The sequence below is a fragment of the Anser cygnoides genome, chromosome 4, assembly GCF_040182565.1.
Source record: "Anser cygnoides isolate HZ-2024a breed goose chromosome 4, Taihu_goose_T2T_genome, whole genome shotgun sequence".
NCBI classification, from domain to species: Eukaryota; Metazoa; Chordata; class Aves; order Anseriformes; family Anatidae; genus Anser; species Anser cygnoides.
In genome coordinates this window covers 56,914,239-56,986,327 of record NC_089876.1, presented here as the reverse complement: position 1 = coordinate 56,986,327, position 72,089 = coordinate 56,914,239, and positions in this window count along the sequence as shown.

Sequence of the window (72,089 nt, the reverse complement as noted above, 5' to 3'; positions counted from 1 at the left end):
AAAAAAAAAGCAGTAGTCTGGGAAGTAGTATAAAAACCCGGATGCTCAGGATTCTATTGTGTCCCAGTAAAGAGTGTGTAACTGGCACTTCCATAGACTTCTGTGTCCTAGCTCTCACTGCCTGCCAGACACATATTTCATATAATGTCACTGATATTTCTGGACACTACCTTACTGAAATTTACTGTGTTCAAACAATGATATGCATACAAAAGAGGGTCGGGGAACTTCAAAATATAAATCATTTTTAACCTTTATATCTTGGGAGGGAGGGAAAATATATCTGCATGTCAAAAGTTTTGTCACAGGATTACAAAGAAATTTGGAACTCTATGCTTGCTAAATTACTCTCCTTTTGAGATTTTTCTTTTAAACACCAGACATAATTTTAGAGCACTGAAAAGGGGAAGATTCTTTTTACTACAAATTTAGCAAATTACAGATTCTTCAACTATCATTTTTTTCCTGTAAACATACAACTAATCTTGATGTTTTTGTTGATGTTTGTCTCCACTTTAATTTCATATTTTCTCAGGTTTCTTCCATTATTATGGGATTCAGATCACAGACCTTCCTTGTAAATGACACCTGGAATCATCAAGCTCTTTGATGCATGTGAGATTTTATGTATGTGTCCATTTGCAAGTAGATTACTTAATTTTGAGAGTTACCTTTCCATGTAAACAAGTGCTAGATGAGGGCCCCAAGGAGGTTTCACACACTACCATTTCATTATTTACCTTGTTCTGCACCTACTTTGTGAACTACAGAATACGTTTATTGACTCCTTGATCAAGTGTCTATTAAAGAAAACATCAGCACAGCTGAGTGTGGATCTCCAATGGTGACAAACACATCGGCTTGTTCAGGATCTTTAGCCTTTTAATTGATATATACTCATGCATCTGATATGTAAGGTTTAAAATTGCCAGTCATTCTCACTTATTAAAGACCACCAAAAGCCAGCTGCCTAAGGACTTTTCAACAATATTTTTTTTTCAATATGGTATTGATTTTGCAATAATTATACAGCTGATGGGACCAACATAGGAATATTGGAAAATGTATGTCTAACAAATCATGCTATATATTTGCCAATAGGTAACACATCACCAGTCAGCTTTTAGAAAAGCTGCAGTGGTATACAATTTCCTGTGCATAAAGGTTTATCCTGTTTTGAACCAATGAGCAACAGTGCACTATGAATTAATCTGCGCTCCTATCATTTCATCTGGTGACCGCAGAGTACTAAACAAATATCAGGGTCTAAACACTAACTCTTATTAGATATTTTCCAGATACTCAGGATAAAGAAAATGGAAGATCACAAAGGCAGAAATAGCTGATCTATTCACACCATCTAACATTATTCATCAAAGTGCCTGAATTATCCTAGAAAATAACTATCTAATGATGTCTCCAGGAAACAATGCAAAATACCAAATCTCTCTTTTTTTTTTTTCCTTTCTTTTTTTTTTTTTTTTTCCCCAGCCTCAGGTGCTCCAGAGTCCTTCAGGGGTCTCTGACTGCAGAAGGTACCCCGGCTCCTCTCTCAGGCATCTGTCAAATGGGACTAAAGTGGCAACATCATCAGCAGTGATACAGTAATTTACTTCTTTTTACTGCTTAGGTATGCTTTGTGTTGCTATGTGAATTGCTGGAGAGAGAAAGTAGATCTATGGCCCTGTTCACCTGGAGTAATTTTTATCTTCTGGTGCACTACCCTGCAGCATTCTGCACTTTTGTCCATGTGGCTCTGCAGGTTCCTGTTTTGTCCTTCCACTTGTTTTAATTCAACTGCATGCAGACATTCCTTCTCAAAATAATATTTTTTCTTCCCTCTTTCTTTTTTTCTTTTTTTTTTGATCTTGTCAATTTCTCTTTGTCCAATCTATTCATTTCTTACAGTTCTAATACTGCTAATCGGCTCCTATGTTTTGATGTAGTGTTCCTCCCTAAAACAGCTGTACTTAACAAATCCAAAATTAATTCATCATTTCAGTTGACCATGGCTATAAAAAAAATATCTATTTTTTTCCCAGTGCACATATAGTGCTGTCTATCTGATGCACTACATTTTTTATCAAACTCACCCCCAAAACCTTACTATCAACATCCAGAACATTGTTGCTGCAGAGATAAGAATTCAAATAAAAATGAAATCATCAACTGTAGCTCCAGAAAATAGTCAGCTGTTAGTCACAAACCTTGCAAGGATGATGGCAGAAAGGCTTACAGAGAAAGCTCAGTTTCAGCTAGATTTCTTTAAACTCATTTTGATTATCCACTGAATGCATTTGAAATGCATTTTGATATAGTCCAAGAAAGAGTACTAATAATGTCCTAGCTTGGAAGTGAAGTTTGGAAACAGAAGGGGAAGCCAAAGGGGAAGCCAAGTGGGACATGGTTGAAAGACCCTAGTTAAAATGAAACTGAGTTGGTCCTTGCTGATATAGCATCATCAGAAATCCTTAGGGATGGATAAGACCTATTTTGTTGTAAACTAGATGCTGCAAGAAATTCTATATTAATATGATGATGTATATTTCTAAGAAAAGTTTCTCACACACTGCTTAAAATAATTCATATTCTCAGGCCTCCTTACTCTTTATTTTATTTTATGTATTTATTTATTTATTTTTGATATGTATTTGTATCAGTTTTTGGAACAAGAGTTCTTTGAAAAATATGTTTCCATTTCTCCTCTTCACATTCTTTTAAAAGCATGAATGGAACTATTCCTCAATATGGATAATTGTGTTATTTTATAACACAGAGTTTCTCTGTCTTCGAATTGGGCTTTATGAAAAGCTGACAGTTCTAAGATAACTTCCATGTGGTCACTGGAGCTGCTGCTTTAACAATGATAAATTATCTGTCGCATTTAGAGCAGTGATATTTGTTCTACTTTCTGCATATTTTGATGAACTAATGAAAAAAAAAACCTCTATGCCTAAGCAGAGTATCATAATACTTCAAAATATAATCAGTGACATTGAGTTTTGCTACCCTTTTACGGACAAAACTCAGACATAGAAAGGATAGGTAAAAGAAAGTGGTGAAGAACAGGAGAAGTCACTGAGGTTTTGGAAAGTGACGGTAAAAGAAACGGGCTGGGATTTTAAATGAGGTTCTGAATGGTGTTACTGGAAAAGGTGGGATATCTCAACTCTTTATCAGTAGCTAAAATGGTCCGAGCAGTCTGGCCTTGGAGTGTAAATTCATCCCTATCCTGAAATCACTGTTTTCCTCGCATACATAAATAAATAATCAAATAAGTAAATAAGGAAACAAATAATCATAGTAGTAATAATAATAATAATAACAATAAACAGACAGAAGGGAGAGAAGGAACTAGCCCAATCCACTCAAATTCACAGTATTGTCTAGGTGCCTACCTGCACAACTTGAGCTAAAACTGATTGAGTGAAGATGGGTAGCAGTGGAACTATTTGCTGACATTTCTGTCATATAGAAGGGGAACTGGTTTCATATCTAGCAAACAAACAAACAAACAAACAAAAGAACATAAATCACAAACTGGAGGAAATTAAGCCAAATATATATATGTGTGTCTGTGTGTATACATATATATATATAAAATCCCAAGCTGGAAAGGGATATTTTTTGCTACTGTCTCCAAAAATAATATGAAGTTCTGAATGACAATTGTTCCTGGAGGTTCTCTCCTCGGTTTCCTTCTTCATGGCAGGAGTCAGATGAAACAAGTTGTTATTGTCCTGTTATTGTCCTGTTGTACAGGTGGGACACATAAATATCAGAGATCCATAAAACATATGCTGCTCAGACACATCCTTCAGCACAGGTGAAGTCGGAAATTTCCAACCCCAGCTATAGCACTTGACATCTTTGCCAATACTAGCCAGTCCTAGTGTTCTGGTGTCACAACTGAATTGGAGTGATTATGTCCTACAGCCATACAAATGCAAGAAATACTTCTAGCAACTTTTTAGGAAGTGATAAATTAAAATGCATTATTACAGCCATAGGTCTTAGGGAAAAGAGAAGAGATTTAAAGCCAATAATCCCAGAAATCAGAGTATGCATGAATGGAATAGAAACAAAGCATGTATTAAATAAATAAATAAATAAATAAATGAATAACAGATAACACTATTATGCTTAAATGTATGTCTTTTATTGATATTACCCTAGAAAAATGTGTTAATGGACAAGTTTGGCTGTGGAAGGAGAAGTACTAAAACAAAATATGATATTAAAAAACTAAGTTTGAGACACTGATGCCCTTTTGAGGCACTATTTGCTATTCCTTTCACAGAAGACAACACTGCCCAGCCCTACCCTATACAGAAAGCTTCAGGCACTATACTCAACTGAAAAGAACACGTTGCTACCTACCTCTAAACTTCTATCAGTCTACAACCCTAGGTAATCTTAACAACATTTATGTTCCTACCAATATAGAAACATCAAAGGTCTAAAATGCTTTCAACTACAAGGAGTATATGAATTATACATTTTTAATGAGCTAAATTATAGGTATGAAGTAGCTTCCTGTCCCTACTGAAATCCATTATTGTGCTTTCTATTCACAGTATGTGTTTATCACAGACAATCAGAGTGGACAAAAGCAGAATTTGTCAGTATAAACCCTGTATATTCTGCCTTTTCTATTCTTCATAATGAAAATAATTTCCTTATTTTGACAACCTATGGGTTTTTAACATCATTGTCAGTGCATGGAATACACATTTGTATTTCTGTGGGAAAGGTAGAGAGATGGAAAATGTTTTTATCACAGAACAACTTCAGATAAACATTTTGATGACGTTTCAGCTTACTAAAAATATTCATAACATGAAGAATTTTATTTTTATTTTTATTTTATTTTTTTCAGAAATATGTCTGTATCTTTTGGAGCACAATCTTCATGAAAAAATCAAATCAAATAACACTTTATTTCCCTTCTTTCTTTCCTTCCTTTCTCAGCATAGTGTGTTATTTGACTGTAGGAATAATTAAATACTGAGGACTTTTTTTGTTTGTTTGTTTTTTGATGCTTAGTGTCTGTGATCTACTACCACCACAAACAATGCCTTAAGTGTCTGCTTGATTGCATATGTAAATGTTCTCCTCTGATGAGTTCAAATGTTATAAGCTGTGGTAACAACAGTAGGTAGAAGGTCGTCTTCATGTTTCATGACACAAAAATAGAGATTAGAGTAGGACTTCTCTTGAGAATGTTATTTACAGCAAGATGCCAAAGACCTGTTAGAGAGTAGCTGGACCAATAAATTGGTGGTATGCCTACACGACTTCAGCACGTTTTTTAAAATCAGTCTTCTGATCATACCTAGATGCCATACTTCGGTTGGTCCCCTGATCATTTCCTTTCAGATGAAACTTAACTAGAACATATTCTCCAGGGGTGCACTGAATGTTCTCCAACTAGCAATGGTCATTTGTTCAATAGCACCCTGCTGCAGCTAGTCTGAATGTGGTGGTTTTACTTGGGTGGGTGGTCGAGCTCCACCACAACCGCTCTCTCACTCCCCCTCCTCAAAGAGGAACGGGGAGAAAATACAATGAAAAGGGCTCAAGGGTTGAGATAAGGACGAGGAGATCGCACAGTAATTATTGTGTCGGGCAAAACAGACTCGGCGTAGGGAGACAGTAAGATTTATTACCTATTACTAACGAGCTAGAGAAATGAGAAACAAAGGAAAGAAACCAAAAGCACCTTCCCCCCCATCCACCCTCTTCTACCTCCTCCCCCCGAGCGACGCAGGGGAATGGGGAAATGGGGGTTATGGTCAGTCTATAGCGCTTCTTCTCTGCTGCTCCTTCTTGGTCACTCTTGTCCCCTGTGCTGTGGAGTCCTTCCCAAACTGATCCGGTGTGGGCTGCCCACAGGCAGCAGCTCTTCAAGAACTGCTCCAGATATGGGTCCGTACCACGGGGTCCATCCCTCAGGAGCAAACTGCTTCAACCTGGATCCCCCACGGGCAGCAGCTCCTGCCAGAGTCCCTGCTCCTGCGTGGTCTCCTCTCCACGGGCTACAGGTCCGGCCTGGAATCTGCTACAACAGGGGTCTTCCACAGGCTGCAGTCTCCGTCGGTGCAGGTCCACCTGCTCCACCGTGGTCTCCTCCACGGGCTGCAGCGTTGAACCCTGCTCCAATGTGGTACTCCATGGACTCCTCCATGGCACTCTCCTCCATGGCGGGGGGACAGCCTGCTTCACCACGGTCCTCACCACAGGCTGCAGGGGACTTCTGCTCCGGTGCCTGGAGCACCTCTCCCCCTCCTTCATCACTGACCTTGTCGCATGCAAGGCTGTTCTTCACTCCTCTCACTCTCCCAGCTGCTGGGTGGCGCAGCATTTTTTTTCCCCTGTCTTAAATATGCTCTCACAGAGGCGCAAAACAACATCACTTATTGGCTCAGCTCTGATCAGCAATAGGGCCCTTACCAAACATGGGTCAGCTTCTAGATCCTTCTCACAGAAGCCACCTCTATGGCCCCCTGCTACCAAAACCTTGCCACGTAAACCCACTACACTGAAATAAATGTGGAGGAATGGATGTGAGCTTCTCCACACATTTCATTCTGTGTATCTGCCCCCACTGGGACAAGCAGACCTAGCCTCTCTGTTTTACAGCTCATGGACACAAGACTGAATCCTTACTGGATTTTTACAATCTCCCTATCCTTAGTTGTTTTGTAGCATGTTCTGTCCTCTAAACATAAGAGTATTGTCAACAAGTACTATGTGTGTGAAATATGCTACTATGAACATTCGGGACACATGTCTAAAAAAATAATAGTTCTTTTTGTGTTTGCTAAGAAATCTGAAAATCCTGCTCTCCAAAGGATATCTCCTCATGCATACACAGGGAACCTGCAGACAAGCTAGATTTCACTAAATATTGATGTGAACCCAAAGCATTTTGCTTAAAATTTTGTGTGGACAAACATTTTTACATAGGAATAGTAAAGAGTGAAACTAGTACAAGTCTCTGATTATTTCATACTGGGAAAATTGACTTCATGATATTCAGGTTATGTCCTGTGTCTTCCTGTTCTAGTAAGTGTAGGCAATATTAAGTTACTTTACTTAACATTATATTGAAAATAATCTTTTGGTCCAGCCAAGAAAATAGTAATTTCTGATGCCATAAAATCTTTTTTACTAGCTAGCTCTTGGTTTGTTTATTTTTAATTATCTGTGCTATGACCTGAAATCATTAATTATTTCTCTGCAAAACAAGGTAGACCTCAATGATTTTCCTCATGACTTAATAAATATTCAGAAGTATGTAAACTATTGCTTAACAATATCTGTGTGAATATCAGCCTTCTTGCTTCAACAACAAAAAGCATTGCTCTTGCATGCTCTCATCCTGATGGGAGACTTCAACCACCCGGATGTCTGCTGGGAAAATTGCACAGCAGGCTGTAAGCAATCCAGAAGACTCCTAGGGTGCACTGAGGATAATTTACTGGTCCAGGTACTAGGCAAACCAACCAGATGAAAAGCATTACTTTACCTGGTATTCACTAATGCGGAAGAGCTCATTAAAGAGGTCAAGACTGGAGGCAGTGTGGGCTGCAGTGACCACACCCTGGTTGAGTTTGTGATCTCAAGGAATATGGGCCTGGCAAAGAGGAATGTCAGGACTCTGAACTTCCGAAGAGCAAACTTCAAGCTATTTAAGGACCTAGTAGATGAGATCTCCTGGAACACTGTCCTTAGGGACCAAGGAGCTGAACAGAGCTGGCAGCTCTTTAAGGATGTTTTCCTTAGAGTGCAAGAACTCTTCATCCCCCTGCGTAAAAAATCAGGCAGGGAGAGCAGACAACCAGGATGGCTGAGCAAGGACCTGCTTGTCAAACTGAGATGCAAGAAGGAAATGCACAGGCAGAGGAAGCAGGGACATGTGGCCTGGGAAGATTACAGGGATGCACTCCAAATGTGCAGGGAAGGGATCAGGAAAGCTAAGGCACCGTTGGAAATGAGCTTGGCAAGGGATGCAAAGAATAACAGGAAGGGATTCTATAGGTACATTGCTCAGAAAAGAAAGGCCAAGGAGAGTGTACCCCCTCTGATGGATGAGAAGGGTGAACTGGTAACAACTGAAAAGGGGAAGGCTGAGGTACTCAATAACTTCTTTGCCTCTGTCTTCACTGCCAGTCAGCCTTCCCAAGTCTTTCGTTTCCCTGAACCCATAACCATTCAGTGCATAAGGAATTGGCTTGAAGGTCACAGCCAGAAATTGGTGGCCAATGGCTCTATGTCCCAGTGGAGGCCTGTGATGAGTGGTGTACCTCAGGGGTCTGTCCTGGGACCATTGCTGTTTAATATCTTTATCAACAACACAGACAGTGGAGTCAAGTGCACCCTCAGAAAATTTGTAGATGACACCAAGCTGAGTGGTGTAGTTGATACAGTAGAAAGGTTGCCATCCAAAAGGACCTGGACAAACTTGAGAAGTGGGCCCACGTGAACCTAATGAGGTTCAGCGAGTCAAAGCACAAGGTACTGCATCTGGACTGGAGCAATCACAGGCATGAGAAGAAGAACTCATTGAGAGCAGCCCTGCAGAGAAGGACTTGGGGGTTCTGGTGGATGAAAAACGTGACATGAGCCGGCAGTGCACGCTTGCAGCCCAGAAGGCCAACTGCATCGCATCAAAAAAGGAGTGGCTAGCAGGTTGAGGGAGGTGATTGTCCCCCTCTACTCTGCCCTTGTGAGGCCCAACTTGAAGTACTGTGCCCAAGTCTGGAGCCCCCAGCACAAGAAGAATGTGGAGTTGTTAGAGCGGGTCCAGAGGAGGGCCATAAAGATGGTCAAAGGGCTGGAGCACCTCTCCTACATAGAAATGTTGAGAAAGCTGCGGCTGTTCAGCCTACAGAAGAGAAGGCTCCAAGGGGACCTCATTGCAACCTTTCAGTACTTGAAGGGGACTTACAAAAAAGATGGGGAGCAACTCTTTGTTCAATCGGATAATGAGAGGATGAAGGGGAAAGGTTTTAAACTAAAAGAGGACAGATTTAGATTAGAAGTTAAGAGGAAATTCTTCACTCAGAGGGTGGTGAGGCACTGGAACAGGTTGCCCAGAGAGGTTGTGGATGCCCCGTCCCTAGCGGTGTTCAAGACCAGGTGAGACGAGGCCCTGAGCATCCCTGCCTATGGCAGGGGGGTTGGAACTAGATGATCTTTGAGGTCTTTCCAACCTAAGCCATTCTATGATTCTGTGATCAGCCAAAGCTACTTTCTATGGGTAATGACAGTTGGGAGGAGTGGTTTCATGCATGTGTGGCATGGGAGAGCATGTGGCTCTCTGAGGGTCCTCATTAGAGTGCTTTATAGTGGGCCTTTTTATCTTCAGAAATAGAGGAACAGAACCACTTAAAAAATGACGCCTTAGGTATTCACTGAGCCAAACACATTGATAAAGCGTTTTACAGTATCTTTTTTTCACTGAACAAACGACAATCAAATTTTTATTCTCTCTGGATCTATAGAAACATTTTTTTTTTTCAACTTTACATGAAATATTTCAAGCTAGATCCACAGAAAACAAAGAAAAATCAAGACTTCTAAAAGTATTTTTTTAATTTTTTTTTTCTTAATGCATAGGCCCAATGGATTCAACCTAAAAATAGAAAAGCCAGTTAAAGTTTTCTCTTTTGTTCTAAAGGATATTCACATTTCATAGGGAAACAGTTCAATCTGCTCTACCAGATATTTTGGAATAAGGTACTTTGGATACCTTATTTTGACATTTTATGTCTACATATGACTTATCTTAACATATTCTGAAATGAGAACAAGAAATTAAGCTTTGTCAGAGACTACAGGGTGACATACGTTTTCCTTTTGACTCAATGAATATTTAAATATTTTATAGGCAATTGAAAAGTTCCTCATAAAAAGACTGCAATTGCAAAGTGGAACATCCATATTCTGTTAGTAAAATAATTTATACCAAATGTAACAATAGAAGCAAGAGAATGAGATCTTTTTCCTTCAGAACAAATTATCATCTTGCAAACACATCTTTTTTCATATGTGAGAAATACAGACTCAAATATATCAAGCAGAGAGTAGTACTTTTACCTGGTCTAAGGGGCTAGCGATAGTCATGGAAAGCAGCTGCTACTGTCTCCTCATGAACCAGAATATGCATTGATTTCAAACTGATGTACTTTACTGAACTTCATCCTAAGTCACGAGTAGCTTTGAACACAAGAAAGGTTAGTTTTCTAGAAACAGACAATAATAAACTAACAAGTGAATGGAAATGATATTATTCATTTCAATGGTAACTAAAATCACAGAATCATAGAATCATAGAATCATAGAATGGCCTGGGTTAAAAAGGACCTTAAAGATCATCTAGTTTCAACCCCCCTGCTCTGGGCAGGGTTGCCAGCTACTAGAACAGGCTGCCCAGAGCTGTATCCTGCCTGGCCTTGAATGCCTTCAGGGATGGGGCATCCACAACCTCCCTGGGCAACCTGTTCCAGTGCCTCACCACCCTCTGAGTGAAAAACTTTCTCCTAGTTTCTAATCTAAATCTCCCCTGTCTTAGTTTAAAACCATTCCCCCTTGTCCTATCACTGCCAACACATGTAAACAGGTGTTCCCCCTCCTGTTTATATGCTCCCTTCAAGTACTGGAAGGCCGCAATGAGGTCTCCCTGGAGCCTTCTCTTCTCCAACCTGAACAAGCTCAGTTCCCCCAACCTTTCTGCATAGGAGAGGTGCCCTCTGATCATCTTAGTGGCCCTCCTCTGGACCCATTCCAAGAGCTCCACATCCTTCTTGTGCTGGGGGCCCCAGGCCTGCATGCAGTATTCCAGGTGGGGTCTCACAAGAGCAGAGTACAGAGGGACAATCACCTCCCTCCCTCTCCCTGCTGGCCACCCCTTTTTTAATGCATCCCAGGACAGAATTGGCCTTCCAGGCTGCAAGTGTGCACTGCTGGCTCATGTCCAGCTTCTTGTCCATCAGGACCCCCAAGTCCAAGTCCAAGTCCATATATACATACATATGTTTTCATAACTTAGTTCTGCATCAACTATTATAGTTCATCTTTAAATATTTTCCTGTAAGATACAAAGTATTTTGAAGCACTGAATTCATGTACTAAGAGGACAGAGATACCTAGGTACCCATTTACTTTGAAATAAACTTTCATGTAAGATGTTCTCAGATCATCAATATTTACCAGACAGTATGCCATAATATTATTTCCATACTGTCTTGGACTATATCTTAGATATTGTGGTCAATTTTCTTTCTTCTAGTGAAGTCTTTCTTGTCATAGTGAATTACAGCAAGGTTTTTTGGGGTGTGAATTTTTCAGTTTAAGATTTCTCTCTGATTAAGCAACAGGCTTACTGACAGGGACTTATTTAGTGGTTAGCTGTTTTGGTAACATATTTTCTAAATAAGAACGTCTGTTTTGCAGTCACTTTCTACTTCCAGAGTGAACTGCTGCAGTTTAATTTCTAAATGTCAAATTCTCCCAAGAATTCTTACACTCTCTTGAGCAAGATTTGATGAGATGATTTTCCTAATCCCTGGGAGGAAACTCCACCTTTCTCATTTCTATGGATGATTGCCCCGTCCAAAATAGTAAACTGGTATCCTCAGTTTATATGAACACTGCTAGACATATAAACAGCAGAGATTAAGGTCCATAAAAATGTCTAAAAGATTTCAACAGTACCTGTGACCTTGTGAAAACATTTATATGACCTATCAAGTTTGTAATCTTCTCTTCAGTGAAAATACTTATAAACCAGGATTGCAAATTAGGCATAGCAATAATCAGATACACATTTTAAAAGCCAGTGGTATGCAAAGTTCTTGTTAATGTTCTGCTGAAATGTAATGAAACAAACTTATATTGCCTTGTGGATACTTATTTTGAAAATTTGCATAACAAAACAATGAATTTGTATGAAAATAATGAATTTGTATGAAAATCTTTCTTCATATAAAGTCCTTCAATAGATTGTAGGGTGCTGATCCAAAAGGGATAGTAGGGTTTGTATACGAGATTAAGGGATAGCTTCTTGGAAGAACAACCTTCTGTCTTCAAAATGCCAGTCAAAATAGTGTCTACATTTCTTCCTGTGTAATTAGTATCTTTGTCTTGTTAAGAAAGTGTGACACAAAACATGGATAAAAGTGATATAATGAAGCCTGATTTCAAACTCAATGGAGTTGACATCAGGAGTTTGGAAAAAGCAGATGCTAAGCATATCAAGCACTGTGATTGTCCCTCTGATTCATAAGATGGATATGCATTTCTGCTGAAAGACATTTCACAGCTTTGGAACCTTGTTGCTCCTATATAATCAGTTTTGGCCCTCAACATGTAACATGTAAGAGAAGGTGTTCCCATTTTGAAGATTCACTTTATTTTGTAATAAGAAATAGTACAAATCTACTGATACCCAGTGTACTTTTGTTAGTTTTCCAGCTTTTATAATTAATACTCAGTAATGGCTGAGATTTTTTTACTCATCTCAGTTTTTAAGGCTTCACTCACCAATGAGTTTCAGCAGGTCTTTTTATTAGCAATGTATTAACTAATATAGCCTCATAGATACAAACTGGTTAGAGTCTTTGGTTTTCTTAAAATTGTTTAGGTTTAAAGGAGGGAAGAGCCATAGCTGTGTAATGTTATAACAGTTCCTATATTATACAATTTATAATGTTACTGAAGATAGCTTCTGCTTTATAAAGACATATTCCTCAGGAAAGAAAAAAATACTGTAACTAAAATGACAGGCATCTATGTTGGTTTTGTTTGTTTGTTTGTTTTGGGCATGACTAAAAGTTATCTGCCTACCATGTGTGGCATATAGCACTGGATCATAAAAAGAATTGGATTATGTCAGAAGAATTACTTTTTATGTGGTAGCCATTGATTTATGAAAAACATGTAATGTGAAGCAATAATACAGTTACATCTTCAAAGATCCCATGACTGATTCTGTGCTAGATACATCTTTGTATAACAGATCTTTCTATATCACTTAACAAAACTCCCTTGAATGTATAAGTATTATCTAGCTCACTCATTCTTCTTAGAGTGCTGTATTGACTTTGGCCCCAGGCTTAGGTCCTAAGTGCTGTCAGGTCCTGTGCAATTGTGCACAGAATGCTTTTGTAAGTTTTGAAACCCCTGAAACTATGAGTTAATGAAAGTATTGACAGAATCTTAACTAGCGCATCCTAAACATGATGCTGTAACAATAACACTATGTTCTTACAGAGGGAGAAATCTAGAATTGGACACCATTAGGATGCAATTTATTTATTTACTAAGAGGAGAGGTGTTAAAATTAACAATGAGAAAATTGGTTTAACTGCCAGTAAATGTGCAAAGAATTCATGAAAATGCCACACAAAGGATCTGTTCTCCTGGACTGAAAGTTGAGAGGCAGGTGGCAAGAATAAGTCAAATGAAATGATATGAAATAGCCCAGACCTGCCTGTCTCTGTGTTGTCATGACATTCTCAAGCATTTCTATATGCTAATTCACATTTTTTTTCTCTGATTTTAGCCACCCATACTTTACAGCTGCATTTGTCTAACTTTTTCATTATTTTAAATATTTAATGTGACGTTTCCTTTTGTGAAGGATGTCACACACCTGTCATTTGAAGACTGTCTAACTGGTAAGGCTTAAACAATGGCTGATACCACCCCACTTACCTGGAAAAATTAGATGCGTCAAAAGAATAGTTTTGCTTCCATACTCAGGTACCCTTTAATCTTTCTGAAATGGTTGCCAAGAATCCAAATAATGATGGAGAATTTTATGACATTTATCTACCTGGAATTTTACACACCTTTCCAATGTATTACTTAGCAAGAAAAAATAATAACACTCCCAGCCCCAAGAAACTCTTAACTTTTCATTTTAATTAAAAGGGGAACCTTATTTAATTGTATGTAGATCTGTTTTCATTAATATTTTCTATTTTTTTTTCAGTTCATTCTTGTCCATCGTCTCTTATTTTTAACCACAAAAGGTAAACAAACAAGCAAACAAATAAACAACCACCCTCCACCAGTCGTCGGTATTCACTTGGAACATTTTTCAAGTACATTATCCAATTGCATTTCTATGGATTTTGGACTATCTGTGAATCTTTTGGAATATGCAGTTCTGTGTATTTTTAAGGTATCTTTCATTCTAACTGAATCAGAATAAGCTCTCATAGTTTTTTAACCAAATTAATCTTCTGAATCTTGCCTTGAAACTAGAATAGAAAATTCCTTTTTCTGACACATCCATTTTATACTACCATAAGAAAAAAATGACAAAGAAAATGATGTCTTCATAAGACATTGCTGCATGAGCCTTTTACCTCTATCTCACTGCACCAATTCTAAACACAAAACAGCAGCAGGTTTTGTAAACGTGGTCTTAGATAATTGCATGCATAGTTCACACAGAAATCAACCTGAAATTTCATAAATCCAGACACTTTAACAACTTAGAAAAAATAAGGAAAATGCATTCAGTCAACTGCTGAATTGCTGGACAACAGGACATAATAAAATTATAGAGTGAACAGTAGATTTGCCATAACATTTTACATTTTTAATTAGGTGCAGTAAAAGTAAGGATAATATGATAAATATGCCATGTTTTAATGAGCTATAAGCAGTTAGGAACTGGCCTTCTACATCAATGAAGAGATGATTTCCAATGTATATAGGGACGATGATTTAGTTTGGGCATAGTACATGTACATAATCTTATCCAAAAACAAAGAAACAAACAAACAAAACCTAAAAAACAAAGAAACAAATAGCAACAACTTCCAGCACAAAAAGTGATGAGTGGCCCATACAAGTCCCTTTGCACCATAAAAAACTTTTGGTATACTACTGTTGTTCCATCATACAATTTAGAAATTCTTGTGCTTCGGGACATAAATCAGTCATTAAGCCTGCAAACACAGTTGGTTTCAACAGCTTTGACAGGTCTAGTTTTAACTGAAATATGAAATCTTGCCAAAATCAACATGCATAAATATTTAGGTCAATTAACTGGAATTTTGCTTTGAAAGGAAGCTGGAAGGGTGTTCAACAGTACTTATATTACACAGTTATACATTAATAATATTGTAATTTTTCCTGCTTCCATTTTGTGCAAGTGTGTGTGTGATTTTTTTTGCATCCAAATACCTTTTTCCTCTTCAATTCAGGCTTTTGCAATGTACTCAAGTATTTTACCTAGGCATACACATATGACAAACAAAAAAATATTTTATTTATGCCTACAGTGGAAATTCTCTGAGATATCTTTCAAATAATTTGGACCAGGCTAGAAACAGAAACAGGATTACATCAGGAGTATCTTGTTGTAACCCTCTCTTTTGTGCTAGAAAAAGGGACTAGTGATGGTACTCCTCTACTCTTTTTCCTACTCTGTTGAGTGGGACAAACCAGTAGATTTTTCTATTTGTTTCCAGTTACAGTTAAATTATGACTGAAGGGTTTTGTTTATTTTGTTTGTTTGTTTGCTTGTTTGTTTTTTATCTTTGCTTCAAGTGCATAACTATTTATTAGATGCTTGGTGTCAGAGTATGCAATTTTAAAGACTAGAAAAGATTAAACAACAATGGATGGACCTTCCTCCAGGAAATAGTGTGCATCTCTTCTTTACCTCTCACATGCTCTCATTCCCAGTGGAGTGCCACAGCTTCTTTACATTTCCTTCAGTCTGGAAAATGGGGCTGAGGACCTGCTAAGAAGGTGCAGCCGTATGCAGGAGTGTTTGTGGCACAAAGCAGAGAGGTGACAAGGAGCAGGAGAAGAAAAAAGGAAACACCAACTGCTGTACTTTTTTTTTTGCAGTTCTGATTCAACAAATACACCCAAACATGGTTCAGTTACAATTCCATTTTTTTTTCCTATTCTTTTTTCCTTCTCTCCCCCCCCCCTTTTTTTTTCCACAAAAAGTGTAATATTTTAGTTCGTATTCAGCATGAATGGATGCCTGATTCCATCTGTTCTTCACTCAGTATTTTACCTGTCTTCTTTTTAAGCTAGTCTGTTCCCATCTATTCTTCTTCTTTGAAAAACTCTGGCTATAGGACAGTTATCTATGAGAATATCTGTGCAGTAAGGACATAATTTTCTGTGCAATCCTATACCTCTGCCATTTTCATATTTATTATTTTGAGGAATACTGCATACAGTTCAGTGACATGTTTGGGACATCTACTAGACTATTAATACTCTGATGAAAAGAAACCTATCTCACTCCTGACTCTGAGAGACCCAGTTCACTCTAAGCGACCCAGCTTTGAGGAGGGACTCAGAGTTGGACTAGATGATCTGCAGAGATCTGTTCAAATTTCAGCTCTTCTGTGATTCTGTTTTTTCTCACCAGATTTTATTGTTAGTCCTGTAATGTTTTATTGTCATTAATACATTGCTTGATTAATGATACTGTTTCAAAATTCTATTCTTCAATGTCTAAAATTTGATATTAATTCCAAAGGTAACCAGTCATGGTGAACTATATTTCTCCTTTGAACCTCAAACTCAGAGAGGCTATTTCACATGTAAACCATATCAAAAGTAGGACTGGTAGCAAATTTCTGAAAGATTTTTTTTCTTTCGGAGGGATAAGTTGCTATATATTTATTTATTGAATATAAATTGAAATGTGCTGATATTCAGAGAGATTATTTTCATCCATATGATTTACAACAAAGAAGACAAAGCATAATCAGAGAATAAAATCACAAAACAGAGTTCAGCTGGTAAGGGAGAAGTCTAAAACTATCAGTACTTATGCTTACCCCACTTTTTACCTCTCACATAGGTTCTTGTTACAGCTTTTCTCTTTGAAAACTTGTGGGAAAGGGGAAAGCCAAGCTGCAGTTAGCACTTTAAAAGACCTCCAAAACTGGAGATTTTATTAGTGCCAGAATATGAGTTGTGTTTAAACTTCTACTAAACTAAACTACTTCTACTAAACTAAAGAGTTGTGGTAAATAGAGTCAAATCCAGTTGGAGGCCGGTCACTAGTGGAGTCCGCCAGGGCTCAGGACTGGGGCCAGTCCTCTTTAATATCTTTATTGATGAGGACGTCCAGTGCACCCTCAGTAAGTTTGCAGATGACACCAAGTTAGGTGTGTGTGTCGATCTGCTCGAAGGTAGGAAGGCTCTGCAGAAGGATCTGGATAGGTTGGACCGATGGGCTGAGGTCAACTGTATGAAGTTCAACAAGGCCAAGTGCCGGGTCCTGCATCTGGGGCGTAACAACTCCAAGCAGCGCTACAGGCTGGGAGATGAGTGGTTGGAAAGCTGCCTGGCAGAGAAGGACCTGGGAGTATTGGTTGACAGTCAGCTGAATATGAGCCAGCAGTGTGCTCAGGTGGCCAAGAAGGCCAACAGCATCCTGGCTTGTATAAGAAGCAGCATGGCCAGCAGGTCTAGGGAAGTGATTGTCCCCTTGTACTCGGCTCTGGTGAGGCCGCACCTCGAGTACTGTGTTCAGTTTTGGGCCCCTCGCTACAGGAAGGACATGGAGGTGCTCAAGCGAGTCCAGAGAAGGGCATCAAAGCTGGTGAGGGGTCTGGAGAATAAGTCTTATGAGGAGCAGCTGAGGGAGCTGGGATTGTTCAGCCTGGAGAAGAGGAGGCTCAGGGGCGACCTTATCGCTCTCTATAGGTACCTTAAAGGAGGCTGTTGCAAGGTAGGGATTGGTCTATTCTCCCATGTGCCTGGTGACAGGACGAGGGGGAATGGGCTAAAGTTGCACCAGGGGAGGTTTAGGTTGGATGTTAGGAATAACTTCTTTACCGAAAGGGTTGTTAGGCATTGGAATGGGCTGCCCAGGGAAGTGGTTGAGTCGCCATCCCTGGAGGTCTTTAAGAGACATTTAGATGTTGAGCTTAGTGATATGGTTTAGTGGAGGACTTGTTAGTGTTAGGTCAGAGGTTGGACTGGGTGATCTTGGAGGTCTATTCCAACCTAGACGATTCTGTGATTCTGTGATTCAGTCAATGTTATAGGCGTTAGTGTGATTTCTGAAGTAAAGTAATGAAATATTGTCATAAAGGTTAAAGAAACTGTATTTCAAGTTTAGAGATCTCATCTTGTCCAGTAATACTTCCTAATTGATCAGTTGATTATTTGGCAATAGACCACTGAATCTCTTGAGCCAGAAGGTGTTGCATTTATTATGTAAAACAGTATTATCTTTTTCCTTCCTCTAATGAAATATCAAGCTTTACAATTTTCACCCACTCTGATGTTAATAAAAAATAATTAATATTGTTATTTTTCAGGTCTTCCAAAATGTGTACTTACTAAATGTTTCCTTCAAGTTACCTGCAGTTGTGGTGTTTCTATAGAGGATAAGTTATGCTTTTGCCCTAAGAAATAGATGATACTGAACATTATGTCCAAGGCCTGAATAAATTTAGGAAAACGAACATTTTTGTTAACAGTGTTAATGCCAAACAAACAAACAAAAACACGTCCACAGATAACATACAAGGTACTATTCCAGGAGCCTCCCAGCCATGCTTTCAGGCAATGCCAGTGCTTCTCACAGTTTTTGTGAGACCTGTCCAGGAACAAGAGCTGTTTCAGAAGGCTCAAAGTTAAGGTGAAATGTACTCTGGTCTGACACTTAAAGCATTTTTTTTCCTGACAACTCTACCAATTAATGGCATTCACATGTTAAACACAGTAACTCAAAAGGTAGGTTTGTGTTTTCTAGTAAACTTGGAGATATGCCTGATGAGTTCATTAGCTGAAGATTTAAGTAGCTTACTGTCAGTGAGAGGAAAAAACACTAATGCCTTCAGTAAGCCTGTTTGTGTATTTGCAGTAAGTTGTATGATCTGACCATTTAATTTGATTATTGCTATCTCTACTGAGCCATTGACTAATACAATTATAAGCTGACTTTACATTGATTTCATTAAAAGTCTACTGCTGATCTACCAGCATTTTCTTTGGTCCTTTGTGTTTTGAAAAATGTTGGTTGGGATTCCTAGATGAATGCTTAGCTCTGAAGTTACTTAGCTGAGTATTACTTAGCTGAGACACTTAGCTGAGATTTTATAGCCTCAATTCCAGTGCTGCATAACCTTTTAGGTCATACTAGTTCTTACTGTTCTTTTTTTTTAATAACTCAATAATTTGCAGAAGGAGATACACAGGCTACTAGAGGAGCTACAGGAAAATTAAAGAGAAGTTCTTAAACGTCACAACGTCCCCACCACATTTGGGACATTTGAAAAGTCCACTGTCAAAACCAACATATGCTGTGTCTCCGTGATGGATTCAGTTCTACCTGCCACACGGTTTTGTCTCAAGATAAACTTCAAGCACATACTGTTTCCTCGATTTTTTGTTATAGTATTAGTTTGGGTGAAGTGACATGCTGTCGCAAGTATACTGCCTCCAATATCCACTTTTTTGTGGAGACTAGTGTATTTGTGGTGCAGACTCTTGAAACTGTAACCAAGACTTGGCTAGAGACTGTTATCCTCATTTTTTATACAAGTAGCTAGTGCATCCTAATACTTTCTTATTCTTTCTGCCCTACACCCGCTTTCATGATAAAGTTTTTTGTGTGTTGCTGGGACCCTAGTGTGTTGGTAAAATGAGAGAGAAAAGTTGGCATTTGAGTTTCCTCTTACTTGTGGAAACACCTCTAAGACAGAGAATCTACAGAGATATTTACTAAATTGGGACCAAGAGTATATTTTCAAAATGTACTCATATAGAATCTTTGACCCCTAAGAAAGGCAAATAGGTTTTTAAATGCAAACTTCCTCAGTTAGCAAAAAGTTTAAAGAAGGGAGAAATATCTGAATTCAGTTCAGGGATACTAAGTTTGCAGGTGGAATGCACCATTCAGGAATAGTGAGATTGGCTTAGAAAGAAAAGTAGAGCCTATTGGCACCTGTTACAGAAAACTCTACAACACAGTTAAGTTCACAGGTTAAATTTAGGATGCCTGCTTGAAGGATCAAAGTTTTAGTAACTCCTTAATCATTAAAATTCTGCCATTTTTGGCACAGCCTTGGAATAACAGCTTTGTGAATGTTTTGTTCTCAGTTCCACTGAAAGGTTTTATACACAAATGTAGCCAAGTTATTGCCAAATTTGATTCAAATACCTGTCTCTGAAGAATACAATCCCACATACGTATTAGAGAGATGTGTGGGAACAAATGTGGGAGGTGATTAGAAAGACCAGCTAGCTTTTATTATGTCTGTAGACAATAGATATAGGTTATACAGAGGACTAATGGAGGTACAAACACACATACTTCAGTGTGTCATATTTTATGACACATAAAGTTCAACAAGGTATCACTCCTGTTGTCTTCAGCACAAAAGATTTCTACTATCAAAGCTAATTGTTGATTTGCTAGCAATTCAGGTAGTCAAAGTTTTTGAAAGCCTGATGAAGCTTGGCCATAAAATTAATGGTATGGACTCTAATCAAATTCATCTAGAAAGGAAAGGAAAGGCAGGAGGTGTGATATTTTGGTTTATTATTATTATTATTATTATTAATAATAATAATAATAAAGATTTAAAAAGATATTATGTTAGAGATTTTTGGGAGGCAAAAGGAAAATTTGTCTTAAACTTCATTAAACTAAAATCAAAAACAGGCACAGAATAGTTTAAATGCAAGGAAGTACACTGATATTTTTATATATATAAAAAAATTATTATAAAATGAGAGAGATAACCTAATTAAATTTTCATAAATATATTTTATGTGAATTGTAACCAGTATAACATACGCAAAACATTATCTTTTAAACAAAAAGCAATAAAGTTGCCAGATAAACCAATGAATTTCATAAATAATCTGCATTACAAATTTCTGGAATGCAACAAATCAATATATTTCATTAGTGAACTAAAACCTAAGAACTGCAAAACAGTTCATGGTGTACATAATTCAAAACAGCCCCCATGAATACAATAGCTTGTATTCCTTCAATCTTTGCATTTGGTTGGTATCTGAAATGGAATTATTTGTACTGTTTAAAAAGGGGGGAGATTCCCAAACAAAAAAAGAATGTGTTTATATATGTTGAAGTGACCTGAAACATATATACACTTACAATATCTGATTTGTACTCTGATTGTATCCAATTTGAAACAACTCTTTCACATAAAGAGGAAATTAAAGAGCAGATTGCTAAATGGGATATAAACACGATTTCACTGAGGCTTGATAATACATCAGGCTGAAAGCTTACACTCTCCCTTACTTAAAATTATTCTAAACAGTGCATGTCAAATATTTTAGACATTATTGAAAATGGCTGTCACAGAAAATGTGAAAGGACTCTGCATATATTCGGGTGGCCTTATTGTCTGAATGTGTGAATCTCTACACTGACACAAAATTGCTACCCTGTCAACATGTAAAAGGACGGATCATTTCATCTCTTTAGTGATGAAGTTTCAAATCCACAAAGCACAAGCTATCAGTCCTTTGAGATGATTATGATGCCTCGAACCTGACAGCTTGCGATGACAGCTTTCACAAATTCTGGAAATCAACTTGTTCCTGCAGCTAACAGAAGAAGGCAGGTGTGCACAAAACAGAAATGGATGAGGCTAAACATGAGAATAGTGTGATCTTTATGTTCAGTGTAATGGTTAAAAGTTATACCAGGGAAAATTATAGATTTTGATTTTGAACCTGTTCATGATATACACAGATGAGGGCACCAATAACCCATATGGGTGCAAGGTTTGCCAGGAAAGGAATATCAAGATAAACAGATGGCTGTACCATTGCCATATGGCTCCTCGGAAATTGGACAACACTATGGCATTTTGCCACAAGATAGATCTAGTGTTTTTTTTGTGCCAATATTTTAAACAAAGCAGAGAAGGAATACATAACTATCTGCAATTAACTGTGTTATGTAAATATAAAAAAAAAACTGTTTTATGGGAAATTTTGTAAACTGACACATTTCTGAAATGCAGATAGCAATTCACTGGAAAATTATTCGCCTCAGCTCTTCAGTTTTTGTACTTTTTACTCAGGAAAATGTGTTAAATAAACTAAGTTGCTGTGCTGATGAGGCTTAATTTCACAGTTTATCTCCCTGTACCGAACAAAGAAATCCTCTCTAAACACTTACAGTATTTGTAGTGCTAAAAAAGCAGAGGGAAGCAGAAGCAAAATACAGACCACTCAAAATAGGTACAGTAATTCTAAAATTTGACTCAGTTGGATATCTGCATACATAGCTGAATTATTCAAATATGACCTCATATCCAAGGTCAAAGGTTTTCCATTCTCATAAAGTAAATACTTAATAGGACTCTCATATGGTTCAAACAGTGTTAGTTGAAAAGTGTGTCTCTGCATTTCCATGTAAGTCATAATTAGCAGTTTTTTGCACTGGTTCACACATTCTTAGCTTCTGTTCAGACTGGAAATCTTTTAAAGAGCAAATGAAATGCTGGCATGAGGCACAGAAACACCACAGAGGATAACACATAAGGTATTTCCACTTCATGGGAAAGTAAGTTGGCTTCATTTGTTACAATAATAGTAATAACAGCAGGATTTTCGAAAAAGAGTGTAGGCAAGAGTTCATGAGTAATGTCAGTTACATTATTTTTATACGTAAGCCCAAAGCAAAAACCTTACATTTTATTAAGAATTTTCCCTAGGAATATCATGGTGAAAACTCCACTTACTAGGACTCCAATGACTCACAAAAAAAAAATTTGTATTAAACAACACCTAATGTTCAAAATCATCAGTGTGTTTTGAGGACAAAAAACAGAGCCAGAAGGGTGAAAAGAAAAAAAAAAGACTTTTTTATTTTTTTTAAACTCATTATTCTTCAGTGATATTTATTTCAGCATTCAGCTAAGAGTTACTCCTCTCCAGCACTACCTCTTTACTACTTGAATTCCTTGGCTCTAGAAGTACTCAAACTATGAAGAAATTTCTAAGTATTCTCTCGTCTAACTAGCACTCAGCCTGATTCCTTCAGATGTCAAGCCTTTGCCTATGAGCCAAAAGCATAAAGCTGTAAACAGGAGAATTAACCAGAAGAGAGATTCTGCAATTAACTTGTGGGTTGTCAGTTATGATTTCTTTGGGGGAAGGAAATATATAATCAGTAGCTATAAAAGACACCTAAAAAGTGGAAATATGCCAGAGGAAATTACTGCTGACCGTAAATGGTGACTAGCACCTTTACAAATGTCCTGTTACTCTGAGCAGGCTATAGTGCTATCAGTTGCCTTCACAGAAGCTTCAGAAAATCACTTGAGACATTTCTCTTTTGGAATCCATGAGGTTTTCAGAGGACCTCTGCATATTTCCAAATTTCACTCACTACCGTAATCATTAAAAAAATGCTGAACTTCTCAGTGGTCACAGAGTTGTAAAGGCTGAATTCATTTCTCTGCAGCATTGTAGGCTTCAGGGGAAATTTCAGCCATATCTTTGAAGCAGAGTTGACCTACCAGAGAAAGTTCTGTCCTGTTTTCTGCACTCAGCAAAATGTTTCTTCATACACTTGCAATCTTTCTCTTTAATGGACTCAAATCCCGCCTCACATTGTATTAGAAGACTGGCTCTGCTGGAGAAAAATCAGAAATATGACCCAGGCACATTCATATTTCACTTTTCTATTCCTGGTCACACTGCAATACCAAGACTTTCGACACAGAAATAGAAAATTGTCCACATCTTTTGGCACAAACAACAACAGATCTTCAAAACCAGCTTGTTCTCCCACCTAATTAATATTACTGTGAGCCACTCTTAAGTTCCATTTCTATAATACTCCATTCAGCTATATCCAGCAGATTAGTTCTGCTATGTTGGCTCAACAACAGCCCTTGGTCACAGTTTTTTAACACTCTGTTCAAGGGAGGAGAAGTAGGAGGGAAGAGAATGAAGGCAGAAAATGAGAAGAGGATTGAGGAGAGCAGTAAACTTGGAGGGGTTTTGTAGTTAAATATAATGGTTTGTCTATTCAGTACAATGAAGATAGTATGCTCTTAAATGAAAATAATGTATGCATTCTGAAAATCATCTTTGAAAACAAGCTGCTGCATTTATTGATAAACAGATTTATAAGAATCTAATTGTAATTTTTTGCCAGAATTTTCTCTGCTTTAGACCTGGAAGGAAGAAAAATAATCCATTTTCAAAACAGTATATGTTTAACTCAACCTCCCCTTTCTGCACATATTTTTTTTGTTTTAAAATTATTATTATTATTAAATGACATATCTTCTTGAGATATTTTGCTTAGAGTGAAATAATCATTTCCTACTTTTAGCTAGAAAGTTTTTCAATGATGATACTAATATATTTGTGAAACAATTCATTTGTTCTGTGCTGTTGTCCTCTGCAAACTGGATTTTGACTATTCAAAATTCAGATATTATTCCTTTCACAGATTAATAGGAATATCAGCTCTAGAATGACCTTATCTAGACAGAAGAGGGAGTACCATGTTAATACCCTATTTAAAGCAACTATCAAACTGCTTTGACACGAGAGTAAACATTAATAGCAAGACTAGGGAACATAGAGATGTTTTTCTGGGGATGAGTTAATTGAGTTATTTATCATAGCAAAATGAAGGCTAGAAGGGAATAAAATTACTTTTTATAACTTCTAGTATAGCTGGTCTGGAAGGAAAGTAGGGGAAAAACTGTTTAACTGAAGGACAATATTAGCACAATAATTGGTTATAAACTGACTGTTGAATGATTTCTGTCTGGCAGTATGAACAATTGAGACCTAAAATAGATTGTGTAAGGTGCTTAGGGAAACTTCTTATTGCTAGCTTTAAAGAACAGGCTAGACAAATATTTCTGAGTTCTGTGATCCACACAACATAGGGAAAGACTAGATAACTACACTACCTCTAAAGCTTCCTCCAGCCTTATTTCTATAATAAGATTTTTTACAAGAACAGAAGATTGAACAAAACTTAGTGATCAAGATTACTTCCAGAATTATGCTTTTATTGTTAAAACAGATAAAAATCCCAAGCTACTGTTTAGCTGGCAGAGGGCTATACCTTAGGTAATATTTTTAGCTCTTCTACCAGAATGGATATTTGCACATAAAATGCTAATGGGACCTTTTTTTTTTTTTTTTTTTTTTTTTTAAGATTGCAGCTGCCAAAAGGAATCTTGATCAGAATCTGGATAAAGATGTCAGTTTTTAGAAGTGCTTTCCAGTGGATATGTTTCAGAAAAAAAGTATTAATTGTATAAAAGATCGAAAAACAAACACAAAGAATCTTTGTCCTTTTCTAAACATGATTTAGAAGGACCTAAACTTAATTCTTGGATAAATTGTCTCAGATTTCTATTCTATGAAAACATTTATCTGTTTGAATCTCTAAGGGTTCTTGTATAGTCAGTTAAGATAAATCCATATGAATATGTAAATAGTCAAAATTTACATTTTTCTTAATTTGCAATGTTTTTATTTACTCTGTGGTAGCATCATAAGCCTAATCAAAACCAGATTCTGGCTTCAGTATATAGTTATAGGCAAAATGCTGATTCCAAAGTTTCTAGGTAGCTGTTTCAATAGAAGTAACAACCATATCCATGACTGTTTCATTCAAACCAGGACTTAGAAAAACTTATTTGTGGCCATCAAATAACATACATTGTAGTTTGTAAGTCCAGGATCTTAGAGGTTTCATTATATCTTCATATACTTTCACGAATTTGTGTGCCAAATTCAAGAGCCTGATCACTAAATGCATACCTAAATTTCCAAAGTCTGTAGTTCCTAAAGTCCAGTTTTGTTCTGTATGAATAGCTAATAATTTTTAAAGCACAGTCACAGACCACTTGACTTTGTGAAAGATGATTAGCATCCATCATGTATAAAGAAGGTATTACAGAAATTGAAAATGTTCTGCGGAGGTGTTTTCATCATTTTCTTCATTTGTCTGAAACAGGGACTTGCCCTCTGTGACTGAACCTAGGGCATTAATGGCAATAATGCCATTAATGCCCTAGCAGCACATTACCAGCTGTGGATAATTGAAATCCCCAGTTGCAGAAACTCTCAGTTAGCTAAACCAGAAGCAGCATGAGGATTCTTGGGATGTAGAAAGCTTTGCTATAGATGCCTAAGGACAGAGTGTTAGTATACCTAGGGTTTTCAAAAAGGGAGTAGGCTGTATTAGAAAATGTTGTTTGTTTGTTTTTCAGCTTAGGCTATAAAACTCTCTGGGTATTTAAAGGAAACTTATTTTCATGTCTTTTTTTTTTTTTCCCCACTTCTGACAAATGTTTAAAAATTAGTTAAGCATCTGTTTTCTTCTTAGTTTGAAGCAACTTCTCCTTTTGAACAGCTGTTTAGCCTATGATAATAGTCTTCCTCCTGGGAAAGCAGTTCTTTGTTGCCAGTTTCCAATACCTTTTTTTTTTTTTTTTTTTATCTTGCACTACTGTTTTTTTCTAGTACATATTTGTGCCTATGTGACTGTTTCTTCCTCCCTAGCATATTAACACAATTTTTCTTGCTATGTTTATTATGGTGTTAAGCACAACTAGAGCTATGTCAGCAATCAGTCTATTGCTTCAAGGAAGATATGAGATATGATTGGAGTAGGAATTTTTTTTTTTTTCCTGTTTGGGTATATACTTTCTTTACTGTTCCAGCTCTTGTGTTTCTTCTAGAAAAACAAAGGTCAAAGTCTATTATCAAAAATGTGAGAAAACAAAAGGCCAGGTTTCCTCATCTGTTACTAGAGGATGCAATGGAGAAACTCTCAAAGCCTCAGAAGTTAAACAAGAAGTCCTCCAGAGCCTAAGAGAAGAAACGTTGTAATGAAGGAAGCTGTAATAATTGAGTTTACAGTGCTCTCACTGCTTTTGTATTCCTTAGATTTTTGATTTGGTGAAAATAATGTGGATTTTGTTGTTGGTGGTGGGTGTTTTTATTTATTTATTTATTTTTATTTTTTATAGGCTGCTCTAACAATTCTTAAAGAAAACAAATCACTGAAGTTAACCTTCAGATGCTACTTTAGTGCTAGCCCGTAATGTAGACCACAGGTATTGGGAAAATGGTTTGACTCCCACATTTTTGGGAAATGCTCTTTATGGGGACAAATGTTTTAGTTCAAAGATGCAAAGAGATATCAAAACCTTCATTCTACTGCAAGACAGCAAATAGCAAGAAGTCAAATATCTATTTAGACAGAGGTGGAAACATCTTTTCCTGTTCTGTTTTTTTGTTTTGTTATGTTTTTGTTCGTTTTTCTTAGGACAGGTTAGGAGCTGGAAGCCATTACCTGTTACCCCATCAGGTTTGGCAAAAAAAGGTCAAAGACAGTGCTGCAAATCAAATCAAAGATTTACATCATTTTATTTTTATTTATTTTTTTAATACAAATGTGTTCATTATATTAACTTCTGAACATATATCTCCAAAGTCTCCCAAAGACACTTCTGTAGGAAAAAGTTAATGAAAGGATGGAAGACTTTAACTTGAGAATGAAGACATATTGCCATCTCTTAGGATATGAACAAATGTTATGCAGTGTTGCAACCTAAGGACCTAAGGTTCAAGTTTCTGCTCTGTTTTACAATGGGGACACCAGCTTCCAGCTTCCAGGTTTCCACGTATTAGGAAAATTGTGTGTTTAAGTCATTCATATTCTCTGTCTTTATAATTTTTATTATTATTATCATTTTATTTATTTATTTATTTATTTATTTATTTATTTATTTATTTATTTATTATGGTAAACCACAATGTTGCATCATTGGACATATAAGCAATAAGACCACAAGAGAAAAACAGATATCATAAACATAATTTGTAGACTTGCTGGGAGATTCTTACTGGAAGTTTTGCCAAAACCTTAGCTTGATATTGTGGCTGTTTTGGAAGTGAAAATCCATATTTTCCTTGAAGGTATTTTGGACAGTATATACTTTTTTACATGTAAAATTTCAAATAGCCTCAGGAGAGTATATCAAACACCTTAAATGACCAAGTTGTTTTTTTTGTTTGTTTGTGTTGTTTTTATTATTATTATTTTTATCATTTTTTATTTTTTTTATTTATTTATTTTTTATTATGATGCTGGAGAGGCTATTCATTGTTGAGGGTTAATGGTAAAAGATCTGTCACTGTGGTTTTTTTTTCAACTATAGAGTCATATTGATTAAGACTTTGTGGATGAGATTTTCAGAAGTGTTCAACGTTAACTTTCTTTGCTTCATGAAAAGGAATGGCTTTTGGCAACAAATCTGGAATGAGAGCAAACACCCATGTCTCTCTGTATGAACTCCAGTTGAAACATGCTGATCTCCTCCTAACTCTGTGTCCAAGCCTGAGGCCACAACACCCTGGAGAGGTCCCACTTAGATGAAGCCATAAGCAGCAGTTGCTGAGAACTAACCTTCAGTCTTTGTGTTCAAAAAGATGGGTTTTATTCAGCCCGAAAAAAAAGCAATTCTGCATCCACATCCAAATTTTCAAGTAGTTATTAACATTTTAATAAAAACAGAGTTTGTCACAAAATTACAAAAAAGCCAGCCTTACTTTCTATGACCAGAGTAAAGTTTATACAGGTTTTGAAAGGCCATAGGCAGTAGGACAAACCTTAGTTGACACGTACTGAAAGCCGTCTAGTTGTGCAGCTACTGAAAATCACATCTTCCAACAGCACATGCCATAAGGCTATTGTCAGTAGTTAGCTAGGTCTTTTTGGATTCATCCTGCTTACTTTTGGTAAGTAGGACAATGTTTGCTTAAAGGAATTGGCAAACCTGACCTAAAAAACTCTTAGTCCTCTTCTAACTAGATAAAAATGGAAGCAAAATATAATAATATTCAATCTGAGGACAAAATTGAGGACTGGAATCTTGCAGATATAGATTTTATTTCTGGCTTCTTCCCAGACAGAATTATGTAAACGTTAATTAGTTTTAATCATTTTTATTATATCAGTATTTAAGAGCAGTTTAAACCAGTCCTCCGTGGTGCCGGGCAATGTACAAAATGCATAACAGTGGATGTTACTACCTTCAAACTTCACTGCACAGAAAAATCTTCATTGCATAGAAAAAGAGAGATGGGGTTGAAACACAGAAGGAACCACAGGATGATAACAAACATGATTTTAGTGTCTTTTTATTCCTCGTTCTTTAGTAATTTACTTCAGAAGCAATAAATAGGTGGAAAAAATGAAAATAATCAGAGGAACAAGGCAGAGAGAGAGAGTGTAAAATGGAATTAAGGAGGCTGTAAGGAAAAGAAAAAAACAACACCAGAACAACTAGTTAGACAAAACAAGACAGGAAAAATCAGCCAAAACTACAAGGTTAGATGAATGCTCAGGTGACCCTGCCTGGGCCTATTCTGAGCCTACAGCCAAATATTTTCCCATCCCGGTGTGTGGCTTTAAGGAAATGCTGCAATCGCAAATGGCAATGCTTTTCTAAAAGATCTGGGTGAGAAAAACCTTTTCAGTAGGTTAAAAGTCACATCTTTGACTTTTGTTTTTCTCATTTAGAATCCTCTGTAATTAATATAAATACTTTTATCTTCCAAAATACAATACTAACCTAGGGTTTGAACAAGAAATTGCTAATCAAAAATCAATATAAATAGAAGAACATTTATTAACAAGACAGAAAAGAGAAATAAGCAGCAAAAATCTTGAAAGTCCTGCTTGATTTTTGTACTTTTTCAGCAATAACTGATGCTTTCAATCATGGTGCGTGAACAGTCATATTCTAAAGCTGTGAACAACAATATTTTATAAGTGTTTATTTTGCTAGGATCATTGTTCTCTAGGGTGCTTCTAGATGTAAAGCACTGTAAAAAATACACTGTCTATATGTATTCATATATCCTGTATGCAAAATGCATATGAAACTGCAAGAGGTAATAAAGGTAAATGTGGCCAGCCTCCATTGTGCATCTATCCCACAGGCCTTGGAACTTCTGGCATATCAATCAAAGCTGTATCAGAGGGACATATGATTGCTGATAATATCTCTACTTCTATTCCTTTTATCACTGCTGCTGTCAGTCTACCACTAGTATTACTAGGGGTACTGTCTAGCAAAATTGCATTTGTAAAGCTAAAGTGGATTCTCTCATGGGGTAGAAGGAGTAGGTATCTGGCAACTCTTATGAACAGAAATTATTAAAACAGTTCCTGACTATCTCTCAGAAAATGTTATCCATTAAAGTCAATTCATATTTACAACAGCAGAGGAAATGAATAGGGAGCTTTTATACTCCCAAAGTCAGCACACATTTTGGCAAAGCATTTTTAATGTTACAAATGTACAGCCTTACACAGATTTGTATCTGCCATTCTTTATGCATCATCTGTAATAGCTTGTCCGTTTGGTTATCAGGTAGTTTACCATTAATTATTCCAATCTTGTTATTTCATCACAGTTCTTACATTGGGTGTTTTACTCACCATATGAATTTACACTTTCCACATATGAATGACAATTAAAGGACAATTATTATAACAAATAATAATAATTTGGGCTTATAGTGTTACTTTACAAAAAGGGAGGGAAGGATTATTCAGTGCACAAAACTATTCAGCTTGCAACAGATTGTCATTCTGCTAACTTTTTAAATATAAAAGATTGCCTATTTCAGACAGTAGAAAGGTGGTGGCCGTTTTGTATTCCTGTTCAAACGTTGCTTAGAAGTGATTCACTATTTTCCTTTACAAATTCTACGTGTTGTTTTAAATAATCCTGAGGAATAACTATTCAGGTGGAGAGGAATTTTTTTGTTTGTTTGTTTGTTTGTTTTAATGTAGAAACATAATTATTCACACTGTAAGCTGTATATTATTGTTTGCTATTCACATATCGGTTGTTAAAGACATTTTGATGTGTTCAGATACATTTTCCATTGTTAACTGTGATAAATCATGGACTGGAAATATATGAAACCCAAGCGTTTTAGTTACTTGCCCAAAGAAGAATAAGCATAGTGTCACACTTGGTTGCTGAATCTGCACTGAGCTCCCCACAGCTGGGAAAGTGCAGCAGAATTTTTTTTTGCAGCTATTTGAGGTTTGATTCATGTGTTTCATTTGGGAAGTATAGAAAATCTCCTTGATTTTTCATGAATTCACAATAAAGAAAATGTTTGCACCATTAAAATACAAAATTACCATATATTTGTTACTGTTTACCCTTGATAAACAGAATCTCCAGGACTTAAGGTCCATACACCTTCAGCTTAATCTTTGTGTCCAGAAGGTTGACTAGAAGGTGTTTGACCTACCAGAATTAGAGTAGCCTGTGTCCAAATAGCTCCAGTTTTTCTCAGATTTCAGGAAGGCTGATAAAAAACTGTTTGGTCTTGATCAGTCTGGCTTCCCAGAAAAATTCCCTTCTGGCTTCTGCTGCCACAGCCACAGGTTATGGCTTGCTGCCAAAGCCTCTGGGTTCTGCAATTAAGCAAGTTTTGTCATAGGTGAATGGGGACCTCACCTGACTTGTCATTTTCCCTCTCTGCGTCCCAGGGTGGAAGGAATGCTCCTAGGATCTGCTCACTAACAGCTCATCTCTCTTTTCTGGGCTGGCTAAATTTTTGCCTAGCCAATACTTTAGAAAAGAGTAAGAAAGCATAATTCTTGTTGCATTGCTAAAGATGCCCGTTATGCAACTAATTTGGGTTAAGAGAGAATCCAAGGTTAATCACATTTTTTAAAAGTATGAAAATTTAGCATAGTAAATAGGTCCCTGAAGTCTTTTAGACTAGATGTGGGCGTGTATACCTTTTGTGACATAATTACATTATTTTCATGGACATACTGGAAAAAAATCCAGCAGAGGGCCACCAAGATAATCAAGGGTATGGAGCACTTCTGTGAGGAGATGCTGAGAGAGCTGGGAATGTTCAGCCTAGAGAAGTGGAGGCTTAGAGGGGATCTTGTCAATGTCTATAAATACCTGAACGGAGGGTGTAAAGAGGACAGAACTAGGCTCCTTTCAGTGGTCCACAGTGACAGGACAAGAGAAAATGGACACAAATGGGAACACAAGGAGTTCCATTTAAACATGAGGAAGCACTTCTTTACTATGCAGCTGACAGAGCACTGGCACAGGTTTCCCAGAGAGGTTGTGGAGTCCCCCTCCTTGGAGAACTTCAAAAGTCATCTGGACACAGTCCTGGACAAACACCTCTACGTGTTCCTGCCTGAGCAGGGTGTTGGACCAGATGACCTCCAAAGGTCCCTTCCAACCCCAATCACTCTGTGATTCTGATTTTAAACCCATCATAACATTTTTCTAAAACATCTTAGAATAGGTGAAATGGTCACATTCTGCTACCTCTTGCACAAACTCTGCTACATCTTAGGAGCTCTTTTTGGAAATATTCCTGCAGCCTCACCTCTCACAAGCTGTCCTGTAACACAATATGTTGTCCCCTAAAACTCATTGATCCTTGGAATGGGCTGAACTTTTATTTCACTGAGTAGATGTCTTCCAAATCTTATCAAGTGTTACACCTTCTCATGTTTTCCAGAACCCTTTCAATTACTATTATAAATTTAAAATATATATATATTTACATTTTCCTTGTCTTGCATGGCTTTGACTTGTGCACTTGCACAGCTCAGTAATGTGTTTTTTTTTTCACTAGACCCAAGACAAGTTCATATAGCTGTCCTTCGCAATCTTGAATATGGGTTGCAGGCAACCAAACCCTTGAGCTCTGAGATGCAGAGCATTTTCTTTAAAATATTTTTCAACTTTTCTTATTTTTAAAGATTTCACTCTGTATTTTTTTCACCTCTGATAGCTTCTTCTTCTAAAAGGTACCTTATACACCCTTATTCAAGCTTCAGCTTCCGTCAGGTCTCTTATATGATCATTCTTTAGGTATTAGCCATACTACAGAGGTAAGATATTTTCAGTACAGAAAACGTGAAAAATCCTCTTTCATGTGACAATTAGGGCTGCATATGTATTGAAAAGAAAGTTGGTGTGTGTGTGTGTGTGTGCATATATTTACTATTTATGAGCCACAGAGAGTAACAGGAGAGGTAAAATTACATTTTAAAAAATCCTTTTATTTATTTATTTATTTTTTTATTTTTTTACCAAAAGGGAACTCTAAAAGCAGCACACACAGTTTTGAGCATTAGTGATTAGATACTACATTCAGGCCTATTTGTTTTGAAAAATCTGGACTTCCTACACAGTACCCTTCAGGATGCAATGTAAATTGAACTGCAGGGCACTCTATAGCAAATCTACAGTCATTATCTCTTAGTTGCTTTTGCCTTGTGTCTCATAACTTTTCAGAGGTACATGTGAAGCTTCTCTCATAAAAGCTATTACTTTGTCTCCATGATACCTGTTGATATGAGGTGATGAAATAAAGATGATTACTCATCCCAGCAGGCACCTGCTTTGACCTTGTTGTGTATAGTTTATCACAAACATTGCTGTGTGGTATTTCAAGTTGAAAATTAGGCAGATGCAAGAACATAACATATGTCACTGGGCCATTTAATACCATCTAGCAGTATGCACAAGAAGTTTATAATGACAAAAAAAGCATTATACAGATGATACAGCAAAATTTAAACAAAACCCACTGCTAAAGGTGTACATGAAAATGGGACCTGCCTTCTTAGTTTCTCACTTAAAAGAAATCTTGCAGAGAACGTAGTAGAAAACTATGAAGAAAGTAGACAAAGTGCAAATATATGTTTTTAAATAAACCCAAAAAGTTAAGATATGTTGGTCAATGTTAACGCACACTTACAATTTATATTATTTCAATAATTTGAGGGAAAATAATCTTTTTTTTTTTCTTAAAAAAAATAGTATTTTTAAATTAAGATTCTTTCAATTTTGTATCTGCAAAGCAAAGTAGGTAAAAGGTAAAAAAAGACCATCTTGGGCAAATATGGTTTTAAATACTAAAATAAAAAATAGTAAGATCTAAATATTATCTACAAACTTGTGCAGGAACAGATGTCCTAAAGGTATTACCCATCAATCAAAATCAGATGGATCACAAAGCCTTCCCTTTTTGCTAATTTTTTCTGAAAACGGTTTTTTAGAGCTTCCTCCCCTGACTGGTAATGTTTGACATTGCTCTTTAGAGCAGCTAAATAAACTCACCTGAGGAAACAAGGCAAAAGGGCTGGTAAAATTATAACTTCTTGTAACTTGTAACATGTAACTTGCAACTTCTGTGCATCATTTGAAAGTACAACTGTATTTTACAAGCCCATTTTGCTTCCTCCTTATGGAGGAAGTTTTAGCTTTTGTTCTTTTTGACATTAACTGAACTATTACTTATTTCAGTACAAGTATGTTATTAAATATAAAGTCCATCAAAATCTATGTTTTTTTTTTTTATGAGTTCAGATCAGGTTCCAATCACATCTATGTGGAGCTACTCATATATGAAGTTTCCTAATCTTGAGCTTTATATTATTTTAAAAATACAAGAAATAAGTGGAAAGTAATTAGATTTTAATTTCTACTGAATATTCAGAGTGAGGGAAATTGTAGGTTGAAACTACTGCAACCATGTTTGAGTTCCATAAGAATGCGGAGTCATCATCTTTAAATTGAGGTGATTATTTTAAAAAGATTATTTAGATAATTTAGCTTTAAAATATGTTTTACATTTTTGATAAAAACTGAGTTGACAGTGTTACTTAAACAAATCCACACAGGGACATGTAAAGCCTTTGAGTACCGTAATTTTTCAGGATTACATTTTTCAACAGAATGAAATGTTTTTATCAGAAATTCTGTGATGACTCTGTAAGTCTGAGGCATATCATTTCTAAGAATACCTGTTCTCTAACATTGGCCTGGACTTAATATATCTAAACTAATTTGTGAAGGAAAGTTGAGATTATTTTCTCTGAAATATTTTTCTGTTGATGATATGTCCTTTGTAGCATTCTTTTTGCAGTCAAGGTAAATCCTTTTCTTTCTGTTCTAGGATGGTTTTTTTTTGTTGTTTGTTTGTTTGTAATTGATCTGTAAAAATACTTTGCAGCTGTAAGAAAACATCAGTATAAAAACACTGTATGCCTTGCCCTGAAATGGTTTTCCTTAAAAGACAAACAAACAAAAAACTCAAAGGCAATAGAGTCTTTTTTTTGTTGTTGTTTTTTTCTTTTTCCCTGATAAAATACATTACGACACATGGTTTATGTGTAAGAAGAGAAGATTTATATTTGATCATTTTCCTGTGTTAGAAATGGCAACACAATTGAATTAAGCTAGTGTGAAAGAATTAGAAACTGCAAATCTCAGTGAAGTAAAATTGAATTATTTCCACTAACTTTGATAGAAACTACACCAGGTTGCAAAAGACAGTTAATGCCATTCTAATAGCAGGCAGAGAAGGAGGAGAGATATACTAAAAGTATTTTTGTCTGAATCATACAGTTCACTTTTTCAAAAATAACACTGAGTGGAAAGGTGCCTTTCTATATCCTGAAATAATAGAATTTCTTGAAAAACAGTCTGATGCATATCGAAACAGCAGAAGAGGTGAAAATGAATTAAGATATTTAAGTATTCATATGAATGTCGAAAAGTATTATTTGCTACATGAACAGAAAAATAAATGTTTTAATAAATGATTTTCATCCTCACTTTGTTTTTGATTAACATATTCAAAACTGGTAGGATGTGACTAAAAAAATGTTAAAAATAAGCCATTGCAATCCCTTTAGCGACTGTATTTTTCCACCAGAAGAACATCTGACAAATAACAATCCATATTTACATCCATTGTAAGTCATTGACATCAATCAAAGTGCCCTGAAAAAATTCACACGTGTGCACCAAAGTGTGATAAAAATGAAACTTAGATTTGAATTAACTTAAAATTGCTAAATGTTCCTTGCTTAAAGCTGCTACTCAAAAGCCAAACAAAACCAACCAACCTACCTACCAAAAACATAAAACCAAACACACACACACAAAAACACCCTTGTATAATTCTGTATGGTTCTTACGTGTTGCATGAATAAAAATCTTGCATTTCTTCAAAACTATCATATAAGCAATTTAGGATCATGTATCCTATTAACATTCAATGACATTCTTCTTCCTGGATCATTCATGTACATGTGGAAATCCTGAGATTCAGTTTAAACTGTACATGGAGGTCTATAAATACCTTGCCTCAAAAAAAAAAAAAAACTTAACAACCAACCAACCAAAAAAAAAAAAAAAAAGAACAAACCCAAACTTAAAAATTTGTAAAGCACACTGTAGGTTTTCCTAATTTTATCATATCAAATATCCTCTGTCCAGGCTAAACTCTCTGCAGTCTGTTTGCATAGACACTAGAGATACAGGTCATTTTCAAAGCCCAATTAATGTCATCCTAAAATAAGTTTCTGAGACAGTAGGCACAAATCAGATTCATATCTACTTCTAATTCATAGCCAAAATCTATCAGAAAAAGTGACCCGAAATGTATGGAAAGTTTAACTCTATAGTTTGCTGAAATAGTAGCTACATTGGAACAGGTTGCCCAGGGAACTTGTGGAGTGCTGTTCCTGGGGGTTTTCAAGTAAAGGTTGGACCTGGTGCTTAGGGACATGGTTTAGTGGGTGATATTGGTAGTAGGGTGATGGTTGGACAAGATGAACTTGAAGGTCTTTTCCAAACTTTATGATTTTGTGATTCTATGACTCTACTTTAAGGTCTGGCCATAACTACAAGCACATGAAAAAATAGCAGTTGATCTCGCACATGAAAAAATAGCAGTTGATCTCAATGGGATTTACAAAATGTAGGGCTGAAGGATCAGATTCATGGTTAATGACAAAAGAACCTTTAATGTTTTCAATAGCTAACTTTTAAATAGATTATCTTTTGAAAAGATTCTATTTTTTAAATTTTATTTTTTTTAAAAAGCAGAGAGAACCCTTGTGGATGTTCTGGACCAGATTCTATTACTCCTGCTCATAATGTGTAGTGACATAGTTTATGTGTGAAAACTGTTTAATGAAAACATTAAGAGGCATCTTAATGGCTGAGAAGCAGTCAGTCCTTTTGATTGTGAAGTCAATAACAAAACATTGAAATTATTTACCAGCAAAAAGGATCGAATAGTAATTTAATCTCTCATCTTTTGCACTTGTTTGTACAGAAAGTGGCCTCCAGTCTGGGGAATTTCTATTAATGCATCATTGGTAGGTAGCCATTTTGTCAATTCCCGGAACTGTGGATATTGAAAATTAATCTTGCTTTATCATTAGTAATTCTAAATTTTGCCATAGAACTTAACTTTTTGTTTTGTTTTGTTCTTATTCATAATACAAATATAAACGAGGAATAAGAATTTTAGTGCCATGGAGATCTGTGTACGTTTCTGTCTTCAGTACTATACACTGTATAGAGAGAAATACTGCCAAAGAATAGTCAAATAATCCTTATGATTTCATATCCTAATTACAGATTTGAAGAGATAGAAAAGCAAGCAGGAAAGAAGATCTACCAGAAACAAAGACAGACTGATCAGTGAAGATGTATTTTTGAGTGGATACCTAGATTTACAGAAATTGATTTATACAGGGAAGGTTTCAATACTTCTCAATACTAAATCAATTTATATAGGGATGATCAACTTTCATTTAAAATATGATAATTTTAAAGTTTAATAACAGAAGCAGGACTACTAAAAATTGGTGAATCAAGTCAGCTGAAGATAAGGTTAAAGAGACATCAGGAAGCAGATGTCATAATAAATATGACCCCATACTACACAGACATGCACACTATCTTATATACTAAATAGTTTAGCTTAAGCTAACTCAACAAACACTGACTGATATAAGAAGCCACAGTGCCATGAATAGGATGGTCCACAAAAAGAACCACTGCATCATGCTAAAAGAACCATAGGCTCTGGATCTAATTCTGCCAGGCTGACTTCAGTCAGAATGTTAGCTTTGCATGTAGCATGGCATTGAAACATGTTTTAGCCTTTTCAAGTTTTAATTTGATTAGAGGGAAGCTGGATAGATGATTAAAGAAATAAAACTCTATTACCCCAGTTCATGCTGTGGAAATAGCTCCCTTCTTAAAATCAACATTGTTAGCTATTTCTTTGTTTACTGCAACACTTTTAGTTAAAAGAGGACTCTTTCACAACCCTAAGCTCATCATTTACTTTCCTTAAGTATTGGTTTTGCTAAAGAGTTTTGTTTTCAGACTTCTCCACAGGAATTTTTATTCCAAATCATTTTCCTATCTGGTCCCTCAAACCATTAAAATTATCAAACAGAAGGAATGTCCACACTTCTTGGCTGAATTCCAAGCAAAATCTAAGTTACAGGATAAAGGTAGAGTAGTGGGAGGTAGCAGGAGCTAAGCAGTATTAGTAGATGCTGTTGCTTATCTGTGTATTGATTGGGAAATATTAATGGAGCAACACATCTCTGCTTTCAGAAAAAAAAAAAAGGAATATAAAATAAAGAATATTTAGAGAGAACAAAGTTTCAGCCTTCTATAAATGTTTGTGTTAGTTTTTGCCTTCATTTTTCAAATCTTATACTTCTCTGTTTCAGGAACAATCACATCAACTACATTAAGCTAAGGTGAAAGTAAAAAGTGACAGACCTTGTCATTAATGAAAATATAGGAAAGATTTTAAGGAAGTAAAAATGTGTTAACTATTATACTGAGTTTTCCATTCAAATTAAAGTGCAGGGAGAAATAGCCATGACTTCACACACTACCCTGTGCTACCAAATACTGACATTTTAGTAGCAACTGGAGAGTATATTGTGAATGTTTTAAACAACACAGCTAACTGACAAAAATTGTTTTGTGTGTTCAGTAAGCAAGAACACTGTGTGAACATTTTAATAATGTTGCTAGAATAGTCATAAAACACAGATGTCTTGTCCCCAAGACTAGTACACAAGACAAGAATATAGAGGGGTAGTTAATATGTAGAAGATTGTGAATCATGTCATTTTTTTCTCAAATAATTAATTTAGTTCTTATCTAAGGGAACTAATAATAAAAAGAAGTACAGAAATAAAAATAAGACTTTAAATGGAAAAAAAATATATGACAGTGAAGTTAAGAAATATATGCCCATTTACATCAGCCAATGATTCACCACAGTATGTTTACTGCTGAAAAGCCAAAGTTGCTTTAGGGAACAGAGTATCTGTAGTAAGCTATTCTCCTTTTAAGAGCTGATATATAACTCACTGTCCTGGTTTCAGTTAGGACAGAGTTAATTTTCCTCCTCGTAGCTGGTAGGGCGCTATGTTTTGGATTAGGATGAGAAGAGTGTTGATAACATGCTGGTGTTTTAATTGTTGCAGAGCAGTGCTTACACCAAGCCAAGGACTTTTCAGCTTCTCGCTCTGTCTTGCCAGCGAGCAGGCTGGGGGTGCAGCAGGAGCTGGGAGGGGGCAGACCCAGGACAGCTGACTCAAACTGGCCAAAGGGGTATTCCATACCATCTGACGTCATGCTAAAAAATATATAGGGGTACCTGGCCGGGATGGGGGGGCTGGCTGCTCGGGGATAGCCTGGGCATTGGTCATCGGGTGGTGAGCAATTGTATTGTGCATCACTTGTTTTGTACATATTATTATTATTATTATAAAATTTTAATTTCTGTACTAATAAACTGTCTTTATCTCAAATCACAGGCTTCACTTTCCTGTTTCTCTCCCCCATCGCAGAGAGGGAGGGGGGAGGGTGAGCGAACTGCTATGTGGTGTTTAGCTGCCGGCCGGGTTAAACCACAAAACTCACTTAACTCATTTTCCCCTTTCACCTTTACATTCCACATAAATTCAAAGTATTCTTTACCAGGAAATATCATGTCACATTTGACAAAAATCAGAAAATACTTGGAAAAGCAGTAACCTTTATTTTAGAGGCTGCATTTTTGTGCATTCACGTATGTTCTATGTTCCCAGGTGGTTCAACCCAAATACCTTAAACATTAGAGTTATCATGAGGAAAACAGAGCTGCAATGGTTATCGAGAAAAGCTAGGTGGTTTTAATTCAGAGAAGTATCCCAACATTTAAGTTCTGTTCTTTGACCTACACATCAAGGCCCTGCTTTCACAATGTACACAAGCATTTTTAAATCAGCCTTTATTCAAAAGGCACTTTGCTCTGCCTATACTATTGGAATGGCTTGTTCTTATGTCGCACTTGAGCCCTAATCCCTGACTGTCCAAAATAGCTATATGCCTGCATACTCATTTGTATGCATGAAGTGTCTCTCTTCCTAAGAACACGAGCTTGGGGTAGGAGAAACCCCAAGCCCTCTTTCAGAGCCAAAATTTCTCAAAGGTGAGAGCAGACAAAGTGATGGCTTTCTTCTTATCCACCACCATATGATCCAAGAAGCAAGCAAGAAGAAGGGGTTACAGACAGAAAAGAATAAGAGAGTTTAGAAAGACATCAGGTAGTGAATCCACAGGATTGCATCTGCAGTCTTGGTTGGGTTTGCAGTGTCTGTAGTTCAGATTGTTCAGTTCTAATGTTTTGAAACCCTTTCATATCTTTATTCAGTACAGGGTACATGAAATGTGATGGTGATAGCCTGAGAACCACAAAAGAGAAAAGAATATAGAATATAGTAACAGCATACAGAAGAGGAGAAAAAAAAATAATAATAAAAAGAGGCATGAAGGAATTGAAGGTGGAAAGAAAATTTTAGGAAGGAAAAACATTTTGTTTACGTTTCGAAGGCAAGAACATACAGAGCAGAACTTGGAGAGTAAATACAACAGATTAAAAAAAAAAACAGCAACAAAAAAACCTGTTGCTATATTGTACAGTACAATAACAGAGAACACACGTGACTCTTCTTAACTGAATGGATGATAAAAACATATGAACTTTGAAATCACAGACAAAAGGAGACCAGTGAAAAAGTTAAAAGCAAATCAAGATGAGAACATAGAAAGCTTGAATTGCGGGACAGAGAATCCCAGAAAGCACATGTAATTATGAATAAACTAATAATACAGTTAAAGAGAAGATGATCCATGACATTTACTGGTAGAACTGGTGTTCCCCCTCTACCAGGGAAGAGCCATTCAGGACTTTAGTATAACATTGAGTCAATTCCTCAATAGGTAATGGAGTGGAATAGTTAGATTGAATGTAGAGTGAGAATAATAAATTTTGAGAGACTACAATCAGGTTGTAAATTCATTAAGAAAGTGCTCTGGAAAAAGAAAACCTCAAGGATTTTACTATGTGTTTAGCCCCTCCATGATACTAAATTTAATATTGGACTTCAGATAAGATAGTTAAAGAGAGAAGCTCCTTCCATATGAATTTCACAGAATCACGGTATCACAGAATTGTATGGGTTGGAAGGGACCTCAAGAGACCATTGGGTCCAACCCCCCTGCCAAAGCAGGTTCCTTAGAGCAGGTTGCCAAGGTAGGCGTCCAGACGGGCCTTGAATATCTCCAGGGAAGGAGACTCAACAACCTCCCTGGGCAGCCTGTTCCAGTGCTCTGTCATCCTCACTGTGAAGAAGTTCTTTCACATGTTGGTGCAGAACTCCTGTGCTCCACTTTTTGGCCATTGCCCCTTGTCCTATCCCCACAAACCACTGAAAAGAGGTTGACCAAATCCCACTGTCTTCCACACTTAAGATATTTGTAAACATTAATAAGATCCCCTCTCAGTCTTCTTTTCTCCAGGCTGAACAGACCCAGGTCTCTCAGCCTTTCCTCATAGGGAAGATGCTCCAGGCCCTGTATCACCTTTGTGGCCCTCCGCTGGACTCTTTCCAGAAGATCCCCATCTTTTTTGTATCAGGGAGCCCAGAACTGGGCACAGTACTCCAGGTGAGGCCTGCCCAGGGTAGAGTAGAGGGGGAGGATCACCTCTCTTGACCTGCTGGCCATGCTCCTTTTAATGCATGCCAGGATCCCATTGGCCTTCTTGGCCACCAGGGCACACTGCTGGCTCATGGTCAGCCTGTCGTCCACCACGATCCCCAGGTCCTTCTCTGCAGATCTCCTCTCCAGCAGGTCATCCCCCAGCCTGTACTGATACACGCAGAAACCGCATGTATCATATATTTAATGAGGACCTCATGTGGACCAGCTGCAGTGTGGGCTCCTGGCAGGGATACAGATGGATCCAACCCTTAACCCCACCCCCCCCCACCCCCCCCTCCAGTAACGCGGCACAGAGCCATTTGGTCAGAGCCGCAGCCCTGGACCCCACCTCCACCCTGCTCAGGCAGGAACTGTGCTTGTCTGCCATGGGTGCTAACATGCTGAGGGCAGATCCAAGGGTGACAACAGCCAGCCCCCTGACGGTATAAAAGCAGTTCCTAGGGAGTGCCGTGACCTAGGAGCGCTGCCAACAGACAGACGCTAACACGACAGAGTTTGGCAGTTAGCACAGGCAGTTCAGGCGGGGCAGGGAGGAGCACGGGGAGGATCCCTTCCTCCCTTTCACACCTCCCTTTCTCTTCCTCTCCTCTCCTCTGGGAACTCTACCTTTTATAACTTATAATTCACCATAGTGGGCACCCGTCGCAGTGGCCAGGCCAAGGTGACAACCCAAAATGAGGGGACAGCCTCTCTGGGCTCATGTGGGCATCCAGGTGGATCCCCTCAGGGAGAAAGTGGCAGTCCAGACTTGTGACTGGGGGGAGCTCTGGAATCTGGAGGCCCCCCCTGGGTCCTGAGGGAAGAGAGGGCTGTCGTGGATGCAGGTGTGCCCTGCTCTAGGAACCGCTTGAGAAGATGGCCGGGCTGCAGTGAGAAGTCGGCACCCTGAGGGTCTCCTGGGAGACTCTGAGGGAGACAGATAGGAAGTGTCAACCTGCCCCTACTGAGGCCCAGCAGCCCCCTCTTAAGTCCCGGAAAGGAGTAGTAGCCGATCCAGCTGCTTACCTACAGGACAGAGGGCTCAACCACCCACGAGAGGAAAGGGGCTGGACCCATGTCTCAGCTCGAAGCAGAAGGAGGCCTCTGCCCCCAACACCCACGGTGCCACCAACCCCCACGGTGTCCCTGTGTAATAGATTCAAGGCTCTTGGGCAGGAAAAGGAAAAGGAATTTGTTCTATTATCAGCAGTCTGACAGAGGAAAAAAACACATTCTGAAGAAATGAGTGGCCTTTTCTAGAATCCTAAGGAAAAAGAAAGTTCAAAAAAAAAAAAAAAAAAAGAACAAAATAAATCAAATCCACAAAGATTAGTGTCCTTTCCTTATTTCATCTTAGCAAGCAGCAGTCCAACACAGTATTTCTGTGTAAGTCACAGTTACTGTTACGTATGAATCTGGCCAACTTTCCCCTCAGGGAACTCTGATGACTAAAGTTGAAGGAGCACATCTGTCCTTTTCTATCACTTGTCCAAAAGCCTGGGAATTAAAACCCTGAATTCCTTGGAGCACTGTCTCCTGTTGATCTGAGCTTGTCCCTTTCAAAGTGTTCCTAAGTCTTGCTAATGTCTTGCAGGTGTGAGAGACATGACAACTTGGGTTCATACCAATTATTTTACACCTTTTTGCTTTTTCTGAAGTTTGTATATTACCATGTGATGCATAGGGACAGCCATGTCACTTTGCAGAACCTGTACCAACTTCCTAGAATACTGTAAATCCTTAGAATAGATCACACTGGGAGCCGTCAGTGTAGGAAGACAAGCAAAAAATAAAGTTATAATTCAAAATTATTAAATGAAACACTAAGTACTACAACAGTACTCAGCAGAGTACTAATGATACACTGTGATATTTCGGAAATATGATTCAAAAATACTGTAAAAAGAAAACATAAAATCACATTGCATTTACTGATTTCAAAATTATCTGCATTCAGGAGAAAAAGTACTATTAGCTTATTCAGTGAAGCTGAGAAAAATCTCTTATGCAGCTTTAAGTAGAAAATTAACTAATAACAGCTAATCACAGACTATTACTAAACTACTAGAGGAGTTCATCTGTGCAGTTACAGATTTTTGAAAACCCCATGCTGAGAAGCATGATTTGGAAATTCATAATGGTGGCAATATGCCAAACAAAGGCCAATACTACTCCAGAAAAAAAAAAAAAGAGAGAGAAAAAGATAACATCACACTACATTCAGATCACCTCTTGATCCAGCAGAACAGCAGCAGAAAGACAAATGGGATGGGACATGGAAGATAGTAGATTGATGCCTCCTTCAGCTAGGCTTTCTCAGATTTCACAGAATGAGCATCAATACCTGTTCACTATTTGTTTCACATAGGATTTTTCTGATTTTTGCTTGTTTTGTTTTTGTTTTTTATATAAAAATTGGGTTTAGTTTTTAGAGGACTAAGCTGACACTGTGAGATAGATAAAACCTTTTTTTTTTTTTAGATAGAGAAAGGATGAGATGACCTCGGAAAATTACTTACTATCCACTAACAAACAACAAACTAAAAAATGGAGGAAAATGAGCTGTATCAGAATTTTATGAGAAGCAGCAGCAGATTATATAACATCCTGAGTAACCCTTGTAAGAGATAGGCCTGTGCAAATCTGATTATTTCCAAAAGATTAAGACATGTTTTGGAAAAGGGAGCTCTTCATTTCAAGTCAGAATTCTGATCTGTAAGTGGAGTCAGAGAATAAGAAGTATTAAGTTACAGACTTACTCTGTGACTGAGCACAAGTCATATTCTAGGTAGCAACAAAGCAAGAAAGCAACACATATCCAAATGATTTTATTTACTTATTTATGGAAGGAAAATATAACTAACGAATCAGTGAAATAATATTAATATTACTGTGTTATACAAGACTACATAAGAATTAAAAAGTGTTCTTCACATTTTAAGTATTCCATCCAATAAGGAATATTACAAGGTTCTGGAGAAAACAAAAACAAAACAAAAGCTTTCCACCAAAGAAATGTAAGTTGAGAAAAGGTCTTAGCAGAGTATTCTTATATAAAGGTTGGGGCCCTGACAACATTTCTCTGTGAAAGACTACTCAAAGCCCATGCAGAACGTGACCACTGGTTCTAAAACAGTGGAAAGAGAGATGTCCTAAGACAGCAGCAAAAAGAAAGAAGAGAGAAAGAGAGGATAAAAAAGAGAATGAAAAAAAAATACATATTTTAGGTATGTGAGGCATGGTATTGTATAAATGTGTGCTGATCAGCTTAATTATCATTATTTTCCAACATAAAGATTCTTTAGACAGTGAAAGTAAAGGAAGAATAGACAAAGGGATGCACATACATAAAGCAGCTTGAAGTGTGCACTACAGCAACAATAATGTCTAGCACACAGCATATATCCTGTTCATAACTACCCTTTTATCATTGAAAACTTCATTGTATATAAATAATCTCTCGCTGCATAAGATGAAGAAAAGAATATCACCCCCCCCCAAAAAAAAAATCCCAGAATTTTCACAGATAAATAATAACATGAAGAATTAAAATACATAAAAATACATTGTCTCCAGATGTTCAGCTTGAAAAAGAAATCCAGGAGCCTTTTTTGTTTGTTTTGTTTTGTTTTGTTTTTATAAATCAAGCCACAAATTTTGTATTCAACAATAATGATTTATGTGTCCTATTTGATGACTAGCACTAACCCTTTCTCACAAGTAGTTACACTGCAGGAGGAGCATACTGTTATCTCTATAACAAATAAGAAAATATTTATAAAATGATAATCAAATCAATACATATCACAGCCTCAAGTTCACTTCCACTTCAGACAAATTTTAAAAACTAGTGCTCTAGGTTTCAAAGCCTTCATCTGATAAATCACATATAATCTGCCAAGTAACTAGTAAACTGTCCATGTAACAAAAATGAATAATGTCCTGTACAGTTTATAAAAATGTTCTTAGGACCGTCCCTAAATAAAAGTCATGGCAAACATAAACAAAGTTCATATTAATTTTGGGAGCATACTGCCACATGGTGACCATAAATGATGTACTATGTGTGGTGAAAATGAATATGAAATACTGAAGAAAAAACCTGATGGAGTGCTTTTTCTGTTTGCCTAGATACTGTAGGAAGCATACCTGCTGTTGCTCCTTAAATTCACTTCAGCTCAGTACTGAATCTGTAATGACATTTCGTGTCTTGTCTTTGTTTATATATAATGACCAGAGTAGTAAGCCCTTTTGATAGGAACTTCTAGCCCTTTTAACTGTACAGAGAAATACAAGAAGAAAAGAATGTGAATTTTCTGAATTCAGTAGTTTACTTCAGTTTTCATATATGCTAGTGTTGGTCTTGAAATTTCTGCGGAATTGAGCAGAGGTGATTGGTATATTGCTTCTGAAATAAGGAACAGAAAATATTTGTATCAGAAAGGAAAACACTTTAGAGAAGAAGAACACTTTTTATAGAAGAAAAAATTTAAAATAATCAATTAGCCAGCTGTCATAGATTATTAAAAGAGATGGCAAAAAGAAAACATGCATGTCTGTAGCATGGACATATATGTAATGTTTTCCCATTTTTCTCCATTTATAATTTATACTCTTGTGAATCATTTATTCATCCTTACCTGAATAAAAAAGAAGTGTGTGAACCTGTCCGTTGATATTTATTAAATATATTGAAAATGTATTGAATATCACATTGGACACATTTAAGACGTGTTTTTAAAATGCCAGGTTGAAAATGTTTTTAGAGTGACAGACTTTAAGAATAACTTCTACCTGGTGTAAGGAAATGAGAGCTGCCCAGAAAAAGAAGAGTGACCTAGAGAAACATTCAATAGAACAACAACAACAAAAAAAACGGTTAATTCATCAACTTGACACTCAAAAACCTTTGCAAGACTGAAATAATGAGTGGGGATAGTGAATATGCTTCATATCTTCCCACCATAAAACATTCTTTGGTAAGTTTCAGAAAGTTAGTGCACAATCTTATTCCTCTGAGTAGGCTCAGTTTTATAATTTTTATCTTCTCAGTGACTACTGCATTTCTGCAGACCTGTTCTCTGTAACAGCAGAAAAGACGGACCATTTATTGGAATCCTATACAATACAAAAGTATTGTGATACAGAAAACCAGGGAAAGAAATATGTGGATTCCGGTATCGCCGTGTGTTGTGTCTCTCTCAAAGACTGTATTTTTCTGTAGTTGCATTTCTAGTTTTTTTCCTTTATTTCTCTTCCATGATGAATGATAATACTTTCTAAGCAACCAAATTATTCCACCCATCTATGAAAGATATATTAGTTTTTGAACTTATCCTCCAGTAGTGGCACTGAAGTATATCAGGATATTCTTTATGTGTCAGAAAAGATACCCAGTTTTCATTTCAATACTCACAGAGACATTGATTCTATTCTAGTTTGAGACACTTATACCACACCCATTACAGTGACACTGAGAACAATATTCTCTGCTCTCTGATTATAGTGGAAGCTATACTCACTTTTTTATTGCACTGTGAGTTACACGTAGTAGGTCTGATTCTGCAATGAACTGACACAGCGCAGCTGATTTCAACATAAGTAACACTGAGAAAACCAAACCACAGTTAAAAGCTGGGTTCAGTGCTGTCTATATATATTTCACATTTCAGTAATACTTTCAAGTGATCCTGATTTTCCTTTCCTCCCACCTTGTGTGCCAATAAGACCAGTTACACAAAAGATGTAGAACACTGACATACCACAGGGCTGGAATTTCTAGCTGTCTTATTCCTTATGTGTGTTGGAAATGTGGCAGAGATCTGGTTAACGTTCCATCACCAGTACTGTGAAGGTCACATTGACTGTATTCTGTAATCTAAAATGGAAGTAATGTAGTCTAATAAAATAAGGTTACAGCTGTGATCCTAGAGAGCTGCCAAAATTATGTGCCTTCCTCCAAGAAGGATCACTGTTGCTAGGAGAAATAACACATTTATATCAACTACTGGTTCTACTTATTATAAAAATATATAGTAGGTCATGTATTCTGTAAAGTAGAGGCAAAAGATCTGCGTGTTTCCTCCAGAAAATTCCAGTAATACTACTTCATCTCACTTCATTTCTGTTTCCTAAAAGTCCTGTTCCTATGTCTTCTCTGAGGACTAAATCACAAGTCCTTGCCTGGATGTTCTGCTTTCATTTCCTGCCATGTGTCCTTTTCAATAGCCACATTCTATTTACTACTTATATGCTCAACCTCTTAGATGACTCACTCTCTGTTTTAACAGATATTTATACTGTGCCTGACACATGCTATCTAGAGCACCTGATGGCATTAACGAACTCTGTGACTGATTTTGGATCAAAGATTTTCTTGGTAGCAGACATTGTCAGCTCTCAATGTGTTCTAGAATAAACCACCTTTTTATAGCAAGGATTTTCATATAAGCTTCCTAATCTGTATGTAAGATTTACAAAGCTGCTACCTTTTAATATTTAAAATACATTTTGCACAATTGACATATCTTGTTACCCCTATAGCTTTAACTTCTGAGATGTTTGTACTTTCTTAAAGTGATCATTTCGTCATATCACTGTAAGGTAGCAAGGTATCATTATGCTTATTTCAGAGACTGGGGAATGAAAAAAGGAAATTTAAAGTCTAGGAGACATATTCTAATTCAGACATCTAAAATTGTTTCAGGATGTCTATCATTGAGTCATCTCAACAGATTTCCTATAATATCTGGCATCTACAGTTAATCAGTAAATTAAACATTTAAGATGTATGCCTCTTGTGTAGGGCGTCTTGAAATTGTAGGTGTCTGACCCACTACCCATGAAGTTGTTTGTCCACTGTGCACCTCTCCTACTCTCTCCTCTCCTCTTTCTGTGTCTCTCTCTCACGCATAAATATTTCTCTTACCCATGAATGTCTGCTTTTCATTGAACCAGTTTGCAAGCTTGTAGGTTTCACAGCTAAACTCCAGCATATTTGTTTGTAACCTTTCTTTTCTTGTTAATTTATAAATTCTCAAAAAGGGGCTTTTAGAAGAAGTATCATCTCTCTCATACACTATGATTTTCTAAAATTGTTAATTATCTGATGTCTTCTTTTTAAATTGTTGTATATGTCAGAGAAGGAGCACAGATTTCTCCCCTTTTCCCTGCTTCCACTTCATCGTGCCCCTAACTACACACTGCAATTCTACTACAAATGATTTTCTATTATATATGTAGCATTACATAACATTAGCCATGTAGCAAAAATTTCTGTTATTGTTCAGGATGCAGAAGAAACTTTAAGTCCCTTTGATGCATTACAGCTCGCATCATATCGCTACGAGCCACGCAAAGCTACATGTTGACAGAAGCAGACATAACAAGACACAGAGCATCAAATCTCTTTAGTCTTATACTCAAGGTGCAAAGACAAATGTTATCACAGAAGCTTCTAAGGCTGCTTTATAAAACTCATCACCAGTAATCAGTACATCTTGTGGCAGTGCTGCTCTTTAAGTGCTTCTGTAGAACACTAATATGTTGCTTGATAGCATAATGGCAGTACAAACTTACTGATGTGGTGGAATGCAGTGTTGCTAAACATAAAAAAGCAACACAGTAAATAAATCTAGTGGTACAATTGTGCTGTAAGGAACAATATCAGTGAAATACAGTATTTTACCAACACCTTATCTTGCTACTGATTTTTCTGTTTACATCCCTGTTAACTAGCAACTTATTTAGAGTACATGCTATTTTCACAGCACTCCCTAAGCTAGGCACATCCAAGAACAGACCATCTGTTCACTTCTGAAAACCTTGTAATAGAGGATGGTTCTTGTTTGTCCAAAGCTTCAGACTCCTCCTAAGGATCTTTCAGTCTCAAAGTCTGTCCCTCCCATCATTTACTAGTAAAACATTATGGAGCTGTACCAGGATTAGGTTTCCCTGCTGGAGTACCTTCAAGTCTTTGAAAATTGACAGGCAACGTTGGTGTGGTGGTTTTACTCAGGTGGGCAGCTGATCTCCACCACAACCACTCTCTTGCTCCCTTTCCTAAAAGGAAAAGGGGGAGAAAATATGATGAAAAGGGCTCAAGGGTTGAGATAAGGACTGGGACGGATCACTCCACAGCTATTGTGACAGTCAAAACAGACTCAGTGTAGGGAGATTAGAGAAACTTATCTACTATTACTAACAAGCTAGAGAAGTGAGAAACAAAGAAAAGAAATTAAAAACACCTTCTCAACATCCACTGTCTTCCAACTACTCCCCTCGAGCAGCACAGGGGAACAGGGGAATGAGAGTTGCGGTCTGTTTATAGCAATTCATCTCTGCTGCTCCTTCATGGTCACTCTCTTCCCTTGCTCCAATGTGGGGTCCCTCTCACAGGATGCCGTCCTTCCCAAACTGATCCTGCGTGGGCTTCCCACAGGTTTGCCAGGCAGTTTCTTACTCCTCACTCTCCCAGGTATTGCTGTGCAGCAGTTTTTTGTTTTTGTTTTTCCCGTTCATAAATATGCTCTCACATAGGTGCAAACAACATTGCTTATTGGCTTGGCTCTGGCCAGTGACAGGTCCCTTTGGAGATGGCTGAAACTGGCCCTTATCTAACATGGGACAGCTTCTGGATTCGTCTCACAGAAGCCACCCCTGCAGCCCACCGCTACCAAAACCCTGCCACATAACCCCACTACAATTGGTTAACTGTATATTTTGATGGGGCACGTTGGTCAACTACTGTGCATGATCTGCAATAGTAAATCTAAAGGACAGTAGTCTTGTATCATTGTTTATTGGTTTATTTCTTATTGATAATGATGTGTTCTTGTTACAGAGAAAGGCGGTGAAACATTACTGTATTTCTAAAGCTATTATGAAATTACTTACATGAGTAAGTACTAAACATGACACATTTTCTCTATAATTTTATCTTTAAGTTACATCACTTTAAAACATCAGTTAAAATGTTTATGTACAAATGTTTATCTTATAAGAATGGAAATTTTATGTCAGTTGATCAGTCCACTTGAATACAGAAAGCAAGCCACAAAAGTGAAGTATGAATGACATTTAAGGGTTTTCTTTTAAGAAAAAAAATTGTGAATCAGATGAGAACATTTGAGAGCAGTTAGGAGGATGTCACAGGGATGGAAGGAAATAGTTTTCCAGTCTTCACTCATCATCACTTGATTTACCTGTAATTCCTTACCCAATGAAATAAGAGAGAAAGAAAAAGGAAGGAAAGAAGGAAGGAAGGAAGGAAGGAAGGAAGGAAGGAAGGAAGGAAGGAAGGAAGGAAGGAAGGAAGGAAGGAAGGAAGGAAGGAAGGAAGGAAGGAAGGAAGGAAGGAAGAGAAAGAAAGAAAAAGAAAAGAAAAGAAAAAGAAAGAAAGAAAGAAAGAAAGAAAGAAAGAAAGAAAGAAAGAAAGAAAGAAAGAAAGAAAGAAAGAAAAGGAAGGAAGGAAGGAAGGAAGGAAGAGAAAGAAAGAAGAAAGAAAGAAAGAAAGAAAGAAAGAAAGAAAGAAAGAAAGAAAGAAAGAAAGAAAGAAAGAAAGAAAAAGAAAGAAAAAGAGAAAGAAAAAGAAAGAAAGAAAAAGAGAAAGAAAAAGAAAGGAAGAAAGAAAAAGAAAGGAAGAAAGAAAGAAAAAGGAAGAAAGGAAGAAAGGAAGAAAGGAAGAAAGAAAAAGGAAGAAAGAAAGAAAGAAAGAAAGAAAGAAAGAAAGAAAGAAAGAAAGAAAGAAAGAAAGAAAGAAAGAAAGAAAGAAAGAAAAAGAAAGAAAGAAAGAAAAGAGAATACAGGCACTTAAAGGCCCACTTAAAAAAAAAAAATTGATTCTCCAAGAACAAAAATTCAGCTTTACTAGTATCCACCTAATGCAGTAAGTAGGATACAGAATAGGTTTCTCTGGTTGTCTCGGGACAGGCAATTTCATATTTTAACATTAAAAAGTCCATCCTCTGAGTTTGTCGTAAGCACCTATTGTACAAGGTGCCAAAAGGCAAGAGGTTGTCTTTCACTCAAGTTTAAAAACTGGGCTTCTGTTCTTAAAATATAACAATGCAAGTTAAGAATAAACACATCTTCCTTTGTAGGATGCTTATTGAAAAGAGGACCTTTTAAATAGCTTTCAGCAAAAAGCAAGTTCAAAAATTGTATATTGATTCAAAAACCCACAACAGCTTTTGAAAATGAGAGTTTTAGAAAGATGTGGCACTTTTTAGAACTAAGCTTTATTCTTTGTCATCTTCTGCAATTGTACTTTTATGGGGCCCTTTCTGCATGAATAAAAAATCTTTCTTCAAAGCTGTAATTCCTTGTGTATTTCCACTGTCTTCTCATAAATAAACACTGAGGGGAAAAAAAAAAAGAGAGAGAGAGGAAAAAAACACACAAAACAAACAAACAAAAACAACAAATGATTCTCAGGAGTCTTTTAGTTCCTGGCACTTTGGGAACTAAAGACCATGGAAGAGCAGAGGCAGCAGCTGGGCATTAAAACCTCTTCAAAGCCAGGTTAAAGGAATTTTGTTTATGCAGCAGTGTTTTACCACTCAGAATGAGGATTATTGAAATAATAACACTTTTGCTCAAAATTAAGAGATTATGGAAGTATTTATACTCAAGAATAAGATTAAGGAGACTCCAGGGAGGAAAAAGTCAACCTTTGAAGTAGCCTTGCAGAGCTGTAATGATTTTGGGACTTAAATTAGCATTAAGATCTCTGCAAGCAAAAACGAAACCTGGACTACAAAATTTGGATTCAAATCTTGGAAATGCACAATGGAAGACAGATTCCTGTATATTTATGTCTGTGCCTATATACATATGTCTATGTATAAATTAATTAAGTTAGTTTTGTTATCCTTTATAATGTTGAATTAAGGAATTAACTATATAATATCAAAAGTATAATATACTATTACATAGTGGTTAAATGAAAAGTTTGTATAAGAAAAATGTCAGAAGCACCAAAGAAATTAAGGAACATGAGCTCTCAGTGAAAATTAATGATAGAATGTGCTCCTAAGCATCAAATAGATGTATATAAAAGTTTACCCTTTTAGTGATAGAAGAATAGAAAAGAAAATAAGAAAGCAGTCTTATGGGTTTCTCCTTTACAAGGAATATTTGTTCTTCATGTAATATTTTGAAAAATAACAATTCAGTGATTAGAAAATTTGAGAGGAAAGAAAAATCATGGCACTATGTTCTAAAAAGACTTGCATAAATATATCTGTTTTTAACTTACGCACTTCTAAATATGAAACAGGAAAAGGGGGAAAAAATGGAGTATTTCTGTGAGTTTTCCAACCATGTGGCTCGGTAGCCAAGCCCAGAATATAGAACTCTTCTTAGAAGACCCTCCTCCAGCAATTTTTGTTTGTATGCTTGTTTTTTTTTGTTAAATAAAGCAGTTTCAGTTAAAACACCCCTAATATTGTCAGCTCAGGCACAGGAAGAGAGATGTTTCTATACTTTTCACAGTCTTAGGAGTCTAACATCAAAATTTTGGAATGTATTTGAAAATCTGTGGACTAGTTCTCAAACTAGTAGTCCAGTGACCTATCACACAAGATCACAATTTGTACGACACAGAATTCTGCTGGAGATCTGGAGTTTCTGCAGTCCTATAATGTTACACCAAATTGAATTTGTCTTTTCTGAAACAACAACTGCAAGGAGAGGTAAAATGAGGTCTGCATAGAAAAATAAATATTTTAGAGGAATGAAGCATCTTCCCAGTTTTGAAGTAATTAAGGAAATGCTTTTCACTTGTTTCTATTTGGCCAAAACAATGAGAACAACAACAAAACACAAAGAGGATTTTATAAGTTATAAAGTCTTGAAACAATGAACTTTCCCCATGACCTATCAAAATCTCAGATTTTTTTTTTTTCTCTCACTGCTTAGAGAGTTATTCAGTAGTTGAAATCTTCTATTTTAAGATTGAAGAGATTATAAAACCATCCAAATTGCCTTTTAATGATATATTTCTTAAACATTGAATTATGCTTTACTTTCCATAAATCTAAAGATTTTAACTTAAAAAGTGAGGCATTCATTCTTAACTTAATTATTTAATAAGATTAGAAATAAATTATTAATCTGAATCTCAAAGAAATCTCTATTTCTTCACATACTGAAAACATCATTTTCCTGTGCACGTGGAAGGAAAGAAGTGGTAGGCTAACAGTTTACAACATGTCTTTGATGTAACAAGGAAAATCCATTTCAGATCTACTTCTTGTCTGAGACATTTCTCCATAAATTCATATTCTTCTCCACTCTCCCTAGCTCCCATGTGAGATTGGCTTTTTCTGACCAAGAACAGACATGAACAACAGGAGAGCTAATTAGCATTTATCCTTCGGTTAGCGTATAAATAAGTAATGGTAGATATTGGAGGTCAGTACAGCACAATCTTTTCCTCTCTCACCATACTGCCTAGTGAATAGTTCCAGTGCTAGCTTAGTCCTTGCTGTGTGGGGGACTTGAACAAGTGGTAAGTGCCAGCATCAACTATACGCTGCAAGGTGCAGTCTTGTTCTCTGCAGGTACAGGAAAGGTGAAGGGAATACATAGTAAGAGAAAAAAAACACAGCCCATGAAAATCAGACCAAAGTGAACAAGCATCAACACAGAGCGGAGCAGCACACCTCACCAGAAGCATTGTGTAAATATTTGTCAACATCTGTTGGGAGGGCATAACTAGATGAATGTGTTCAAGAATGAGAACAAATTGTTGGTCAAGGAAAGGGAAAGGTGGCTTACTGGGGCTAGTTAAGAAAACAGTAGATTTTCATACTATTCATCTACCTAAAACACTTAGTTACAATAGCTTTTAAATCACTAGTGTGATGGTGTTCATTCAGCTCTGTGATGCTCACTGTTCATTCAGTAAGGCAACCTCCTTTATTACACTGGTTTAAAGTCAACTTTTTATCATCTCAAAACGTAGAGGGAAGAGAGGTTCAAAAAGAGAAGAGTTCAAAGCAGAGCTAAATTGTCCTTAGATATCCTAGTGACAGAAAGAAATTAAGGTAAAGAGTAAAGAAGGGCTAAAGAACATGAAACAAGCTTCAAATAAAATCTAAGCATGTTCATCCTATATATTATGTGCAAACAAATGGAAAAACACTTGTCTTTATGAATAGCATAGATCAATAGTTGTGCTGCTGAAATACATCTGTTTCTGCCCCTGGCAATGGCTTTCAGAAAAAACAACAACAAAAACAAACAAACAAACAAACAAAAAAAAACACTGAACTTTGTATTCCTAGTTTAATAAACATCACAAAACAGTCAGATGCTTATTAAAGATTGTAAAGTATATAATAGAGAAGATTATTTTTCTGTGTACTTCTGTGATTTTTTTATTTATTTATTTTTTGTTAATCAATTTATAACTCTCAGAAAAATCCCAGACTAATAAATATTTTCATTTCTGACAAAGTAAAAAAAAAAAAAAAGCTGTTTAGATATAGAAGAATTCTTGGTTTGCCTATCACTTTAAAAAGAGTCTCACTTTGTGAATCGTTTTGTATGATTATTGCAATAGCATTACAGAAGTGTGCATCATTGGCTCCATACGCAAGAGACCTTCAAATGGTAATGCCCTTTGTTTATAGTTAACTTGAGATAAATTTAAAGCAACAGCTGAAAGCTGAAAATTTCTACTTTATCTTTGGAAACACTTAGAAGTTCAGTTCCCTTTTCCTTGGATATCAATAAGTCTTACAAAAAGAGCTTCCATTATAAATACATCTCCATATGCTGTTTGCACAAGATGTACCCCTGGGATCACATAGAAGGGTACATTGCATCTAAAGAGGCACAGGAATTGCACAAAGAGAAGAATTTAACCCTTAGATAGCAGATGTTTGTATGACTCATTCCACCATACTGGGAGGCATTCTTAAAAGCTAAATGACATCTATATATATCACAGACACGGAAATATGGTTTATTTATTTAATTATTATTATTCTGTTTGGATGGGCCTGCTCTTTTCCAGTCAAAGAGTGTGTCAATCAACCCTGCCGATGAAAGATTGCCAGGGAAGGGCATACCACCTTTCCACCTGTATTTGACCATCTGACCTTTTGATGGGTGAATCAAAATAATGAATGAAAAACTAGGTTACTTTGCTTTTCTTGTTCATAACAGCATATGACAGTACTATAAGTATGACTACCTCTTAAACACATGTAGTTCATAGGCAGGCTTCCTGTACTATGAGGGTGTATTTCATACAAAAAATGAAGATAGTCGAAATGCGCTTTTTTCTACCTGTAGATTAGCATTGTTGAATGCCATCTCAGTTTCTTTTTACAAACAGTATACCTGACAGTGTATATAGGTTAAATGTAGGTTCCAAAAGCATTCAAACTGACCTTAGATATCTTTAAAAACATGTGAATACACTGGATACATCCTTCAATTTTAATATAAAATATATTATATTTCTTGTCGTTTCTTGTAATTTCAGCAAATCTATACAATTTTTTATAATGTTTTATTTAATAAACAATGCAAATATTTCAGGATTTTTTTTTCTTCCTTGTATTTCCATCTCCTTTCAAGAAGCAATTGTAATCCAATGACTTCAAATGAATAAATAAGTAATTAATTTACTTGTCAGGGGAATTATGTAGGTTTTAAGTAAACCTGGGAATTTATTAAGTTTCCACCAAAATTATTCAAAACTCTGATTTTAACAACATTTTGCAATAAAAGTATTGAAATAAGTGTGTGGTTATGTTATACTGTGTTTAGAAGCTTTGTGACTACTGCATTAAAGAAAAAAAGTTCATAAATTATATTTTAACTCTTAAGATAAATACTGTCCTTACTCATAAATACTGATCAATAAGTTAAACACATATCTTTCAGTGATTTTTATTAAAGTTTTAAGAAGGAGAGATTAACAAACAAAAGACACGTACCAATCAAGAGTGATATATAGTAAAAATGAGCTCAAAATTCCTGGCTTGAAATTACATGGCTACTTCGGCTGTTCACGTATGATTTTTTGACCTCCTATACCTCATCAGAGTCTGAAACAGCTGAAGTTATCTGGAAATTCTGGACAAATGAGAACTGAGAACATGTCAAGTCTATGATATGGATGCAGTTAAATCTACTATGCAGTAGGCACAAAAACAATCCAGTCATATCTTTTAAATCTAATGTATTCTGGATGAGTCATATTTCTGTGAATTTGCAGTTCGATGGCAGAGAAGAGGAGAGAAAGGAAAAATCAGGAAAGCATTTACTTTTATCTCATACAGACTTGTTAACTTTTCTGTTCATGCCTGCTGTTAATCCCATACATGATTTTGCTGGTTTTGTGGTGATGACTAATTTTCAATGTTTGTGGGATGATTGGCTAGTTTTCCAGTTTTCTGGTTACCTCATTACTTTCCCTGATGTTATCTCTCTCACTGATGAATTCCATCCACCTCATAAATAACTGACATAATCCACTGATTCTTCTTGCATTGATTTAAACTTCTCATTTTGTTTGAAACAGATAGATTCATTTTCTTCTAGCATTCAGTCTTTTGTCACTCTGAAATTCTCTACTGATTTTAATTCAGTTTTCCTATGCATATGTGAAATTTTAAGCCAGGGAGCAACTTTGCTTCCATTAGACTTGATTTTCAAGCTCATCCAGCCCTATGCTTACATGTTCGAATGAAACAAATTACTGAGAGGCATGAACATCAATACTTGATCTTGGAGTCCTCTGCAGCAACTTAAAAGAGAAAACAACATTTATTTTAGTTTTCCTATGAATGAGAACTAACATTTCCATTTTTGTTGTGGTTATTCAGGAATTGCTTATTGTTGTAACTTATAGCAAAATGGCTGGTTTAAGTCTTTCTGCAGATTGGTTTGAGAGATAAAAAGGAGCTGAAAGGGAATATAGCAAGAAGAAAAATTAAAATGCAATATGAGAAAAAAATGAGAGAAAAAATGAGGGGAAGATGAAGAAATATCTATCTTTGTGAAATGGCGAATCAGGAATAAAACTGAAAAAAAAGTCCTTCAATATCTTGTGTGATGTCAAGTCCTGCAGTAACCCATATGAACTGGTAGGAGAAAAGACACTTGAAAAGTTTCATGCAAGTGAAAGGAATGTAGAGATGGAAAGGATCTCAAATTAGCTTGCACTGAGTCTCGAATATCTCAAGAACATTATGCCTAGGTCCACAGATATAAAGGTGAATGTATGAGCAGAATAATATTAAGAATAATGGCACACTCATAAAAATCAGAAATCAATCTACTTATCAACATGTGCTTCCTTACTTCAGTATAAATAACAGCATTCTAACTTAAAAGGATACTGGTTTAGTACATGTTATTTAACTGTAAGAAAAATGAAGTACCAGTAACATAGTTATTTCAGAAATGAAAGCAAATTTCTGCAAAAACTCAGCAGCATGCTTCTTCAGTTTTCTGGAAAAATTTAAACATCATAGGTTTGTTATTTTTGTTTGTTTGTTTTGTTTATTTTTAACTTTTAGTAAGTAAATACTTCTGGTTATCATTGCAGGAATGTCCTGATAAGCTCTACATATATTCTTTCAGTCAATTTGTCATTCAGTTTTGTTGCATGAGTGTCAAGAGCTTCTACTCTGCACAAGCTGGTAACTACAAACTTGATTACAGCTCCTGTATTACAGTAAATTAATCATTAAGACTATTTTTCTCAGTCATGTGCAATATGTTAACATGGCAAAATCACAATATAGTCTGACCATGATGATAAATCCCCCATTTTTAGGAACACTGGGGCAGCTCTGGTTCTGATTATTCTGCCATAGACAACACAGTTATGATAGTGGTGCTTAGAAAGAGACCAATACTGGGACAATAAATGGGATATTTGTTCCTAATATTTATTCCTAACAGAAACAAATGCATTGCTACACTGTGACTGAGACTTAATAATTCTTGATAATTCTTGAAGTATTATTCATCATTTGAAAATCTTTGCAGAGATGGTAGATGGCCTGGTTAGCTTTGGCAATAGTATCTAAGGTATTTTCTTCACTATCTGGGAATAAAAGAAAGAACAGTCATGTGGTAATTTAATTTGTCCATCTTCTGAAATACAACTTCATAAAACCAGTAATATCAGAAAAGAAATTCTTTATTCCCACATGTTTCTGAAACCACTACATATAGTGAAAGGACCTCATTTCAGTAATTCCGTTGAAGTCACATGGAGAATAGATATCACAATATGGATCTTGGGAAAGTAATAGCATCATGTACCTGTAAGGAAATGAGTCTCTCTCTAAGAAATGTGATATTGATTATACTAAACAATAAAAAAACTATACATGAATATAGAAATGATTTAATCTGCCTTTTTGTGGCAATAGCTTAAGTCATTGGAAGACCAATTTGAATGTCCCAATACAATGCTGCCAAACAGTATTTTTGTAGAGGGTTCCAAGGTCTTTTCTCACACCTTCTCAGACTTCTCTGCTAGGCTTCAGTCTCTGTATTTTATTTTTATTATTTTTATTTTTATTACTTCTTTTTTTCTCTTTGGCATCTTATTAGGCCTTTTTGCTACTGAATATGAGCTTAATTGAGCTCTATGGTGTCAGAAAAGAGTCCTTAATTCTTCTTAGAGCCCTGAAATGCAAATGTATTGCACTTCAGTTAGTCATAAAACTGAGCAAATACTAACATGGAAAAAAATAATTTTATAAGTGAGTTTAAATATTAATGCTCAGTATGCTTTATTAAAATTCTGAGAATTAAATAAAAGCAAGTGATATTTCCCAAACATTGTTTGCAGAAGACAGCTTAAAAGCTAACAATCTTTTTTTTTTTCTTTTATGCAGTAGGAAAATAAAACACACTTGAGTTATAAAGAAAAAAATGGTTCACTACACACAAGGCCATGTAATTTGGAATTCATCATGTTCTGCATATTTTGGGGAATACTGCTCAGATATAAGCCCTATGGCAAGAGGTTCCAGTAGAAAAATAATTATCTGTTCTCTTTTTTAACAAAGAAAAAGATTCCACAGGAAATTTCATTTTCATAAATCAGTTATTTCTGAACAATTCTTCATTTGGCACCTGAGATATCACTATCGTTTTAATCTGAAATGTGATTTTGTAATAGCTCCTTAACAAACAGCTCTTCAGGCAAACAGTTTACTTTTCAATAGTGAGAGTTTTAATTTACTGTAACTTCTCTCATCTATTTGTCTCTGTGAGAATACCACTGACTGAGAAACAGAGCTGAGGACAGCCAAAGTTGAACTATATCCACTGAGTTCTTATGTTCTTAGTACTTTAGTAAAGCCAAAACCCTAACATCATTTAAGTAATCAAACCTCCAAATAAGAGTTAGGTGGCAGCCTTGCAGCTTTGGACCTTGAAGCTGACAGGCACAAATATATTCCCAGCAATCACTTCAATACAGAATCTAATTTAGATGGGAAAACAGTACAACATCAGTAAGAAGGGTGAATAAATTGACAATACACATTGTAAATACACATAGAAGTGTTAGATTATGAGATTAAAGGCTAATCACAATAAAACAAAGATTGATGGAAGTTACATTATCAGTGAAAATAGTACAGGCTGAATTGACTACTCCTAAAATTATCAGAGGAGAATGATTTGACCATTGTCCCATATAGGAAACCAACTACCAAGAGGAGTCAGTAAGAGACAAAGTCTCCCCTGAACGTTGTGCAAATCAGAGGGGGTGATTACCTGGAAGAGTATAAGACTTATTATGGGATGCAGGGGAAAAAAAATTGTGGACTATGTACAACTCATTATGAGATTTAGCGGAAGGACCAAAAGCAAGAAAACATCCAGGAGTAGTAAGCATGGGAGAATATAACACTGTGTGTGTTCATGGCTAGTACCACTGAAGGCACTACCCTCTGTATTGACCTGTGTGACTGATCAAGTGCGTGAGGCTGAGTATGTGCATGCGAGTGTAGGTAAGAGTGCACACGTCTGCCTATTGTGAATACCTGATCAGCCTAATCATTGACTGGACCTGGGAGTACAAAACTGTAGCAGCATCACATCTATTGGGCTGGAATCCACCTGCAGTTTGAAACCCACTGGGCTGGGCTGCATCTAATGGTAAGACTTCCTATGTAATGTTTGTACTTGTAAATTCTATTATTAAGTTCCTTCTTTCTGAAAAGAGTTTCCTTCTTTGTGCATAGCTTTGCCCTATGCATATGTACTATAAGAAAGTAAGTGGGAATATGTAAAGAGAGATAGAGGTATGTGGAAGTTCTACCTATGAAGAATATGATTTTCTTAGGTTTTGAAGAATTTTTATGTATGAGATCTTGTGCCAGCATACTTAATTGCCCAAAGGTATCCTTCATTTATCTGCCTTATCCTTTTTTTGCTGATGGTATGTCATGGCAGAAAGGTTTTATAATAAATGCTAATATTCACCCACATGCCACAATAAGAAAGAACATAAAGGCAAGAATCACCATTTAAATGAACAATACTACTCTCTGTAAAACATCACAATAGTAAGTATGGAATTAAATGCACCTTTAACAGCAGCAAGTAACAGCATGCAGTGTATATGTCTGACAAATGTACATATTAGTAACAGCTATTTCTACCCTAAAAAATTTATTGCTGCTCAAAATAGTTCCCCTCTTCCCATTGTGTTTGCTATCTTTACTCATTCCACCCATGTTTGTATCAGTAATTTCTCCTGACAAAACATGCATTATACTTTCATTCCACATAGGTACTCCAAATCTAAATCTATACCTGCAATCAACATTCCACTCCTTTGAACATTAATTAACTGTATGTGTAGTTTCTAAATGTGAGCAGAAGTCCATAGTAAATTGAATCAGACAGCAGTTTCTGCATTATCTTGGCCACATGGATTTGCAAACTATGCTCATCTCGTCAAAACCATTATGCGCAAAAACCTGAAGAATAACAAACAGAACACTGTATTTACAGAGTAACATCTTGATCATCACCTGGGTCCTCTGATTATCAGTAGCTATATAAATATTTTAGTATTTATTATGCTTTTGAACAGCCATATATCTACTTGAAGTGACCCCAGAATTAGCGCATAAAGGTGGATAGTTAAATATGTGTTTGGTAGGAAAAAATATTGGACTCTACTTTCTTCACCACGGGTGGATAAACACACACACACACGGTTGACACTTTACACTTTGTAGTCACATGGTTGAGAGTTTATAGATCTATTTTAGTTTTATCTTCTGTAACCCAGTTTGCACCAGGCACCAGAATATCAGTTCCTTCAAATGTAAAAAAAGATGTTCAAAAAAACCAGAAACTTCTAGTGCAGTGTAATGAATTTATAATAAATGTCTAAAGATGTGTAGTTCAAGCAAATGTGCTTTGTTCCTGCATTCTGACTTTATCCTTTGTAGAAATGGAACCAACATTTGCACAAATATAATCCAGTCTTTGGGTTAGTTCCTGGCATTCATCAGTCCTGCAGTGAAACAGTAGTGAAGCACTGAAGCATCTAATATTGATATTAGAATTTTCATATCCAGCATGCTGTCAGACATTGATTAGCTTTTTAAAACTGAATCAGTTTTCCCATTTGAGTTCTACATTCTGATTTGCTGCAAGTAACCTACTATAATAATGTATTAAGTTTTTCAATTATTTCAATTATTATAGTATTTCCTTTGCTCAGTCCATTGCAAAATAAGACCCACAGAGTAGAAAGAAGATCAAAATGTCTCCTTCTAAGAGTAGCACTATATCATAACTATAGACACTTATTCCGGGAATCAGTTCACGATTAAGACACTTCTAGACACATCTAAACATCTCCATATGAACTACATGTCTAAGCTCCCATTAAATACTCAGAGCCAGCTTTGAGTTTTCTGCCTAAACACAAATATCTTTTTGAAATTCCTTAGATTATTCTGCATGGCTTCTACTATCATTTTAAAATGGCACAAGCTTCTGGTAGGTCCTGTATTGTATTCCCAACTTTGTGTGGCTATCTTGGATACACTGGCGCATCTTGGGTTGAACAGAAACCATATTTAGACAACTGAATCAACCTGGTAGTCAATACACTGAAAAGACTCATCTTTTTCCTTGAAACAGGAATATGCGGCAGAATTTGCACATAATACACAGTTTTCACATAAATACTGCTTTCTAATGCCAGTTTATGCAAACATATCTCAATTTTAGTAAACGATCAGCTGCACAGCTCCCTAAATTGCAAACTTCTAGAGTAGATCTCCGCTGATTATGGATTTATGTCCAGTTGACAGAGAGATTATCATTGATATTTCTGTGACGTAAATATTTCTGATTTGTTATTTTCATTATTGAAGTCCATCTAGGACTTTTTGAAGATAAGTTAATAACTGCATAGGTAATTAAAAAGGAATGCATTATAGTAAAACATAATACCTACAACACTGAACCAACTTAAAAATATATTTTAGTTACCACATTGCCATAAAATCTACTTCCATTTGTAGGGCAAAATCTGATTTTACAATACTGATCTATGATTTGTGCCATGTGTTTCATAGTATTTGTGCCATAGTTTCATAAGTATTTATTATAAACAAAACAAACCGCTGCAATCTGCAGTTTAACTTTTACGAGAAATGCATATTTCAAGTGAAAATAAGTTATGAATATGCTTATATTGCTTAATTCAGATTCTGCCATGTAATAGATTTAAAAGTACATAGAGCAACTGTATAGCAAAAGCTACCAAATAACTGAAGAGGATTCCTCTAAAATGAATCTCTTATGCACAAAGAAAATGCATACAGGAAACAGAAAATGAATAGCTACTGCAAAACATGTTTTGCCACATAATTACTTTTGGAAGTAAGAAACCACAACATATAGTCCATTTACAAAAACAGAGCTTGTGCTAGAAATTCATGTTAAATTGAAGACTTTACACCTTCAAATGTGAGCTGAGATGGAAATTTTAAGACAACAATAGAAACACACATCAAAAACTAATTATTTTATAAGCACTAGTTAGACAAACCACTTTTCATAGAGCTCTGTAGTTTTAAATATTTAAAATAATTGAGGAATGCAATATCACAGAATGTGATAAGCAATTACTTTGGAAAAGAATGGTGAAGATAGTTGTATGGACATTTTCTCGATGCAACATACATGTAATATAGTATTCTGTATAGTAATCACAGTTAATATCCCTCTGAGTTAGGAGAATAACCCTTTTTTCAGTGAGGCACACTGAAAATTAAGAAAATATATGGTCAGAATGAATTAGGTTTTATATTTTTTTTCTCTACAAAAAAATCCTAAATATTTTTGGTGTGATCACCAGAAGTGCAAAATAAATGTACTACTAGATGTTCAAGATGTAATCTACAAATGCAAGACTGTTCAATGTTTGTTGTTATTTAGCATTTTTAAAGTCCTCTCTTGCTTAGTAGAACATTGATGCTCAGTTCCTTCCACTGCCTACAGACAGTTGATGTTACTTCATAGGATGTTCCTTTGTAGTCAGTTATCTTGCTTTACCCTAGGCCTGTTTACCCATCCTGTTTACCAGGATGGTAACAAGAGCCAGTAGGCACAGCTGAGCTTCTAAGAGAACGAAGCCCTGGGATTCCTCTCTACCATGAAACCATGTGTAGCTGGACATAGATTAACACATGACCTGAGGAATTAATAAATCCTTTTGTTTATTGTAGTTCAACAGACCAGCTTATTCAAGATTTAGAGCTTTATCAATAGCTTATTACCTACCACCTAAATATCTAGGTTGCAGAAGTATACTGTCAGTCTTCCATGAGGGTCTTTCTCTTTACATAGATAGACATGCATTCAGCAGAGCAGGACTTGAAAACATGATGTCCTTCTTTCTATGTAAGTCCCTTAACTGGGAGACTAAAAAGTGTTTTTTACTCCTTTGTGTTGGTTTTAATGAGTGATAAGCATATTAATCAAAATAGAATAATTCCAAAAGAGTGTTTACAGTCACCCACTTCAAAGTGAGGTCTAAAACTGAGAAATCCTTCTTTCTTTTTTTTTTTTTCCTTTTTTTTTTTTTTTTTCTTCTACCTCCACCTCCCACCCCCACCCCAGGAAATTAATTTCTGGCTCAGTGTCAAGAAAATCAAAATATCTTTAAATTGACTGTGGTCTCTAAATTATGAAACAACTGAGTGAAATTGCTACTTTCCTTTCTAATGTCACCGTCACTAACTCAGTACAGGGATTCATTCCATGGTGCCTCATCATCACTCGGCTACACCAGTTCCCACACAGCTCACCTAGTCTCTGCTTGTGGAAGCTCAAATTGTTCCCAGCTCTGCAACACAACAGATACAATATCAGGCAGGATAATTCAGAGTTCCCTATAGTTTAACAAACCTAGAAGAGAGAAAAATACTCAGATTAATGAGCAGATTTTACCAATTCTGTCTCCTTGGACAACTTTCAGACACTGTTTAGGACATTTTTAAAGTCTGGTACTGTGTGGTAATTCTTAATATGATCAATTGTCATTTACAGATTTTGGTGACAGTGTGTAAGGTAACCGAGCTCTATGTACAATCTAAGCGTAACTATCAAACTCTGATCACACACATGCTGCACCCAGACAGCTGAAACACCAGAAATTTTATTCTGTTTGTCTGTCTGGTGGAAGTAAATTATCTGGCAAGAAGTCCCCCTTAGATTTGTACTGGCATTTCATCTGCCTTGTTTGTACTGCCACGTCCTTCTTCCCTCTCAGGGGAGCTGAAGTGTTCTGTAAGGGAATAGATTCAGTCTGTCTTTCTGTAATGGGAGAACATAATCTGAAGACTCTTTTGCCCACAAATACAATGGATGGGCTCTCATATTCAGGCAGCTGTTGACAGTGTGTAGCCTGCTAAATCACCAATAGAGAGTGCTTTCCCTTATTGCAATTTCATCACAACCTTACAGGTCATATACTCTTTGTATCTCAATACAATTGGACTACCATGGATTTGTCTCCCCAACTTTTTCTGTTGAACAACACTTGTTTCTAGTGAAAGGAAAATCAAAAGGGCTAAATTCACCAGTTCCAATAAAAAGGCTCTAAATTATATTTTCATATGGCAGAACTGAACCCCTGCACCTCTGCAGAGAAATCCGTATCATCAGAGTAGAGGTAGTGCTACTGCCACCTGCCTTTCCTTTGGGTTTCTTCCAAGAAGAACAGCTTGTTATTGATGCAAGTCTCATACTCTGTTCAGGATTTTCATTCCAGACAGAGCAGCTTTTTCAGGGGCAATGTTGGCTCCAGTCTTCAAAAAAGAAGGGGATTGTGACTGCTCTCCAAAAGACTTTCTGCTGTTGAGGGCTAATATCTAATAGTCTTACTATAAAAGATACCATAATCTGGTACTGCATGAATCTGGCCTTAATTTTTTAAAGATTTAAACACATACATGCAGAGAAGAAAACAATCAATTTTAAAACTTGATGTTGCCCTGTCCATTTAATATTACAGTGACTCCTTAGGAAAAAAAAATAATATATATATATATATATATATATATATCATCCTGTTAGCATCCTGTTTCTTTTCTGACACACTCAGAGTTGTTAATATTGGTATGCTTTCTTACAAAAACTGTGAGTGTAAAAATACCTTGTTCAGAAGGGTAGTAGAAGGAAAAAAAAAAAAGACATTTGCAAGGTGGTTATTTTCTAAGAGCTCAAAGAACATTTTGAAATCCTGTCTTCATTTTCAACAGGTAAATGCAAGCATATCTCTGCTGATTTGCAAAGCTAAAAGTCAGCACAGAATCTGGACTGCCAGGTAGGCTGTTACTGCAGAAACCTCCATTAGACATCATTTAAATAACACATGAAGAAATATTCTTGCCATGTTGGTTAGAAACTCTTCAAAGTGGATATCTCATACTAGCATTTTTGAAGAACACAGACTGAAGGGAACATCTTGGATGTCTCAGAACACATGCGAACAGCTAATAAGTAGAACTGATATTCCCCTAAACCAGCTGTCCACAGAGTATTTAGATGACTTGAGAATTTTGCCAATTTTCTTCATCATTCTCCAAGCAACATGCTGAAACCCCTCATTCTTAACAATCCTTCAGGCCTTGGGGCAGGTTTTAGGTCATACAGCATACACATATTCCTATATTCACACCCCAAAGAAAAAAATAGGCTTCAGTAACGTGACAGAAAATCTCTCAGCAATATTTCAAATCATGCCAAAACTTGCCTACAAGAACTTCCAAACACAGGACATCAATAAGTTTATTGATCTGAAAATATGCAAAACTTAACTATTGCTGACTTCTTCTGCTTAGGGAAGTACTTCATCAGACAAAGTGGGAGTCTCTCATGCTTGGAAGATCTGATCATGGAAAAGCCATGTTCTGGAGGATGGCTCAAACCAATACAGAGAGTTATCTGTGTTTGCACAGATTTTTATTTCTTTTTTTTTTTTTTTTTTTTTTCAGACAGGACAATGTTCTCTTCTCCAGCTTCCCTATAAACCCTTACTTGTCCCTCAGATCCACTCCTCTTCATCCAGGGATCAATTCTGGTAGGAGATTGGTCCTGGTCCCTGTCAGAAATTAACTCTGCCACTCACAAAATACCATCTCTATTATTTGCAAATAAGTGGCTAGATCCAGAGGTTATTCAACTTGTGTATCTGTAGGTAGTTTTTTCTTATCTAATCTAGCGACTAAATGCTCAATCTTGAGGTGCAATCAGCAGTCTCCTGGACCACACATAGTAACAGGTACATAGGCTACTGTATTTATGCAGGTTAAAGAACTGAGTGAAGTTGGACAGAGACATGTCCTAAGTCTTAGCTGTCCAAAAAAGTCATCCAGAGTGGCTAGAGAAAGACATCCCTTCTTCAGGGAAATTGGAGAAAAACAAACGAACAAACAACAACAACAAACACAAGCAAATAAATAAATAAATAAATAAATAATACATGTCACAGTAACTGATGGAAATTACAGACACAAGAGGTATTCAAGAAAGCCTAAAGGGACAGATGAACTTCCCAAGGTATTCTAACCACAATATGAAGCCTAAAGGAGTACTGATCTACATAATTCCCTGTGAGCTGCATATTTAGAGCACTGAATAAAAGACAAATCATGGCCTTTTGCTTTTCTCATGCTTTATACCTGAATTTCTCTTCAAAAGCTACAGCAAAATTTTCATTGATTGCACAAGTATGACTGCTCAGTATGGGCACAGATTCACCTGATTCTCCCAATTTTACATAATATAGAGATCAGATTTAGAAACAGTGTCAGTTTCTCCTCCCTTCCACCATGACAATGGATATCCATAGTCCTTGAAAAATGATGAAAAATTATCTTAAGGAATATTGCCTATGTTAAAATTCAAAGAAAAGTTTCTGTAGACACCAGGATTAACTTACACTTCCTTCCATCTCCTATTTAATCACTCCAATTTCCTTTCAGCAGGTTTGAAAGTGTCTTTTTTTCTTCCTGTTTTTGTTTGTTTGTTTGTTTCCTGCTCTTATGCTTTGCACTTCACTATTTTTCTGCATTTATAAGGTTAGATTCCTCTTTAAATGTTCCCCATCATCTTACTCTCCTCTATTTCTCCAGGAAAGGATTTCCTTGAGCGAAAACAGCTGTTACTGTGCCCCAAACCACCTCATACCCTCTCTCCCAGAATATTCATGGTCCCCCAGGACAAGTGACCATTGTCATTAACATTAGGGACATAAGTCACAACTTAGCCTTTCCAGAGCTATGGGAAAACAGCAGAGAAAGATCCAAAGGAATGGTTGATTGTTAAATAACAAAAGGCAGAAAGATGACCATCAGTGTTTAAGCAAGAATATTTTGCTAAGGGAAGCACATTTGTTCCTCAAGTATCAGTGGGTATATGTCCATTAACTGTACTGTAAGTGTATATCTGCACAGCAGAATCCACCAAGCAGTAAGGGCATGGTCTTAGACCCCTCCTACTTCTATTACTTTTCCTGCTACAATCTTCTACACATTTTACTATAGTGAACAATACCTCTCTCTACAGGCTAGTGTTCTCACAGTTGATTTGTTACCACTATCCTCAATTTCTTCACTCAGTGCAAACACTACACTGTGCATATCCACTCCCTTCTTCCACACAGTCTTGTTCTCCCAGTGCTGGATCATTTCTGGACCATGGGCACATTGCATGGTGTCCTATTACATATGTGTCACCCCTATTGAGTATGGAAATTTCATAGAAAGTAATGGCACTCTTAGCTTTAGGTGCAATACATTTTACTTTCTAGGTGAGCAAATTACCCTGAGACAAGGCAAAGCCTGAAAAACTCAGTTGAATCCTACAAAGAACATAATGACAGTTGCTTCTCATAAAGGTTTCTTTTAATTTAAAATTCACTATCACAGAAAAGTATTTCTTAATTCTTTTAGCTTAAGTCTGCAAAGCTACTAGTACTGTTTCCAGTAAGACAAGAGTCATCACAGTTTGCAGAAAGAGGAAGATTCATTTTGAGACAGTTTGCTTTGTCCACTTCACTTTATTTTAATCTTGTTCATTTGTCACTGACAACATCACCTGCTGAGCTAAAATATTTTTCAGACTGAAGCTGGAGGATGGGCAACCAAGATTAATGGTTCACAAGTCACATGTTAGCAAATGATTTTCTTTGACCAGCACTGAATCCTCATTTACATTATTGTTAGATAGTGCTAGGAAATGGTAGTTGACAAACAGTACACATTTTCTCTTTACAATATTTCATTTTCACTCAACTGACCCCCAAAAGTTGTCAGATTCATCACTTACAGACACCATCTGCTGACCTGTCATGGAGGGTGGTCAGAGCTGTCACAGTGGAACATTTTTTTTTCCGTCAGATTTGTGTATAAAAGCAGCAGCAGAAGAAAAGTGCTTATTTAAAATACAGACCTACCCTTATTTATTCTGTTTGGAGGATTCTATACGTTCTGAACATTTGCCAAGAGAGCAAATAGATGCAGAAGGAAACTAAAATCTCTGTGTTGCATGGGAGAAGGCTCTTGTATCAAATGTGTACTTTTAACTGTTTTTGCTGTTCCACTACAGCAGTTGATTTTCCAACTCTGCTAGAGATGCACATCTCATCTCTGTTTCACTGGGATTTTATTGGAATAACTGAATGCAGTAGAGTGTAGGCAGATGGTGAAGCTGAGGAATATCATCAGTGCAATTCTTTTTTTTTTTTTTTCATGCCATACTTTCAAAACTTCTGGATTGCTGTGTGTGTTCATGTTGGAAAGAAATCTGACTTCAAAGCAGAGAAAAACAAAGAACATGAGACTTCATGTGCTCTTACACATTTCTGTTGCAACAGTTTTCAGTCATAGCAGTACAGATCCACTGATGATTTATGTTAGATATTCCAGAGATGTACCCTCCAAATGTTACCCGTTTTGCCAAGTATTCTAGCAGCAAACATCCAGGCTCCCTACTAATACAAGAAATGTGTTTCTGAAACCTCATACAGATTTTCTTAGATCACTAAGTATTTTGCCTTGTAACCCAAATATTTCTCCTTTATTGCTCTTATGCACCAAGGCTATGTTTGAAACCCAGAAAACTTCATTAAGGGCGTAAAAAGCATGGCTACATCTATGGAAACTGCAACCTTGATTTAACTATAAATGAATGGTAAACACAACCTTAATTTTGGCTGCAGTCATTTACTATGGTAATCATGCATGCAGATATCTGATGGATGAATGTCTTAGTTCCATGAAAGCTCTTTCTTCCCTACCTACAAAATTACATTCATCTTGTTTCCAGCAAGAGCTAAGCTGTCCTCAGGCAAGGCTGTCTTTCATCCCTGAGGAATTATTTCCTATTCCCGTCCTCAGGATCTATCATATAATGAGATTTACCAATTTCAGATTAATTTACTAGGTAGGTAAGAAGACAGGGACCAAGAGGTTCAGCTGCTTCATCCTGTGAGTAATCATAGGTTTCTTCCTCCATGACAGCCAACAGGGAAAATAATAATAATAATAAAATAATAAATAATAAAAATAATAAAAATAATAAAATAATAAAAAATCAACCAAGGTGAAATACCTTTCTATCATTATCTGTTCAACAATATTGTCAATAAAGCAGAATCTATATGAATGGGAATAGGACTCACAGTAGGGTTTGAATGCCCTTCCCAAGTGGAAGAATTTTTTTTTCTTCTATAAATCTGTTATGCAAACAATTCTAAGTTTCTAGAAAATTATTCTAAGTTTCTAGAAAATTATAGTGACTCCCAAATATCTTCCCAAAGACCATTAGATAAATAATTCCTTTGTGTCTGAAATATTCTTTGCTCATCAATGGACAGGAGCAAAGGACTCCTTCCCTTTTGAGTTCTTATTCATCTAGAGTTCTAAATAAAGAACATATGGAAATACAGTGGCTCTGTTTTGTTTGTTTGTTTGTTTGTTTTCCCCCTCTGTTCATCATCAAGGAACAAAACTCCTTTTGATCCGGAAGGTCAAACCATAGGAATCACGTGTACTTGTATAAAATAAATACTCACTAGGCTAGATGTAGTAAATATAGTATTGTATTTCCAGTGAAGCATAAATGATCCCTATCCATTAAGACTGACCTTCAAAGTATTTCCATCTCTGCCTTGATTATCTCAGAAAGAAGATGAAGAAGGGAGAGTCAGGGTTTTACATTGCCAAATCTTATAATTTATCATTTTATCATCTACCTATAAATCTGAGCATGTTAACATAATCAGATTAGATTTCTCTGAGCATCCCTTCTTCCCTTCAAAAACTTTACCTTTGTGACACTGCTCTAAGCATCAGTTTAAGTGAGAAGACTGAGTCATTGCTACAAAGAACAGTACAGTATAACTGAAGCTGTTACAGAGCAGACAAAGAAAATATCGGAAATTTCAGCTGACATTTTCTTCCCCGTCTTCTGCACTTTAACCAGGTTAGCATTATACACCATCATTTTCAAACAGTAACTGCACAAGGAACCATTAGGGTTAAACTTTTTTTTACCTTCCTAGTGCAGGGGGAACAATGGGAATTTGAGACAAATCTGCCCCCCACACACACACTGGGCAGCTTTTCTAGG